This window comes from Macrobrachium nipponense, chromosome 9 (assembly GCF_015104395.2).
Source record: "Macrobrachium nipponense isolate FS-2020 chromosome 9, ASM1510439v2, whole genome shotgun sequence".
Classification (NCBI taxonomy): domain Eukaryota; kingdom Metazoa; phylum Arthropoda; class Malacostraca; order Decapoda; family Palaemonidae; genus Macrobrachium; species Macrobrachium nipponense.
In genome coordinates this window covers 50,653,499-50,725,587 of record NC_061110.1, presented here as the reverse complement: position 1 = coordinate 50,725,587, position 72,089 = coordinate 50,653,499, and the positions used below count along the sequence as shown (strand labels likewise).

Sequence of the window (72,089 nt, the reverse complement as noted above, 5' to 3'; positions counted from 1 at the left end):
TAGTGAATGGGATTTGGGAGGATGGTAGTGAGGGAGATGGTAATGGTAGTCTGACTGGAAGTGGTCTGGGAGAAGTTGATGGTGGTGTAACTGAGAGTGCGTATGAGGGCCCTCAAACAAGATCCAGGGGTCCTGCGTCCATGCAATTCTGGGTGTTGCGGAAGGCTATTTAGTGTGGGTGTTGTGAGTGTAAGGAGACGTTGTCGAATGTAATGGGGGAGGAAATATGGAGGAGTTATGGAGTTCCATTTGACAACGTCTGTGTGTCCTAGAGAGAGAGAGAGAGAGGGTAATTGGTGGTTGGATGGTTGAAGACTGAATTGACTGTTGGTGAGTTCTGGGTTGTCTGCTGGTGCTGTTGGAGTTTAGAGTTCTGTGTTTTGAGTGAGTCTTTAGTCTTTGGTGAGTGCTGGTGATAGACAGTAGTGTTGGCAGCAGTCTAGTGAAGGCATTGAAATTCGTTTGAGTTGTGTTTTGTTGATTTGTTGTTAGTTATTGTTAAGTTTGGTGTTGTTAGCGGGTGTGTGTGTTGCCTTTTTTTGTTGTTTTTTGTTAGTGATTGTTTGTGTAGTGGTCTTTTGTTGTGATTGTGGTCTTTGCTTTTTGTTATGTTGTTGAGTTCCTTGTTGTTTGCTGTGTTGTTGAGTTGTGGTTGTGTTCCTTGTTTTTGTGTTGTTGTTGAGTTGTGGGGTTGTAGTCCTTGGGTGTTGTGCTGTTGAGTTGTGGGGTTGTGGTCCTTGGGTGTTGTGTTGTTGGGTTTTGGTGTTATGGTTCTTGGTTTTTGGCTTGTGGTTTTTAGTGTCTTAGCGACATCAACCAACAGACAGCACAGCATAGCCTGGAGTATCTGCTGTTGGGTGAGTACATGTGTTTGTGTTTTTTGTTCTGTGTGTAGGTATAGGTCAATTGTCCTGCGCGTATTCTGTAGTGTAAAGAGGAAAGTGTAACTGAAGGTAGGTTTGGCAGCTGGATTGATTGGGTTTATGTGGGGGCGGGATTTGCCGCTTGCTTTTAAGCTTGTGATCCCGCCACAATCCCACTGGGAAAATGATTAACGGTGAGTCAGCAGGAGCTCACAAACATACATCTTCATCGGAAGATGGCTGAAAGCAAAGTGGAGTGTTTACATCCGGGCAGGTGGTCCTACCCGCCTACCAGATGGTAGTTACTGCCTTACCACCTCATTCAAAAATTTAATGGCCGTAATTCCAGCCTATGCTGAAAGTAATTCCTTATATAAAGGACTGAGGGTTTGTATATCGTGTAGGAACAAATGTGATTTTCATCGATATTTTAAATCAATACTCTTAAGTTCTGGACTGCAGCTACAATGTTTATGCATGACGAGCCAATAGTTATTCTTTTGAAGTGTTCATATTTTTGTAGTGCACTATAAGATCCAAATAACATAAACTTAGTTTTGTCTTTTTGAGTGTTAGTTTCTTCGCCGACATCCACTTTTCTATCTCTTTCATTGTTGCATCAGTTTTACTAATGGCATCTCCCATTTTGAAAGGAAAATAGAACTGAGTATCGTCAACATACGGTTTATAACTTATATTGTGCTTGTTTAGGATTCTAGATAATTCAGTTGTGTAAATGCCAAATAGCAGTGGACCCAGGACGCTGCCTTGAGGCACTCCTCTAGTTAGGCCTTTCTTTTCTGATTTTACATTTGATATACACTAACCTTCCTGTTATCTAAGTAGCTTTTGTACCATTTGAGTGCATCATCTTCAATAGCTACTGCCCTCAGTAGTCATTGTTTCTGGCTAGGGTTGGAATGTCCTCTAGAGATGGGAGGTATTCAGGATTTAAGCCAGAACCAACTAATATAATTTCTTTTAGAAGGAAATCCAAACATTTATAAGTTGCCCTTCCTCACGAGTCTACCGTTTTCTTTGAGTGTCCTGCGACTCTCCTTTTCTGGTTCAGAAGTCACATAAAGCCGTTGGTCCCGTTGTTGAATAACCACTGGTTCCATGCAATGTAAAAACACCATACAAACAAACAAACAAACCTTCAATCCAGTAGTCCTTTGTGCAGGCCTGTTCCCCTGTCCAACCTACTGCTCTTGAAATTATCTCCACAGATACCAGCTGGACCTTGGGCAGAGCACATGCTGGACAGGGGAACAGGCCTGCACAAAGGACTACTGGATTGAAGGTTTGTTTGTATGTTTGTATGGTGTTTTTACATTGCATGGAACTAGTGGTTATTCAACAATGGGACCAACGGCTTTATGTGACTTCTGAACTATGTTGAGGGTGAACTGCTATCACCAGAAATACACATCTCTGACCCCTGAATGGCATGCCTGAGAATTGAACGTGTGGCCTCTGAGGTGGCAGGCCAAGACCAAACCGACCACACCACTGAGACGCCTACTGGAACAAAGGTGATAAAACGAGAAGACAACGGTCTTAGAATTTCTCCAGCTGTCCCAGCATTCACACCTCTCACCGGGGAACCCTCCCCCACCTTTGCTTTCCCTCTCCTCTGGAGGCCACCACGTGTTTGATTATTTTCCATGGTACAACCCCATCTCCATCGTCTACACCATTTGGAAGAAGTCAAGACCAGCCCAGCTAACCAGGTACTGCAATGGAGTGATTTTGAATGCAGTCAATTACTGATTTTGCCTCTTGTCTGTACCTGCTTTCATTTTCCAAGGCAATGTTTCCCTTGTCAGTTCACCATCACATTCACTATTTTAGTTACTGTAACTGCTACTTTCGATGCTGTAAATATTCTCCTTGCATTGTTACTAGTGATAATAAATCTAATTGTGATATTCCCATTTACACTAGAGTCTGCTACATCACAAAGTAATGTTTGTTGTTTCATGCTAAGCATCCCTTATTAATAAAGCAACGTAGTATTCTCTTCTGTGTAAACCCCAGTAATTCTATATCCCTATGAGTGGACCTTGATATGAAATCGTAAGAGAATAATATTTACTGTTTCCCCACGTGTCAATTGCCTTAGTGATGCAATCTATTTGCAGATGTAAATATCGCCTGCCTAACTGTGAGGAATCTGGAACCCTTGGAAGTGACGCCAGAAACCATTAATTAATTCAGTGCTCAAGTCTTATTTCCGTGCCCAGACCCTTTTCCAACCACATGTACAGGTTGACTGTTGCGAATTATTCCCTCACAACTGAGATTACTGGTTTGCCAGGTGATATTGGCAAGATAGCCTACCCTTTGGCACAGACTTCAATCCCCAACTCACATGGTTAATGAAGATGGTGGCAAAATTTTTATAATTTTTATTACAAAAATAAATGATCTCATGTCTACCCTTACTATACATTCAAAACAATTCGTCCCATTTACACTTCAAAGATACTCGACTAATGCCTCTATGATATAGCTGACCACGTGATCCTTATGGGAAAACTGGCCTAATCAGCAATTACACAATTCACAATTAATCAAGATAATGACAAGAGTCGGGGAACGCGAAGGAAATACACTTCAGTAGACTTATGGCCTTAACCAAGCTCAGCTTAACGAATTCAGAATACTAACATTGTAACTTACAAGCCCATGGGGTAATGATCTGCTGGCAAAATGAGATTAATCAAGATAGGTCTTACCTCTAACACGCTCTGGAAGGGAAGTGAAGCCAGCTCATGGTAGTGATGCTATCTTGGAAACCAGTTAGGTATTTTGTCAGTCAAGGTTTTACTTAATTTAGCGTTACTCTGGCAATCCCAATACAGAGCATATTTCAATTGGAAATGTAGAACAAATTCCCACGACTTCAATTGCCAACCCAAAACCCTGAAACAAATACATTAATCAGAGAAGGAACCTTTGTTCCTGCCGTCTGCTTTCTTCTTCCATATTTTGTGCTCTGAACAAAATGGAATCAAGTTGAGAGATGTTGCAATAATTTTTCATGACATTCTCCGTGCCTCAGGAAGTGAGGAACTGATTAAAGGGAAGGTCTAGACAAGTGAGGCAGGACGAATTGGTCTTCCCAGCCGTGGCCTTGGCTCATTTGCAGTGCTACAATCGAGTCTAGCTCATGACAACGACACAATTTCCTATTGAGTGATCACTCGTTCCAATGCTAATCTCAATAAACCAACACAGGTAATAATCAATGGAAAAATTTGCATCAATCATCAATGCAAGGCAGCGTAAGCAATAATCAATAGTAAATGAATACCAATGCAATCATCAATGTAAGCAATACAGGTCAATGCTCTCATCAAGGCATTATCAAGGTCAACGCAATAGCAATTGGACACTAACGGGTGTCACTATCAATGTAATTAATGGAACATAGAAATCAATGTGTGTAGTTATGCAAGTAATCCAAGCCATAATCAATAGCATGGAATTTTGCTACAAAATCGACTGATTAAAGTAAGAATTGCAACAATAAGGAATTATTTCTAAGTCGACCAATGAAGGTAAACTTAGCAACAAGGAGAATATATATAGATGGAAATGAATCATTACAATCAGTAAAAACATAACACAAGACATGCAAAAGGCATCAACCAGGAAATAAGGCAATACTTCATTTTAACAGACTGCAATGTACAAAATGTAGCAATAAGGTAACACATCAGCAAATGAAGTAGGCAATGATCAAAATCATGTAATAAGTTAATGCTTTTGTAAACAAGAATAGGCAACACATAAAATTATGCAGCAATGGAACTTCACCAACTAACATGCAATACTCCAATCACGTAATAAAGCAATATCATCAATCAAATATTCAGCAGCATAAATCATGGAAGAATCAGCATGTTATGGATCAGAAATGTAATGTTCCCTTCAGGAATTGTAACGGAAAAATGAATTTCCACTACGAGCATCATACAAGGCATGGCATAAGATTGCAGTAAAGTGGAAAATAGCAGTGTTCATCAAACTGACTAAAGGTGATTTCACTATGGAAATAAGTTCCATCAATGGGTGAGACTATGCAATCATAGCAATAGCAAGAGATTCTCTGTGCAAAAAAGAAGTGTGAATTCGCCAATGTTCATGTAGACATGCATTGCATTGTCATATTTATCAGACAACAGAACACTCCATTTGGAGACATGAAGGATAAGGTCTTATCCCGAGCAGATCATGAGTTACACATTGAAATAAGAAGCACAAATTTACATCAGTTTACATATTCACAGTTTTAATAATGCAGCTGGCATCCGCCCTTATTGAACACATAAGACGAAAAACTCTTAAACTAATCCTACGCCTTCGAGCATCCTCTCAAAACACCACTCTTCAAGAGTTTACCTCTTCAGTAATCACTAACAAAAACAGTTATCGTACGTATCACATACGAAAATGGTCAACACATTACGTATATCAAAACATTGAATATTACACATCTCCCAATCATCGAATATATATCATTGTCTTTGCCCACCTCAACAATTTCTGTCTCTGGGCGCCAGCCTCTCACCTTCTTTAGAATGCTGTTCATCTCAAACGCTTTCCTACTCTGTTACACCTCACTCGAGATCATCAGTCTCTCGAAAAACAAACTCACATTTGACGCAACTCACTTTGAGCTGTGTTCTCGGGCCCTTCTCCATTATCATAGCCTAAGTCTGCTGCTTACTCATCATCCTCTCCATCGTCGTCTGCTTCCTCATGGGTATCCATCGATTCTCAGGCTTTCCTCACCCTGGGAGAATCTTGACTGACCTCATGGCTCCTTGCTCACCAGGATAGACTTCGATGTTAACTAAAAAAATTATATCCTCGACCTGTAAGGCAACTGCCAGGCTCACCTAAAATGTATTACATGTGTCGCTCTTGAAGCAACCTCAGGTGACCTCGCTGCCAATGGCGTTTGAAGTAGGATAGACTGCACGGCTGTCCATGCACGTTATGATCATTATTTATCCCTCTCCTCCTTTCTCTTGAGTGGTCCCAGGGCAGTTGGTTCTGACATCTGACATCATTGCAGGTGTAACATTCGGGTTCGAGCAGTCAGGAGGCGGGAGATGGTGTTCATCCTTGAAAAGGCTTGAAGATGCTGGTGCGAGTCATCACTCGCCTTGCAATATCCCTCAGTTCTGGGCTCCAACATTCCTGTCAGAAAATAGTTATCAGAGTTTTTGCCCCATAATGCATCTGGGCTACATGTAAATGTAAATAATGTTGGACTAACACTCCCTTGGAGGGTAACAATAGGAACTGAGGTTGACTCCTTATATTATACAACCTTCTAGTATGAATCTGACTAGCTATAACCAATCCTAATTGATTTCTAAAACTATGGACAGGATTGGGCTCTTCGACCCCATACTCTAAATTATTATAACAAAATGAAAATAAATGATGTCCTAGTTTTAGACAGGCAAGCTTTTGAAAAGGATTTGCTGTACTGTGCACATATTCCAGCGTGTTTCATAACATTGATCTAAGTAACGAAATGAACATTACTCCCCCTTAAATTCCATAGTTTGGCAGCTGGAGTCAATGCTGTCCCTTTCCCAGTCTCTAGGAGGGTTGCAATGACGTGAGGGCTTTAGTCTGTCTCCCCATCAAACTTAACCATGCAATGGCAATGCAGGAGGAATCATCTTCGTTCTTAGACCTATGTAAGGGTGTACCCATTTGGTACCCTTCGTCCATGTCGGTTAAAAAAGGCTTCGTCCTCTCCCCTAATTCGTGTTCTGTTCACGTGAATTGCTCATGTAAGGCTATACAGATATCATCTACGTCTGTGTTAGATTCAAGTACCCGACAAACATGTAGTGTTCAGACAGTTAAGGATAGTCTCCAGTTTGTAGGGGTGCCGATCGTAAAAATATTTGCCAAAAATACACTAATCAAGACAGGCTAATGAAATTATCAGGCATTATTAGCACTATAATAACACATATTCTCTGTGAGTTTTATCATCCTACAGGGAAAATAAATGATTTTATGAAAAAAAATGTGAAACTCAGTGTCCCTTGTACAAGGGACACTGGTGGTCGGTGAGAAAACTACAGTCTTGAATAGAAATTCGGTCTTACAGAATGTTGGTATATCCACCTGGAACATGCACATAAATCATTATCAAAATAGAACAAGCACGTAATAACAAAAAAAAGAGCAACAACTAAAGCGAATGCCCCGCCAATAAATATGGAAATCGAAAATATTATAGTATATCTCTCAAAAACTGGTCGATGTCATTTTCTACATTTCCTAAGATTAGTTTCATCACAGAAAACAACTTTAGGGGTATCTAAACTGATTTTTCAAGTTTCTTGTCCTAAGAAAAAATTGCTTTTTCTCTGGTTTGGTTTTTTTTCGGGAGGGGGGGGGCGTTATTTCTTTGATTGTCCTAAATAATATAATTTTTAGATGTTTTAGGCTATCAAGTGACATAATAACTACAAACTCTCAGAAGGTTTTGTCCCTAAATCGAGGTTTGAATTTTGGCACAGGATATAGGTACGGCAGCCGTATCCCGATCGTGGTAGATATTGGTACGGCAGTGAATTGCGCATGCGTCAATTTCAGACTTCCTGCCGTACAAATAATATAGTGCGGTGAGGGTACGGCAGATTCTGTCATTGGTGCCGTATTTGCGCTCTTGACTTGCTGTAGATACGCCAGTTAGCTGTATCCGTTTACCAGTTTGCTAATCATACTGTATTATGTAAACCAGAGTTCGGCTTTTAGGTGGGACAGTCACGCTTTTTGAACATCTGTTAGCAAAATGTCCCTCCCCCCTTTTTTAGTTTGTCTAGCTTTTGTGAATTTTGTCCCGCTTTTTTGTACTACAAAAACAACATTATCCCGATTTTAATGGAATAATGCTAAAATTTGGTTTAACTTTGCCATTTCACTACCTGGTAAATTATATTGTCTTCTCCGACAGCTGCAATATACCCAATGAAGTGAATTAAAAGAATATTGTAAAGTTTATAACGGCCCTTGCAACTGCCTATGTCGGGCAGAATAAAGGGCCGAGAGAGTCACCAAAGGTATGATGGTAGTGTATATTTATATATAATCCTCTTTGAATCTCCTCTTCGGAATTCTTTTCAGGGCCGATTCGATCGTTCGTGACCTACGTATATACCATGAATTACCCAATTTTTGAAAGTTTGAGTCTTCATAGATGTCTATGGCTTTCTTCAGCTCGTTAAAGCCTGAAAACATCTGTTTTTCAGCGAAAACTAATGTATTATTCCGCCGTTCATGCTGTTCCGTCACCATTTTTCTTGCTGTCACTGATATGCCCAAAGACTGTGTATATACTTCAGTATATAGTCTTTGGATATGCGTGAGGCGGTAAACAAGGGTTCGCGTATGCGCAATTCACTGCCGTACCAATATCTACCGAGATCGGGGTACGGCTGCCGTACCAATATCCAGTTCGTTGAATTTTTTTCTGAATATTTCTTCCTAGCTATTATCTCATTTATCGGCGGGGCTTTCGCTGAAGTTGCTCTTTTTTTTGTTATTACGTGCTTATTTACTGTTCTATTTTGATAATACTTTATGTGCATGTTCCAGGTGGATATACCAACATTCTTTAAGACCGAATTTCTATTCAAGACTGTAGTTTCTCACCGACCGCCAACTAAACTCTTGTACAATGGACACTAATTTTCACATTATTTTTCATAAAATCATTTATTTTACCTGTAGGATGATAAAACTCACAGAGAATATGCGTTATTATAGTGCTAATAATGCCTGAAAATCTCATTAGCCTGTCTTGATTAGTGTATTTTTGGCAAATATTTTTACGATCGGCACCCCTACAGACTGGTGCAAACTGGAGCTTACCCTCTTATAAGGTGCAACCCCATAATGAGTAATGAATAAAGTAATTCCATCGATTTTCTCCATCCCAACAACGAAAAGGTTAAAATAATCAGCCCACATCAGCAAATTAACATGTAATATATCTCCCTTGATTTCTGAATCTGGCATTTCGTACCCCTTGTCTTTCAAAAACTGACTCACTTTACTCAGACCTACAATGCAAATAGACGTATCTACATCATCGTGAATGACTAGCTTAGCTCTTACAACCCTCTTTCCCATATAACTCCTACAAGCTACAACATCACATTCCACATTAACTGTTGGCAAGCCAAAAGGTGCGATATTGAGTGAAACCCTCTGAACAACTAGCAACTTGAACTTCCGTGCCAACCAGCTAGAAATGAAACTCTGCTGGCTCCCAGTGTCTAGGAACATGCAAGTTTGAAAGGACTGTTTACATGTGTACAAAATGGCTGTGGCGGTGGGGAGTATGGTGGTGGCAATTCAGCAGAAGGTTTGTTCCTTACAATTCTTGGACTTACACAAGGTTTCTCTTTCTACCCCTTAGACTGTTTCTCCTAATTTACGTTACTATTTACATTTGAACTGACTGATGAATGGGTTTTATTTAGGTTTCTACCGGGTTTTGTTGTGACATGAGTAGGAGATTGGAAAAATAGAAGTTGGTGTGGGAGACAGACCTGACTTTGACTTGTTGCTGCTACTTTCACATATGAGGCTGTGATGCTGTCCATTGCATATCTTGCAGTTTCTCTTACTGCTGCATTGTTTGCTGTTGTGCCCCTGTGGAGGAGTGATGTAGTAGTTGCATTTGACACCGTTCGCAAGGGTCACTTGTAAGAGAGAGAGAGAGAGAGAGTGGCTGGTTGTTTTGGTTGTTGTCTCATTGTTGTCTTGTTTGTGTTCGTTGGAGGCAATAGGAAGGGTTTGGATGTTTTGTGTATTTGGTATATTGTGTTTTGTGATTATTTGTTGTTGTTAAGATAGTATGGGGAAGGTTTGTGTCTGTGGTTTCCCATTTTGAGAGAGAGAAAGAGAGAGAAAGAGAATGGTGTATGGGTAGTTAATGAGTGAATTGCTTGTTGGCGGGCGGTTGGGTTCGTCTGTGGACTCGGTCACAAAGCCTTGTGAGGAGTCTGTATTTGGCAGTCAGTCAAAGAAGGCATTCGAAGTGAGAGGTGGTTATAATGTGAACGCTACCAACACTGTATACAGTGTTTTATATATGAGCGAACACCACCAGTTTTAGAGATGGTCAACAAGTACAACATGGTGGTGGCAATTCAGCAGAAGGTTTGTTCCTTACAAGTCTTGGACTTACACAAGGTTTCTCTTTCTCCCCCTTAGACTGTTTCCCTTGATTTACGTTACTATTTACATTTGAATTAACTGATGAATGGGTTTTATTTAGGTTTTAACGGGTTTTGTTGTGGCATGAGTAGGAGATTGACCACGAGTTGGAAAAATAGAAGTTGGTGTGTGGTGTCCATTGCATATCTTGCAGTTTCTCTTACTGCTGCATTTGTTTGTTGTTGTGCCCCTGTGGAGGAGTGATGTAGTAGTTGCATTTGACACCGTTCGCAAAGGTCTCTTGTAAGAGAGAGAGAGGGAGAGAGAGAGAGAGAGAAGGTGAGAGTGGCTGGTTGTTTTGGTTGTTGTCTCGTTGTTGTCTTGTTTGTGTTCGTTTTGGAGGCAATAGGAAGGGTTTGGATGCTTTGTGTATTTGCTATATTGTGTTTTGTATTTATTTGTTGTTGTTAAGAAAGTATGGGGAAGGTTTGTGTCTGTGGTTTTCCATTTTGAGAGAGAGAGAGAGAGAGAGAGAGAGAGAGAGAGAGAGAGAGAGAGAGAGAGAGAATGGTGTATGGGTAGTTAATGAGTGAATTGCTTGTTGGCAGGCGGTTGGGTTCGTCTGTGGACTCGGTCGCAAAGCCTTGTGAGGAGTCTGTATTTGGCAGTCAGTCAAAGAAGGCATTCGAAGTGAGAAGTGGTTGTAATGTGAACGCTATCAACACTAAAGTGTTTTATGTATGAGCAAACACCACCAATTTTCGAGATAGTCAACAAGTACAACATGGCCTGCTAGTAACCTATAGAAATTGTAATAAGATTCCCTAATAAATTAGGTGCACCGGATGCATGCCTTTCCATACACCACCACCAAAAGAGGAAGTTAACATGGTGGCAGCTGCCCTCATCCCCTAAAAGGAGGTTATGAAGAGACAGTCGAAGAAAACGGCTCAGTGGAGGTTCTCAATAGGTGGATTGTCGTGGAAGGCAACTGTAAAAAGTAGACTATCCGAGGCTGAAACTCCCACCACCAACCTGTGCTCTGTGTGGAGTCCCTGGAGGTGAATCTCAAGAGTTTGTCAAATGATGAATTTCAAGGACTTGGCAGGTAAAATCTACGATTGTTCCATTAGCGACCAAAGTTATCACCCATTCCTGCAGCTACAAGCCGTGAAGAAAGAAAGTTAGCATGTTAGCAAACATTGCTGTTGCCATGTTTTGCCATAGGGCACACTTAAGTGGTTAACCGTGGCTAGGCTTATGCCAATGAGTTGTGAATTCAACCATTGTTATGCCTGCAGTGCAAGAAATTTATTTTATTTGAAAATATCTATTAAATGACATACCTACTGTTAGGCAGCTTATTTTATTCTAGCCTATAGTTCTGCTGTTATGCAAAATGCACTATATTTATGCTGAAAACTATCACAGTGTGCTACACATTAAATTTCTGCAGGAAATTAACAGAAACTTCACAAAGTACAATATGTGAAGCGCTGTATTTTTATGCAAGTACCTAGACTAGCATTCTTAGGGAAAGTGCCTAGGAACGGTAGTAGGTTATATCAGTGTGTTAGATAATCTAAAGAATGTTTTGTTTATTGTAAATGAAAATAGCCTGATTAACCTTTGTTAATATGCTTGATTTGGTAAATATATAGCCCAACGGGTTTTTTATATTAAACCCTTCTCAGAGAAGAAACTGTTGAAAGTGTTTGAAGCATAGGTACCTTTATGAGAGGTAGCTATTGGGCATATCCATGAAAGGTAATGTTATTCATTTCCTTACAGTAAGAAATATAGTACCTAACCCATGTGTTTTGTTCCTTTGTGAGAGGTGCACAAAAGCATCCATGTATGGTGTGTAAGCATTTGTTGGTAAAGGGTAATTTGGCACCTTTATACATGATGAAATGTATTTTGGTGATTTTTCTTATTTTCTAATTTTGTATTTAAAATTATTTATCTCATGAAAAGCAGATGTTTTTTCCTTTGCAGGAGACAACTATCTTGTGTGTAGTAGTTACTTTTTATACGAGTTAAAAAGAATAATTTGTTCTTTTTATAATTTTCTTTTGTGGAAAGATTGTCCCAGCCTATTTTGGTTAAAGAAAAAAGTTCCTTTGTAGTAAGCAGTCATGGCTATGAAATTTGCTGCAGATTATCCAACTTTTGATTGGTCATCAGCTAACCTGACAAGAGTCTTTTAAGCTTTTCAAACAACAGTGTAACGTAATGTTCGATGTGAAAGAAATTAAAAAAGAAAAGCAGGTGAGCCACATCTTGTTGTTAATAGGACAAGAAGGGTTGAAAATGTTTAATTCCTGGGTGATGTCAGCAGATGATGCTAAAGATCCTGGCAAAGTGTGGAAGAAATTAGAGGAACAGTTAGATCCGCAGAAAATTTTTGCATTGCTAGACTTTGCTTACAGAAGTATAGACAAGGTTAAAGTGAGAATATCACAATTTTTTAAAGTAAATTGTATTTTTCCTAACTATACAAACCTGAGGTCCTTTACATAAGGAATTACATTCAGTGCAGATCGGTCGTAAGAGAATAACAACAAGGTAGTTAGGCAGTAACTGCTTGTCCGATAGTCAGGAGTCCCGCCCAATTGGACATAAACATTCCACTTTGCTTTATGACCAGGAACAGATTGAGGGGTGGCATGAGGTGGGCCTGTATGTAAAGGACCTCAGGTTTGTAAAGTTAGGAAAAATACAACTTACTTTGAAAAACTGTGATTTGTTCCTACATGTAATACAAACCCTCAGTCTTTTACCTATGGGCAATATCCCTGAAGGTAGAAAGAGGTGAAGGTGGTCTGGTTGGACCACACCCCTGCCTTCAACACCTGTGAAACCGACAGGTTCTTGCGGAATGTGGGCTCTCGGACGAAAAGTACCGGTGTCGAACCTCCCTTCGGATGAGCACGCTTTCCTGATCACCTCACGAAGCCAGAAAGAGATAGTGTTCATGGACACCTCTTTCTTGGTCACCCAGGTGCTAACGAAGAGGCGTCGACACTCAGGCCAGAGATGACAAGTTCTCTTCAGATAGCGCTGTAGCACTCTAATGGGACAGAGTAGCTGCTTGTCTGCATCATTACCACTGAAGTCCTATAGGGAGGAGATCGTAAAGGACCCGAATATTTCTTCAGGGACCGAAGGATTCTGAGTCTTTGCTATGAAATAGAGCGTAATAGATCCCCATTCCCTCGAGTGTTTCACATCATAAGAGAGACCATGAAGTTCACCTACTCTCTTTGCCGATGCCAGGGCCAGCAGAAAGACGGTCTTGAGGGTCAGACTCCTGTCTGACGACTCTCGGAGAGGCTCATAGGGTTCATGAGTCAAGCTCCTTAAGACAAGAGTCACATCCCACTCAGGAGGACTGAGTTCCCTGGATGAGCAAGACCTCTCAAAGCTCCTCATAAGGAGGGAAATCTCCATAGAAGAGGAGATATCCACTCCTCGCAGCTTCAGGACCAAGGCCAAAGCAGACCTAAAGCCCTTAACTGCAGAAACGGAGAGGAGCTTCTGTCAGCGAAGAAAGACTAGGAAATCCACAACACCAACCACAGAAGACAGACCACTTTCCCTGGTACACTGCTGCAGAGGACTGTCTGAGGTATCCTGCCATCTCTGATACCATGTCTGTTGCTGCTCGGCGAGAAAACCCTCTTGCTCGCAAGAGATGGTGGATAACCGCTAGCCGTGAAGACCAGGGACTGTACTGCCGAGTGGTACCGTTCTGCGTGTGGCTGAGACAGAAGGTTGTGCTACGGGGGAATCTCTCACAGTGCATCGGAGAGAAGAACCAACAGATCAGGATACCAAATGGCCTGAGGCCATTTGGGAGCCACCAGAATCATCTGAAGATTGCTGGTGACCAGCAATCTGCTGATCACCTTGTGAATCAGACAGAACGGGGGAAAGGCATAAACTTAAAGGTTGTCCCACGGATGTTGGAACGCATCCTCTGCAGCTGCCCATGGGTCCGGCACGATGGAGAAGAAAACTGGAAGTTTTCTGCTGTGCCGGGTGGCGAACAGGTCCACCACTGGGCACCCACACAGGTCAAACAGCCTTTCCGCCACGTCTGGATGAAGAGACCATTATGTCCCAATCACCTGAATTTGGCAGCTGAGCTTGTCTGCCACTACATTCCTCTTGCCTGGAATGTATCTGGCCGACAGCTCTACCGAGTGAGGGACACTAGGCCCCCCTGTTTGTTGACATATGCCACTACTGAGGTGTTGTCAATCATCAACACCATGGAGTATTCCATCACTTGATCCTAAAACTCTTAGAGGGCTAAAAATTCCAGGACGTTGGTGTGAAGGTGCCTGTCGTGACGATTCCATACACCTGCAGTCGGCAACTCCTCCAGGTGTGCACCCCAACCCTTTTTCAATGGGTCTGAGAACAGAAGCATGTCCGGAGGGGGAGAGTGCAACTCCACTCCTATTAAGAGGTTCCTATCATCCAGCCACCAGGCTAAATCCTTCCTCACTTCCTCCGTGAGAGGTTGACAGAGACTGCAGTTGAAGACACCCATGAGGGACTAACTTCTCTAGGGACGACAGGTGACCAATCACGACCTGCCAAAGTTGAGCTGGCTGTTCCTGTCGCGATAGAAACAGTTGAGCTGCCTCCCTGAACTTGCTGGTCCTCAAGTCTCCTGTGAAGCACGTGCTGCTACTGTGTCAATCTGCTTGGGAACGAGATCCAACTTCTCGAAATTTATCACAATCTCTAGATTGTGACAAAGGTCGAGGAGACAATCCCTGTCCCATAGCAACTGCGAGAGAGAACTCGCCAGGACTAACCAATCGTCGAGATACCTCAAACTCACCAGGACTAACCAATCGTCGAGATACCTCAGAAGACGTATCTTGATTGAGTGGGCCCAAGCAGAGACCAGAGTGAACACTCACGTGAACACCTGTGGGGCAAAGCAAAGTGCCTTGAATTGGGACACAGTCCCCTCAAGGATAAAGTGAAGGTACTTCCAGGAGGACTGATGGATGGGTATCTGAAAATACGCATCCCTGATAGAGGCGAGCACGGAGCATGCCATCTCCATCGCACTCTCCATGGTTACCCCTCTTCACCTGCCTCCTCCCGGTGTATCCTGAGGAAGTTGAAGGGACAGTTGAGGAAGCTCTGACACTCCCGACCGGTCTGTTGGCAGAACCAACAGATGGAGCGGGCTGTGAGCAATCACCAACCTGTGGTGATGATCAGTTCACAGGTCTAGAGGGGTGTTCTCCCTGAGGAGAAGCACTATTCCGAGGACAGTAGCGATGCTCCCTCACGCTGGGGGAATTGCTACTCGAGGCCTGGACCGTACAGCCACGCTCGGCATTTAGTGCAAAGGGCATGAGGATCAACATCCACACTAGAGTGGAAACCTCCACATTTCCCGGCCCCCAATCCAGGGCAAACATTTTGCGTAAATGGGGGGGCAAGTAGGCTTATCTGAGCTTTAGGTTTGCATTATCTTAAATAATTCAAGCAAACAACAAAGCATTACATTTGCAATCAAAAATACAGAAAAAGAACACTCTCATGATCCGATGATAGTGGGCAGAGAGAACGTCAGCACACGATGGCGGTCAAAAGCAAAGTGGAATGTTTACATCTAGTTGAGCAGGACTCCCAACTATTAGACAAGCAATTACTGCCTGGTTGTAATTAACCTGCAATTTACCTTTGAACTCTATCGTACAGTAAGGGGACCGATGGGAATGTGGGGTTTTGGGTGGTTTGAAACACCTGGGAAAATTATGCCTTACAACTCTATTCTTCGGTAAGGGGGACCAATGGGAAAGTGGGGTTATTGGGGAAGGTTTTGCCATGTTATTTACTCTCATTTATTACATTTAAAACTCAAAATACAAGCTGAAATAAAGCAATAAATAAAATGCTAATGAAGCTGTTACATAGCCAAAATCCACCTTTTAGGTACTACACCGAATCCTACGACACATGCACCAATCCTACTGCGCAATCGCCATGTTATAGGGGAGCTTTTGTTTCAGATGGCCTTTCTTTCAGGGGGGCTACGGGGTCAGGTAACACGTTCTACTAGGTTAGGTTAGTATCATAACCTATATGTTACACTTCTAAGATTACCTTCCAGTTCCCCAACCCGTCCTCCCCTTACTGGACATATGGCTCCCTGGAGGTGATATATCCTACACCATCAACCAGAATGAAAATATGGCGGGTTGTTTACGTTTCTTGGTCCCGAACCAAAACTTTGAAGATTGTTCAGTCGAAGTAGACTATGGCAGCTGACGTTTTCCTATGTTACTTTACTTACTTTACATGAGTTTAAGGTAATATTTTGCCGTCGACTGTAACTAATCTGTTATGTACCTTTGAACTCGTACGTCAGTACTCCACACCCCTTGTACCGTCATGTAGTCTTCAAAGGCAAATTACGATTTAATTACAGTCAGCCGAATAAATATTACTTTAAATTCCTGTTCAGTAAGTAAAATAACATAGGAAAACGTCAACTGCCATAGTCTACTTTACCGCGGAATGCGGGCTTAGAATTACCAAACACATGCCTCCCCCGTGTGTGATTTTATTCTCGAACCTAATAACAAGACTCGCTTCAAAATGACGGCATGTGAAACAACAATAGGGACCTTCAGTATAAAAAGGTATCAATAATATAAAACATCATTCTTAGCAAAGTAAATGAATATAGCATCTCTCCTAAATATATTCTACAAGAAAATAATTAACTTCAGTTTACATCTTAACACGCCTCCCCCTTAAACTTAAATTAATTTGCCTCTAATCATGGCAAATTTCTTCAACTTCTGTTTAGACGCAGGCTTAGTAAACATAGCAACATTTTCATCTGAGGGCACATAACAAGATCCACAATCTTACTTTCAATTTGAGATCTTATAAAATGATACTTAATAGTATCAATATGCTTAGATCTTTGGTGGTGGACAGGATTTTTGGCTAATGCAATAGCTCCTTTATTGTCAGCATTCAGGATAATAGTTCCACGATTACAATTCATCATATCAGCATATAACTCTCAAAAAGTTCCCTTCCTGCATAGCATGGGTTATAGCTACATATTCAGCTTCACAAGCGGATCAAGATCTACTACCTTTTGTTTCTTTGTCTTCCACGAAATTAGTGGTCCACCTTCACATAGTTTACAACAATATCCTGTAATACTTCTTCTATCCTCAGATGCACCCCAATATGAATCACAGAAGAGGCTGATGATACGTTATAGTTCAGCAATTCTGTCAGTATGTAGATGCAGTTGTCGGTTGAGTGGTTTGCTTTAAATCTGAACTGGTTGTCACTGGTGTGTGGAAAGGGGAGAAGTCTCACTAGAAGAACCAACTTAAGTATCTTCAATGCGGTCGTTGTGATTGCAATCGGCTGTTAATTACCAGGGTCAGCTGCATTCTTTAGCTTGTTTTTGATTAATGGTATCAAGTGAACTAAGAGTAGGGAGTCTGGAAGAAACTGGTTAGTTATGCATGCATTGAATAGGGCAGCTAGGCAATTTATTATTAGGAAGGCTGTTTATGGCATTGCTAATTTTACCTGGTGTAATACGATCTGAATGGGTCATCTGACTTTTCAAAAGTCAAACAACAATGCAAAGTCCCTTTCAAAAACTTCAAAACATGCCTAGCTAAACTAAAATGTGCAATACTAGGGTTAGACATATACTGGGACAACTTAGTAACAACATAACTCAAATCAGGCCTTGTACCCCTCATAATGTAGATTAGGCTACCAACAATCTCCCTATACAGTCTAAGGTTACTTAATTCTTTAGAATCACTGGAAATCAACTTGTTACACTTTAATCACAAGGGATTGCTTTAGGGTTACACTCATTCATGTTGAATTTCTCAAAAATTTTCTCACAAAATTTCCTTTGGTTCATAACAATAGTCCCCCTTGAATAAAAAATAAATTCAATCCCTAAAAGATATGGAATTCTCCCAATATCTTTCATCTTAAACTTATTTTTGAGAGATTCCTTCATGACATGTAGTACATTATTGTTGTTAGCAGCAATTATCAAATCATCAACCCATATCATAATTATATCATTACCTTCATACTTAGTGTAGAAACATGCATCAGCAGCAGATTGCTTAAATTTCTGACTGACAAGAAATCTATGTAATAGACTATTCCAATTCCTTTCATTTTGTTTTAGTCCATACAAAGATTTGTTCAATTTATAAACTAAATATTCACCCTTTTCATTGGTTTTCTTGAACCCTTCTGGTTGTTCAAGATATATTTCAGTCTATATCAGCATTAAATAAGCAGTTTTCACATCCATTTACTGAATTCCCATTTCTTCTTACACTGCTACTTGCACCATCATCCTTATTGTACGTAGTATGGCATGCTGTCAGTGAGAAAGTCTCTTCATAATCCACGCCGTTCACTTGGGAATATCCTTTTGCTACACATCTTGCTTTAAATCTCTCTATGTTGTTTGGTTCATGCTTCACTGCATAAACCCATCTTCATCCAACAACTTTCGTCCTTCAGGAAGTTTCGCCAACTTGAAAGTATCATTTTCTTCCAAGGCTCTCATTTCCTTTTCTATAGCTTCCTTCCAATAATGGGATTCTGGAGATTCGAGGGCTTCTGTGTACATAGTTGGAACGTCAGCAACACGGCAACAATAATCAATAGAACACTAGTAATCTTTATTGTAATCCATCCACCTCATAGTCTTCTAAGTGCTTGGGCCAACTTCGTTGCCTCTGTGGATATCTACTCTCTTCTTGTTCCTTTTTATCTTCCTTCTTCTTTTTATCTTGTTCATTATCGTCTTCTTGAAAGTTTCCTCTTTCTTCATCTCTTCTTATCCTTGAACGTCTCATCGTCTTCATACACTGGATAAGGATAAGGATTTGCATATTCTTGCTGTACATCTTCTGGAAATTCTTCACTAAACTTCACACATCTTACCCTTTTCATGACCATCTTGCTCGGGGAAGTACACTAAATAGGCTGGACTCTCTGTATCATGGCCAACAAAAATTCCTCTTCTAGAACGTGCATCTTATTTCTTGTCCTGCTCATAAGCATAACAGACAGTTCCAAAGATATGCATGTCCTTTACATTTGGCTTTTGCCCAGTCACCACTTCAAATGGGGTCTTCTTCGTCCTTGAATTGTAGCACCTGTTCCAGATTTATGCTGTCATCTTTACAGCATAGGTCCACAATTTCTTATGCAATTTGCTTACCAACAATAAACATCTCGCCATATCGAAGATCGTCCTCCTGATCAAATAATTGGTGGCGCTCTCATCTTCTTTCATTCTCAGATTAATTCTTTATACATTTTTATTATTCGAGGCCTACTTGTGCCAATGTAATGGCTATGAAGTATTTCTAAGGCTTCCTTACCAGTATGCTTGGCATCATGCATCACGAGGGAGAAACTGGTCTCATCCAAATATTGTACCAGCACTGCGTAAACTTGCTTGCTCTTCGTGTATCTGGGCTGTCTGCTTCGTCGAGTTTTAATCTTACTGGATGGCTTTTAAACCTCTCTTCCCACATCTCATGCTTATCTGCATCTCCATTGTACATCAGGTGGCTCCTGGGCCCATAACCTGTTGCGTTAACGTCCACCATCATGGCAAATATAAGTAGAAATGTGAGGCTCAACTCAAACACATGCCTTCCCCGTGTGCATCTTTATTTTCGAATCTAATAACAAGACTTGCCTCAAAATGGCGGCATGTGAAACAACAACAGTATAAAAAGGTATCAATAATATAACACATCATTCTTAGCACAGTAAATTAATATAACATCTCTTCTAAATATATTCTACAAGAAAATAATTAATTTCAGTTTACATCTTAACAAGTCACAAGCATCTAATGAAAATAGAGAACCTCAGAGGTCAGTGCAAGACTTGATGGAACAGTATCCACAGCAGTTTGACAGAATAGGCAATTTTCCAGGGGAGTATCACATATGCACAGATCCATATATAGCCCCTGTGGTACACTCTCCTAGGAAAACCCGAATACAACTCAAAGATGAAATAAAAAATGAGCTTGATGAGATGGTAGCTCAATGTACAATTAGGCCTGTTAGTGAGCCATCTGAATGGGTTAGTTCTTTAGCCTACAGTAGAAAGAGTGATGGAAAGTTACGCATCTGTTTAGACCTTAGGGATCTCAACAGAGCAATCCTAAGGAATAACCACAAAGTTCCAATGCTCGAAAAAATCACACATCGTTTCAGTGGTTCAAAGATGTTTTCCAAATTGGATGCTAAAAATGGGTAGTACTGGTCTGTGAAACTTGACAAAGAATCCCAGTTATTGACAACTTTCAACTCAACAGGGGGAAGATATTACTTTTGTCGTATGCCATTTGGTTTGATGATGTCACAGGATGTTTTTCAAAGCCGTATGGACATGATCTTAGGTAGGTGAAAATGTAATAGGCATAATAGATGATGTAGCTGTAGTATTCTCAGAAACTGAAGAGCAACATGAACGTGTTACTTAGTACCTTGAAGCCTTATTGGTCTTTCAGGGGTAAACTTAGTGTAGAAAATGGATTGATTCTCAAGAGGGAACTATTCCTTATTTCCTCAAGCATGCAAAAGGAAATCTTAAATAAGATACACATGAGTCACCAAGGTGTCATTAAGTGTTAGTTGAGAGCAAAAACATTGTTTATTGGCGCAATATCAGTAAAGACATTGAGGAGATTGTTGCAAATTGGGATTTATTCCATTTTAGTCATTCAGAACATTTAGTTGTTGCTGGCTACTATTCCAAGTTGTGGCAGGATGTACTAAAGCAACCCCCTCACCCTTGATCCGTCTTACAGACAATAGTCTCCTCACTACACAACTTTCTACTCATGTTATCTGTAACCAGACTCTTGGATAAAAGGATATTTAAACCACTCAGATACCTTAACACCATATTTCATAATTCAAAACACTTACAAAACCTACTAACCAAAGTGAACCCACAACCTAACATGAACGAACTCAACCCAAGATTATACGATATGTATATATAGGTGGCCAACGGTATTTCCTCGTCAATCCGTATGATCCGCAGTCAATCTTTCAATCCAAATTCAATCCAGTCGTCAACTTCAGGAATATTTATCTTCAAAGAATGGTTCCACAAAGAATTTTAAGGTCCAACCATAGCCGTCGTTAGCAATATCAATACTTATATCCTTAGTACATCTTCCACAATCAAGGTTCGTTACGAGTCATCAACATCAATCGTACCAATCTTTAAAGAACAATCGAAGCTGTAATCCAGTTCCACGCAATAGTCCACAATCCTAGCAATCAATACTAACTGCTGAAAGATAAGGGGACAATTAATCCTTATCTACAGCTGAGCTGGCAAGCAATGTAGATAAGAGGGAAGTTAAGGAGGAACTGCGGTCCTGCAAAGAAACGTCAACTATCACTAACATTCAAAACTAAATAAATAAACAAAGAATTTGGCAAAAAAAAGTAAAAAAAAATAACAACAGAAAACTCAATCTTCCACAAAGTTTCCAGTTATTCGATATATCAAAGGTAAGTGTACAGCTTCTACTGCAGTTAGGTTAACAAAGCAAATATTTTCTGAGTATGGATGTCCTGAGCGTATTTTATCAGATAATGACCCTCAGTTTGACTCAGCCGAGTATAGACATTTTGCAAAAAAATGGCAAATTGAACATGTAACAAGTAGCCCTAGGTTTCCAAGATCTAATGGTTTCATTGAAAGGAACATTCAGATTATAAAGAACATCATGGCAAAAGCAAATGAAATGGGGGAAGATGCTGATTTGCTTTATTGTGTGTAAAAGCGACTCCAATTGACAGTAATCTCTCCAGCCCGGCAGAGCTTATGCTTAATAGAAAGGTTGTTGGTAATTTACCTGTTAAAGTTAAGGTTAATAATTAGCTAGTGTGTGATAAAGACAGTATAATACAACAACTCAATTACAGGCAGTCTAAGCAAATGTATCATGATAAATATGGTGTGAAAGATTTACCTCACCAGGTTTCAGGGTTAAGGAATCCCGCCGAGATTTTACAAAAGTGTAAGGAACCTAGATTTAGTTTAATCATCTGATAATGGTATTGTAAGAAGGAACTGTATCAATATCAAAGATGTACCAGATAAAAAGAAAGTTCATTTTGTGATGAATTGTGAGAGACTGAAATTGAACCACCTGTAGAAAAGTTGTCATGTAACTTCAATCCAACTGTAGATGGTACAAATAAACAGTGCGACTCAGGAGTACAGTATGCAATTCGAAGTGGGCGAGAAGTAAAAAGGCCCAAAAAGTTTAATGTATGTATTAATAACTATGAATGCTTATCTTAAAAAATGGCTCATTGATATTTTCTCATTTTTATTGGTGAGGGGGATGTAATGTGAATGCTACCAACACTACAGTGTTTTATGTATGAGCGAACACCATTGGTTGGAGATGGCCAACAAGTACAACATGGCCTGCTTGTAACCTGACCCTGTAGCAATTGCAATAAGATTTCCTAATAAATGAGGTGAACTGGTTGCATGCCTTTCCATACACTACCACTACGAGGAAGTTAACTGTGGTCAGTCAGTACATGCCTTTCCATACACCACCACCAAGAGGAAGTTAACTCTGGTCATTCAGTACATGCCTTTCCATACACCACCACCAAGAGGAAGGAAGTTAACCGTGGTCAGTCAGTAGAGTCATCTGTGTGTTTTTCACATAAGTTTGGTATTGAGTTCGTATGGTTGTCGAGCTGTGATTAATTTGTAGTGTTTGATGTTGTAGATTGTTGTAGGCAGTCCCCGGGTTACGACGGGTTTGGCTTACGACATTCCAAGGTTAAGGCGCTCTTCAATTATATTCATCACAAATTATTTCCAGGGTTACGTCGCATGTTCCAGGGTTATGACGCCTACAGCGCTCATCTGGCAGAGGAAATATGACACCAAACATACAAAATAATCAATATTTGAAGGTTTTTTTGATGAAAAATGCAATAAGAATGCAGTTTACATAGTTTTGAATGCACCCAAAGCATGAAAAGTAATGTTTTCTTAAGATTTTTGACGATGTTCCGGCTTACAACGATTTTCGGCTTACGATGCGTCTCAAGAACAGAACACCCGTCGTAACCTGGGGACTGCCTGTATAGTCTTGGTGATCGTTTGGTGTTTGTTTGTGTTAGTGATTTATCGTGCTTTGTATGGTCTTGGTTTGTTTGTTTTGTTTTTGTTTTTTAGTGTACAGTGGGAGTTGATGATAGTGGTTTGTTGTTTGATGTTTTGTTCGCTAGTAGCGGTGGAGTTGTTTTTTGATGGCCATATGACGCTGAAATTAAATGTGTTTGAGATTGTGTTTTTTGCCTTGCTGAAGCAAGTGTCCTGTTAGTAATTAAAGTAATGTAAAGGGGAAAGTGTGGCTGGGGGAGATTTGTAAACCAGGAGTGGTTAATGTAAATGTGGGAAGGTCTTGCTTGCTTTTGTTTTTTAAGCATGTGATCCCACCACACCCCAAAGCAAGACAGTTAAAACACTTACGAGCTAAAACAAGTAGGCGCTTTTAAACCACAGCATCTGGATATTTGGTGCAACTGAAGGTGGAGTGATCGCTGTTGCAAAACGGGTACGACGTTGATCGAGAGGTGCTAGATTCTAGGGCCTTCAATTGCGAGGGTCGTGACAGTTCTTCCCCCTTCTGCAACACGTCATCCTCTAAGTATCTTATAAGGAAATCCATTACCTCAAATAACTCATCTAAACTGTAGTCGCACTTACATAAATATTCAACAACTTTTTGATACACATGACACTTTGACAACTGGTTTATTAAGCTTAACAACTTGCCTTGATCCAACACAGATTTGCTTAGCCGTTTAATCTGTTCAATCAACACCGTGAGATCTATCCTGAATTCTCTATCTATCTATCTAACAAATTCAGGGCCATGCTATGTGTTTTGGTTTGTGTTACGTTGGTCAAAGCAATGATCCGGTTATTGAGCAGTGTGATTGCACGGCCAGCTCTGTCGAGTGTCTTTCTTATCGCAGTTTCTACTGACGACTCTATCTTAAGGTACTGTGTTCGCAACTGTTGCTCGTCAGCTCTAATCCTGTCTAATAGGTCTTGATTTCTGTTAAGTTGACTCTAAAGTAAGGTGACCAGATTTCTTAGACAAAATGCGGGGACATTTTAGGTTCAGAGGTGTTTTGTCAATAAAAAACTAAAACAGGTACACTGCAGCCCTTACCATTCATAAAGCAGCATTCAAAAGTTACTGTCTTCCTATTTATCCTAAAATGCAAAGGAACTGAATAAAAATTCAATTGATTAAATCAAGGCATGCTATAATTTAACAACTACTTACCAATGATTGAACAGTATTAAAATTATCTATGGGTGAAACACCGCTGGATGGCAGAGAGTGGTGATGGCTGGTAGCTGGAGGGAAGGCAAGAGGGGGGAATCCCTGGTTTGGCAGGGAATTCGGTTTTATGTTCTTGGAAGGAAATCTCGCAAATTAATTATGCTGTGCAAAGCTGTTTAACATTTCCCTAGTTATATGCACTGTACAGTGTGAGTTGTACGGTGTGCAACTATGCATAGTTTGGTCCACATTTCGTTTTTTTTCTGTATTCCAATTTCGGATCTTTCGGTCACAGTAAAAACTGGGGGCAGTAGTAGCCGGGGACAGGGCACTGAAGATAGGGACTGTCCCCGGAAACCAGGGACGTATTGTCACCCTACTCTAAAGGCACTTCACCATTTCATTTGTTTCAATATCATTTGTGAAGTAATGAGAGGAGTTCACTGGAGTGATTTGTGTTAAGTTGACTCTAAAGGTACTTCACCATTTCATTTGAGTTTCATTATCATTTGTGAAGTAATGAAAGGGGTACATTAGAGAGATTTGTATTAAATTGACACTCAAGGCGCTTCATCCTTGTTGTTTGTATTTACAAAGTGATCAGAGGGATATACTTGTATAAAGTGATTTGTGATAATCGGCTGTATTCAAATACAAACATTTTGATGCGAACATTTTTTGTCTTTAGTCCAAACCACTGAAACACCATTTCTGATCAAACTGGTGGATTCCCTGAATCCCCCCAAAAACCCAGAAAGTTTGCATTGATTAGTATTACCGGCCACACCATTAAGACGCCCGTTTCTAAGATGGTGAACAACAGCCATCTTGGATTTTTTGGCCAAAAGGAGGTCGAATCAATAAGAATACCAAAAATGAATTCCTTGACCCAAAAACCACCAGAAAGTATGTGTTGATCAATGCTGTAGCCCAAACCAGAGAAAAGGATATTTTTAAGATGGCCTCCTGTGTCCATTTTGGATTTTGACCCTTGCGAGGCTAGCCCACACTTTCGCGAGGGTCACCCTCGCTGATTTTTCAAAGTAACCATCAAAGATGACAAATCCATAGAGAAACCTTTGTTTGAACTCCGTGGTCACGGAAATGCCAGAAATGACCTAACTATCTCAGGATTTTGGGACAATTAGAAAATAATCCAGGGATTTCCTGGGAAATACAGTGATTTTTTAGACATATTTTCATTGTTAACCATTCAAAGTAAATGTTTTACACGGATTAAAAAATAAAATCTTAATAATGGGAATAAAAAAAACAGCATTAATTTTGGTATTTGATGCTTAAAATATCAAGAAATATAACTTTCAATGAGTTACATTGGCAAATTTGGTGTCATCTTGCAAAATATAAACATATAAACAATTGATTTGGATTTTTAGTTGACATGTATTTCTAGAAATACTAAATAGCTTTGCCAAACAAATAATGATAATTAATGATATCATGTAGAAAATACCCAGTCTCCATTTGTGATACTAATTAAAATCTATTTTGAAAGCTGCATGAGTGTAATCCAGAGGTTATAAAATGAAATTATATATATATATATATATATATATATATATATATATCTATATATATATATATATATATATATATATATACTATATATAGATATATATATATATATATACTATATATATTATATATATATATCTATATAATACTATATATATATATATATATATATATATAGTATATATATATATATATATTATATATATATAATATATATAGATATATATATATAAAAACATATATATATATATCATATATATATATATATACATATATAATATATTATAATAATATATATATATATATAATATATACTATTATATATATATATATATATATATATATATATATATATATATATATATATAGATATATATATATATAGATATATAATATATATAGATATCTATATATTATATAGATATATATTACCTTAATAGATATATAATATATATATAGCATATTATATAATAATAAGATATAAGAATATACTAATAATATATAGCTATAATATATATATATGATATAATATATAGATATATAGATAGATAGTAATTTATATATATATATATATATAGATATATATATAGATAATATATATATATCTTATATAGATATATATATAGATATAATATAGATATATATATAGATATATATATATATATATAGATATATATATAGATATATATATAGATTATATCTAAGATATATTATATATTGATATATATATATATATATAGATATACCTATATAGATATATAAGATATTGCATTATATAATTATATATATATATATAAATATATAATAGTGATGCAATCATTATATATAGATATAAAATTAATATATATATATATAATATATATATATTATTTTTTTTTATATATATAATAATTATATATATAATATTATTATATATTATATATATTAAATATATATATATATATATATATATATAGATATATATATATATAGATATTATAATATAATATATATAATATATATATATAATATATATAATAAGATATCTATATACGATCTATATAGATATATATATAGATATATATATCGATATATATATAGATATATGTATATATATATATATATATATATTAGCTATATATATATATTATATATAATATATATTATATATTAGATATATATAATCGAATAATTACTATGTGCTGCCGTCATTATATATATATATAATATATAGTAATATTATATATATATATATCTATTATCTGTATATTATATATATATATATATATATATATATATATATATTATATATATATATAGATATATAGATATATATATATATAGATTTATATATATATATATATATATATATAATATATATATATATATATATATATTTATATATATATTAAGAACTTGCAGCACATTAGTATTATTATAAAATGAATATTTTGCCATGTTATTTCTCTAACAATATTCATGTGCCTTTCTATTAGATTCCGTATTAACTTGTGTTTTATTTTTCAATACGTAAATCTTTTAATGGAGCCCCTATATTCATAATAGAAGCCTTTTCAGAATTATATTAATTCTCTTTGTTGGAACAAATACTTTTATGCACAGCAATGTTTAGTTTTTTGCTCAAGAAATAATTAGATCTCATTATCAATAAAAATAAAAATAAACTTGAAATTTTTAAAAACTGGATTTTAAATGCTTTACCTTTTTCTATACAATAGTAATTTAAACAATACTGTGCCTAAAAGTATTTCCAACAAAGACAAATAAAACTAAAATAATTCTGAAAAGGCTTCTGTTATAAATAGAGGGGTTCCATTAAAAGATTTATTGAAAAATAAAACACAAGTTAATACAGAATCAGATAGAAGAAAACCACATGAATATTGTTAGAGAAATAACATAGCAAAATATTTATTTACTAATAATTACTATGTGCTAAAGTTTGCAGTCATATAGTAACCATAAATCTATGTAACATGTCACAATCATACTGACTTGTAATTCAACATTTATTTACATTGTACAGTGTAAGGTAGGCTAGCCTGTAAAAATTACTTAGATTTCCATAGCTAGCCAAGACTTGAGCTGTATTTCATAGTCTGTATGCCAAATTAGGCTACCTTTGCTAAGCTAAGGTTAAGCTATGGTAGGCTACCCTTGTTATTTGATGATCAATCCTGGTAGACTGGTTAGTTGGTAAAGTTTACTTTAAAGCTATAATGTGGTATAAATTTGAAGTATAGGGTAAAAATGATAAATGGTAAAATTGAAGAATAGCCTATTACCTTTCTGTGTTCTGACAAATCAAATTCAGCTGAATCCTCTGCATACAATGAGGTTTGAGAACTTATTGATGACATTGTAAATAACATTTTAATTCTTCATTAACACTTACAACTGCAGCAGGCCCATGCTAGGCCTCATGATACTGTGTACATTCTAGTACTAGTAGTAGGGAAAATTATCAGACTTAACCATGGTTACATGGTCTGACAGTAACCCTTGGAATTTTTGTCTACAACTTTGGTATAAACCATGTTAGTCTAAGACACTCTGGGCTAAAGACACTTTTGGCTAGAAACAACTTGGTCTAAAGACACGTTAGATACGTTGGTCTAGACACTTTAGGCTAAAAATCTATTTTAAGCTGCCCTATCACCTTGATCAATTTAATTAATTCCTTTTCTAAGGGAATACATAAAAGGTAATTCACTCTCTCTCAAGACACTTTTGGCTAATAACTCTTCTTAACAAAGCGCTATCAGGAAATCGTTATTATGGTTCAAAGACAGTTTGATTGCGAATGTTTCCTCGTTAAGTTGTTCAGGTAAATCTCAATGTTTACAAGTTTTTAAGTTTATTGTTTCTTCTAAAATCCCAAAATGGACAGTACTTTACAATTTGTGAAAACAATCCAAGGAAAAGATAAACTTTGCTATAATGGTTACTATTATACAAAGAATAATTCAATTTCCGAAGCCTCCAACATCATTGGCTGATGTAGACGTTCAAGGCAGATTTAGAATAACCATTCGAGCAGAACACTGGCTGCGGCTAGTACAGTAAGTTCCAGAAGTGAAGCGACAAATTTTATAATTGATCGTACTTCTTTAGAAACTCTCGTAGGTTGCAATTATCGTCATCCTCTTTATCTAAGAATAATACGTATCAGTGATTAACTGTAGAAGCTCAGAAAGTATTTCCCCAGTGAATGATCAATGTTAGTTCAATAATTGTATATTAAAAGAAAAAAAAAAAAAATTCCCCATAGAGTGCATAAGCATTGGCCTAATATGATTTGCAAATAAACTTTCTACTTTTATAGCGCTATATCGAAAGTAATTAGATTTCTTTTGATAAAGCACGAAGGTTTAGCATCTGATTAAATGAAATGTAAATAAGACAAGATGGTGTGAAAAAAAAAAGAAGGAAATCCAAGTTATATGCGCGTTTAGCATTGGCTACATGGTTAAGCCTATTCAAGAATCAAGGAAATATATTTTCCAGCGTGTTAGTTAAAAATTTCAGAAAATTCCTCAATTGTGCAAGTTTTTGCATGTGGAATTGCGTTCAGGGTCGCATCAAACAATTATTTTCGTAGGTTTCCATCTTTTTTTTTTTCCAGTGCATAAATGAGACTATTATTGTTCATACGATCCGGAGTGTTAATATGCTTGGCGAGCATTATTTTAATTCGAGTATCTCCTGTTATGCTCTCTCTCTCTCTCTCTCTCAAGACCTTTTTATCTAGTCAGGAATGCAGAGGCCTGTTTTAAGAATCGAGCACTAGGCCTATTGGTCATGCTCGGGTGCCTTCTTTATATATATATATATATATTTAATATATATAATATATATATATATATATTTATATATAAATATTATATATATAATTATATATATTCCACAAAATACTCATAAATTTCTGTTATACAATAATGCTTGACTGAATCGAACTGATTACTGGTTGCCCGTGGAAATATGAATTTGGGTGATGTCATCCCCTTATGATACGCCCACTTACGCAAATTCAGTCTTAAATTTCACGGTTGGAATATGATGAGAAGATTTGTGGTAAAAGGTTGAAGTGAAAAAGGTGGAGTTAAGATTGTCAGTAGAGGTAGAGGTAGAGAAGGGGGGTGGGAGGGGTGGTTTGGGTCTGTCGTCTCCCTACTTAACCAGGTGGTGATTTTACAGGTGTTCTGGTTGCTAGCCACCGTCTTTCTTATTTTTTATTTAGCGAATCTGTTCCCCAGGTGCAACAACCGGTCCTGGTTTCGGTCCTAATGGTTCTACTTTTCCCTAAATAACTGACAGTGGCCCTTCATTGTAAGCCTTGCTATGCCCGGAACTAGGCCTAGTCACCTGAAGGTAGCAGCAGCAGTTAGAGCCTTTCTCGAAGATGGTGTTTTATGCTCGGTCCTTCTCTGTTGAATCTAGGTGCATTCATGGTTGGTTAAGTTTAATGTTGCGGAGATTTTCCCTTTACATTCTATTGATAATTGCATAGTTTTACGCATCTTCGCTAAAATAATTGATAATACACTATGATATTAAATATTTATTTCCACATTGCTCACAATATACATTGGTAATGTTGGTATTCCTGTGTTGAAAGAAAATTTAAAATTGTTTCGTTTCTATAGCTTGAAGTAATTACTATACATTAGAATAATTACTATTATCGTAATTTTGTCTTATGATTGTTATAATATCATAGATTTGATATTTGTGCATCATATGTTACCTTTATTTTGCTTGATAGGGCTTTCACTGTAGAAAAAAAAGTTTTTCAGCTACGTGTTGTAGTTGCCAGTTAGTGAATTTCGAACGAAATCTTCTGAAATTTGTCGCTTCACTTCTGGAACTTACTGTAAATGAGAGAATTTTGATTTTTGCAGGACCATTGTCTTTAAAACAGTTGGGTTCATCAAAGCATGTTCGGCGATGGAACTTTTGAAACATCCCAGAATTTTTTTTTACCAAATATCGCTCATTCATTTCAACAATGACATAACCCAAAAATTGAAGATTTTGAGTTATTTATACCACTGAATTTGCCATCTTCCATATTTATTTGTGGTAAGAACGCCATAACTCTAGTAGCAAAACTGGCCGCCAGATGTCGCTCAAGGCATAGTGACTCATTTAAATTCAAACTTATCGTTTGGTTGTCATAGTTCAATTGCGTCTTGACAATTGTAGAGAAAGCATCGTTATTGTTCCTGCAACAGTGACATATTTCTTATTATGACAGTGTTCTGAGAGGTTAGTAATTGTTTGATATCATAACTTTTTGTTGAACAGTGAATGATTTAGACTTGATGCGATTTTGACACAATATTTATTCAATTTCTTGCCTACATATATCAAAATATGACGTTATCGAGATTGCCCTAAAAATCAATATAATTTATCTTAATACAGGTAAATATGACTACTAACTATTTCAAGGCCCATAACACCCTCCTTTTTTAGTATAACTAATGAACTAGGCTTCTGATTAATGTGAAACCGAAACCACCATTGTTTGAGACACCGACCTAATTAAGAAAAATGAATTCAAGCATCTACTCCGCATTATTGTCTTACTTTATATAGAGAAATGTCATCTCAATTTTATGGGCATGGTGAGAACAGAAATTAAGACATGGCAACTAGGCTCAGAATGACGTGTGTCGACCATGACGTGGGACCCGTGACGATTACACCTGCCACGCCCCCCTTTCGGTATGGTTATCTTTATATCAGCACAAGACAATATATATATATTATATATAGATATATATATATATATATATATATATATATATATATATCTAATAAAAGGAGCCCATAAAAACACCAAAATGTAGAGAGAAAAGTACTATATTTCATAGACTGCTGTCTCTCTCTTCAGGTATATGAATGAGAAAAGTTTACAGAAAAGGTGGTATTTATACCAAGAGATTCGTCCACAAGTAAGCCAATTTAGGTCACCCCCGCTGATAATCTTCCTTTAATCTTCTTAAGCGTTGGTTGAATGAACACTGCGTCGACGATGTCCGATGTCCAATTCCCTTTTGAGATGTTCATTACCTGCTTCTCTTTTATTAAGGCCGATTCCATCATTTGACTCTTGTACCGGCAGTTGCTGCTATAAATTACACGTGACATATTCCAGTTTATTCTATGGTTATGTTCATTTATATGGTTGAAAATAGCCGAGTTCTGTTGTCCATACCTAACTGACCGTTTGTGTTGTGATTAACTCTGGGGAAGTGATTTACCTGTAAATCCGATGTAAGATTGGTCACAGTCCTGGCATGGGATCTCATATACCCAGAGTCTTTGGGCGATGTCTTTTGTTGGACGTTAATCAGGGATTTGGCCAAGGTATTTGGGTAGGTAAATGCAAAAGGGTTGGGTTGGATTTCCCAAGGGTGTGAGTTACTCTCTTAATCGTCTCCAGGTGGGGAATTTTTATTTTATTGTTGGGTGTGTCTCTGGTCTTGTCTTTAGGGGGTCGGTAGAAAATTACGTTTGCTTTTTGAATTGCTTTCTCAATTATATGGTCAGGATACTTTAAAGATGAAAGTTGCTTTTATGGTCTTCCCAAAACTCACAAAGACAATCTTCCATTCAGACCCATCGTTTCATGCGCCGGAGCTTTCAATTACAAAATTTCTAAATGGTTAGCTGGCCTCCTTTCTCCTTTTTTAGGCACTTTTTCTCCCAGTCACATCAAACATTCGGAAGACTTTTGTCACAGATTCAGAGAAGCACATATACCACTTCACAACATAAAACTTTTAAGCCTTGACGTAGACTCCCTATTCACAAAAGTACCAGTACAGGACGTTCTTCAGTTTTTAAGGGAAAAATTATCCCCCTATTCAGATCATTTCCCTTTGGCACTTGACAAAATAATAAAGTTAGTTGAATTATGTGCATCTAATAACGTATTTTCATTCGGGGAATCATTCTACAAGCAAAAATTCGGGTGTAGTATGGGTAGTCCTTTAAGTCCTATTTTAGCCAATCTGTACATGGAATACTTTGAAACTACAGTAATAAATGCAATAAAACCCAAAAACATGCTGTGGATGAGATACTTGGATGACATACTACATTTTGGGATATAAGTGGGGTAATTTTAATGAATTCCTCTCAAAATTAAACGCATTAGTGCCCAGCATCAAATTTAAAGTTGAATGGGCAACAGACAACAAAATTCCTTTTCTTGATGTTTTAATAATCAGAGACACGACAGAATACAAATTTACCATATACAGAAGACCAACGTTCTCACTTTACTATATTCACTACTTTAGCTATCATGACAATACTATCAAGATAGGTGTAGCTAGCAACCTATTCTTAAGAGCCTTACGAATTTGTTCCCCAGATTTCCTGGAAAAAGAATTTGAACTAATTCGCAAGCAACTTTCATCTTTAAAGTATCCTGACCATATAATTGAGAAAGCAATTCAAAAAGCAAACGTAATTTTCTACCGACCCCCTAAAGACAAGACCAGAGACACACCCAACAATAAAATAAAAATTCCCCACCTGGAGACGATTAAGAGAGTAACTCACACCCTTGGGAAATCCAACCCTTTTGCATTTACCTACCCAAATACCTAAGCCAAATCCCTGATTAACGTCCAACAAAAGACATCGCCCAAAGACTCTGGGGTATATGAGATCCCATGCCAGGACTGTGACCAATCTTACATCGGATTTACAGGTAAATCACTTCCCCAGAGATTAATACAACACAAACGGTCAGTTAGGTATGGACAACAGAACTCGGCTATTTTCAACCATATAAATGAACATAACCATAGAATAAACTGGAATATGTCACGTGTAATTTATAGCAGCAACTGCCGGTACAAGAGTCAAATGATGGAATCGCCCTTAATAAAAGAGAAGCAGGTAATGAACATCTCAAAAGGGAATTGGACATCGGACATCATCGACGCAGTGTTCATTCAACCAACGCTTAAGAAGATTAAAGGAAGATTATCAGCGGGGGTGACCTAAATTGGCTTACTTGTGGACGAATCTCTTGGTATAAATACCACCTTTTCTGTAAACTTTTCTCATTCATATACCTGAAGAGAGAGACAGCAGTCTCTGAAATATAGTACTTTTCTCTCTACATTTTGGTGTTTTTATGGGCTCCTTTTATTAGATGGAATTCTGTTGTTACAGAACATTTTTACCAGTCATATATATATATTACACCCCCTTTATTCCCTAAACTACACAAACTGGGAACTCTTACCTGTTGCCAACGGTGCCCTGTCTGTAAGATGTCACGAGGCTTATTAAGACTGTGTAAATATACAAAAATATCATTTATTTCCAAAGCAATTGGTTATAACAAAGAATAAAATGATTAACAAGTCATAATGGCATAAATACCCAAATCTGCCCATAAAGAAAACCAATAAGATAACATTCTACCTTCCGGACTAAGGTTACACTCTCAAACCCCAAACAAGTCACATTGTTTAGTATTAGTCAGTTAGAGAATCCCATTCCTAATCAACCATGGAATCGGACCCATCTGTAATAAAGATAATAGTTATATAGACACCCCATGTCACTCTTTTCAAAGTATTTACGTAAAGAGAATATTTCCACACTTCTCTCTCTTTCTCAAAAGGTAACAGATTTTCTAAGTTTTTAAAGAACGTGTCTTACCTTTTCGATGGGCGTTTTCTCCCGACACTTAGGGCAACCGCTTGTTCTCTCCTTTGCACAAAGAATGCGTCTTCCACAAGTACCCTGAACCAGTAGGCCTGTAATACGCGTACAAACGAATGCACATGCCTCGCAAACAGGGAACGACCTCTGAGACAAGTTGCTTGTTCAGCAAATACCATGCTCTCCCCTGTGAACTTTGCAGTGTACCACCCCTTGTCTCTAGGCAAGCAGAGCTATGTGACTTTATTATTATATAAAACACTTTAAACATATTATTAGCCATTCCCCTCTTTCACCTCTTAAGAGGAGCTCGGCTACCCCATGCTAGCACCCGCCTAGCTCTAGACACACAAGCGTCTTACAATATATATAAAACCAGAGGCTGGCTCAAAAAAGAAAATAATGCACTCCCGTCTCACACCATATCGGCAACTAATGCCCAATGTATCACTGTACCACATGACTTAGAGCCACCTCCGTTGCCGGAGCACTTGTGCTTCGTCGAATGCATAAAAGTTTAAGGACTCCAAGTACACAAATGGCGATCAGTATAGCGGCTAACATGATCATTACTATTGGTATAGTATAGCGGTCATCGAAAAAAAAAGGTTCATCTTCACCACTATCTTCGAGTGGCGGGACAGTAATGGACTCCACTGTAGGCGGGATTCGAACCGCCTTATGGCTTCCGTGAAGGTGTCGGTGAAACACCTTTATCGACGAGTTGTAGACACGCCGACTAAGTACCATGGAGAAGTCTGTAAGAATCCTGCAGGAACTGTCAAACAGCTGGGATCCCTGTAGAATGAGCGAATTGTTGTCTCCGTTGCACATAGTAGAAATCTTGCATCTGATGCAGAAGACCGCTGTCGTCATCTCCGTCGATATTACTTGGTATGAATCGGGGAATTCTCTAAAGTCACAATGAGTCGGTAAGTCCTCGTGAGCTAATTCTAGTTAGCAACCTGACAGGTCAATACGTCGAAGAGTAAATATCCGACTTTCACACACATATCTATCGTAAACTAACACACATCCCAGTTCATAGTCAACTGCTGAGGACTGGAATTCCTCACCTAATATATACATAACCTCTACCCCCGTCCAAACCACTACCGTCCCCTGGAAAGAACTAGGAAATGGCCTAAGTATATAACTGTGAAATGGTTTTTTATCGCTAACAGGTATGTCAACAAGTAACCCCTTATCAAATAACTGTACCTTTAAAACCCCATAGTATCTATGAAGTAATTCCCCCGTAAAAATTATATTTGATCCCCATTCATATGCTGCGTCTTTTAAGGTTGACTCCAAAGTTCCCAATGGCAACATTTCCCTCGAAATTTTCCCTTGTGAAGCTGCTATAATTGCTTCTACTTGACTTTTGATCTCATTCAACAAAGATTCTGTTTCTTTTCAATATTCAACAGTGTAGTGTGTATAGTGAAAAATGTTATGGTGACGTCTAGGTCTTCTCGGATCCCTTTTACTGTCGCGTTTAATATGTTACTTGATTTCCTCAACTCATTAAATCCGTTTTCTAATTTCTCATTTCTCCCTCTTAGAGAATTCAGAGCTTTCCCATGTTCGGCGAGTTCCGCCTCTAATATTCCAACCTTCACCAAACTCGCTATTGCCACTCTGCTATGGCTGCAATAGCTACACCCCCCGCCGCCAACAACTGCACTGCCCTTTTCTGTCTTCTAGGCGGGTCCCTCCCCCCAACTGGTTTTGTCTCTGGGACCCAAGTGAGTGTTTCCCCGATCTTGCCTTGGACCCTGTTTGCAGTTATTTTAATTTCCGTTAAGAGACGTCCCAGTGATGCAGACAAGTTTCTTGTAGTCTCAAGTTCGTCTAACGTGTTTATCAGTCCTTCGACTCTGCTTCGCGATCCTTCGAGTTCTAACCTGGCTGAACCCAAACTTTCGAACTCGATGCTCAGCGTAATTTTATCAGATGATAACCATACTAAGTGGTCTTCTTCAATTAGCACTCCGGGCACCCAGGCGTACTTTCGTCTTTGCAAGCGCCACTAATCCCAGGGCGACGATTAAACAATATTTCAGCATCTGACAGAACGAGAAAGAAAAGAAAAGGAAAGCTGTCAGTTGTTTAATCATCTCAGACGACGTTAAGAAAGAAAAAAAAAAAACATATATAATTCAACATCTTTTCCCAAAAAAGAATGTGTACCGTTACAGAATCTGCTAGCGCAGCAACCCTATCGACAAGAAAAAAAATCCCCTTATATGACACGTTCTCGTGAAATGTCATAATCGGCATCTCCGAAAACCGTGCAAATCCCCGACTCATTAATTCCAAAGGGAAGGTTCGCAACCGGACTCCTTACAGCAAACTTCAGCAAAAAAGAAAAACCCACCTATGAACACGTCAGGTGCTTCGCATTGCAGCATAATCAGACCCGCGACGCTAGAAACTCATGATTCTCAAAAAAAATGTTTAGTACTGATCTTCGTAAGCACACCCCCCAGAACAATGTCTTTTCTCGCCTAAAGCAAACATTTGCCGAAAAATATTAACCCCGAAATCTTACGCCAAAACGCCGCAGACTTACATACAATAAGAGAAAAACATTCGAAGGAAACAAAGGAGAAGGAAAAAAAAAATTGCAAAGCCATTCTGTCATCAAATTACAAAAACCGATAACAAGAAAAAAAAAAGGAAAAATGAATGCAATTGCGCTATCATATATTAATTGCCACAACCAATTCTTTTCAATTTCGAGGTATGTGTTAGCTTCGACTGACCTGTTCGTTCATTTAAAACTACAAACCTATTTCCAATTTTCTCTTCAATGACTTTAAAAGGACCTTCAAACTTTGGGCCTAGTTTGTAATTTAACTCATTTCTCACGTTAAGTTTTAAAAATACCTTATCACCGACATTGATCTTGGGATCAGATGATTTACTAATACTCTTTTGAACCATATCTCTGGTTGTGGACTCGAGATTACGGCTAAGACATGCGTGTCTCTCTCTCGTGTGGATATCAGCGCTTCAACTGTATCCTCCCCCTGGTGAGGCGTAGTTAACAAATCAAATGTGCCTCGCGCTGGATAACAAAAGGGGACATTTTAATTGAATCGCTAACCATGGTGTTAATGCTATGTCTAACAACGTTAATATATCTGTCCCAATTTCTATCATTACCACCTACCGTTTTTTCTGAGCGCTTCGAGCACTTTCCTGTTCGCTCGTTCGCACAACCCATTAGCCTCGGGTCTGTATGGAATAATTGTTACTTTCTGTATTCCCATGAATTCAGCTAAACACTCCAAGGTTTTGTTCACAAATTCCCTCCCATTGTCGGTTAATAGAACTTCGGGTGAACCGTATCTGCAAACGATACCATTGAAAAATGCTATTGCTACTTCTTCGGCTGTTTTATGCTTAAGTGGGAAAATTTCTACTATCCTTGTAAGTTCATCTATTATCACTAGCAAGTACTTGTTCGCGTATCTAGACTCACAAAAATTCCCTAAGACGTCCATATGTATTCTCTGAAAAGGTTTACTCGGTATAGGATACGATCCTAATTTGCATGACGTTGTCCTAGCAGGCTTACATGCGTTGCACACCGCACAATTCCTTACGAAATTTTCCACATCTTTACCCATATTTTTCCAAATGTATTTAGCCCGAACCTCATCATAAGTTTTTTCTATTCCCAAGTGAGGACTACCGAACCTGCAATGAACTATATCTAAAACCACTGGAATTAGGACTTTCGGAATTACGATCTGTGTCGTATCTCCTTTACTTTCACTGGTTCTCAACTTATATTTAATTTTCCTAACTAACAGATTTCCTTCTAACTCCAAACCCGAAAAAGGCAAGCTATAACGTTCTTGACTAATTCCCCTCGCAGAAATGCTTTCGCATCTGCTAAGACCTCGTCTTCATCTTGCTTTAGCTCTATGAGGGGTATATCCCATTGTATGGCTTCGTTGGTGACCTGCGCGACTTGGAAACCTTCCGCGTCATGAAAACTCCTGCTCAAAGCGTCCGCGACAAACATTAAATTTGCCCTCTATATATTTGAGCTTTGCATCAAAATCTCTGATAGTTTAAGAAAACCATCGAGCTCTTTTGGGAGACAAATCGGGTTTATTAAAAAGATCGAGTAACGGTTTGTGGTCTGTAAGGACTTCTACTTTATTCCCCATCAGCCAACATTTTAAAATGAACTAAGCTCGACACTATGGCAAAGGCTTCCTTATCTATGGTGGCCATGGACTTCTCGTTACTGCTTTTGTCCTGAACTTCCTGCTATAAAAAGCTATAGGATGAAATTTCCCATCAAACTTTTGCATAAGGCATGCACCTATGCCATTCCTGGCTTGCATCAGTCACTAATGTAAAAGGTTCCTTAAAATCTGGAAACTTCAAAACCGGGGGATTCATTAGCGCATCTTTAAGCTTTTGAAAACTCTCCGCCTGGGATTCCTTCCATTGAAATTGAACGTCTTCCCGCAACACATCAGTTAGGGGAGCTGCTATGTTAGAAAACCCTTTTACGAACCTCCTGAAGAAACCGGCGATACCCAGGAATGACTTAATCTCTTTCTTTGATCTGGGGATGCGAAAATTCGCTATTGCTTTGACTTTATCGTCATTACTCTAACCCCTTCCTTAGATATGACGTGACCCTAGATATGTGATCTGCTTTTTCAAGAACGAACACTTGGCTAGCTTGATTTTTCAAACCCGCTAATCTAAGCCTCCTAAGTACTTCTGTAAGCACTTCCAGGTGTTGCGCGATCGTGTCCGTTGCGATCAGGATGTCATCCATATACACACATTTTTGCCCAATAACCCGTGCAAAACTGTGTTCACCAACCTGGTAAAAGTCATCGGACTGCCCGATAAACCGAAAAGGCATTCGCGTAAATTCATAGTGTCCCTTGGGCACTGAAAAGGCGGTATATTCCTTGCTACTCTCGCTGAGAGGGACCTGTAAGAAACCTTGCGCCAAATCAATTGAACTATAAATATTATGTCCCCCAATTTCGAACAAAAAGATCTGGTATGCACGCAACTGGGTAGCGGTCAGGGATCGTTTTTCTCATTTAAACGTCTAAAATCGACGCATACACGGACCGAACCGTCTTTCTTAGGTACCGCTAACAAGGGAAAGTTGTAAGGAGACACACTGGGTCTAATGATTCCTTCTTCTTCCCATCTATTAACTTCTTTCTCTACCTGTTCTCTGATTTTGAAAGGTATGCGATATGCAGGAATATAAATAGGTTTTGTGTTGCTCTCCAAATTTACCTTATGCTCTAAGACATTAGTCAACCCCAGTTTATCACCTTGCAAGGCTACCGTATCCCCAAATTCCGCCAAGAGCCCACTTATCGCTTCAACGTGTTCGCTATAATCGGCATTAGCCAAATGTTCACTAAATGTTTGTTTCCTTGATTGTATTTCTGCCTCCGAAAACTCAGGTTTCCCCTCTACGATAGCCACAGAACCACTATCGCAGTTCCAATCATGGAAGTCTACTATATATGTATTTTTCTGGTATCTCCTAACTGTATCATTACAGTTTAATAGCTCCACCCACGTAACCCCATTCTTGGATACACTGTTCACCGATGCCGTGCTAACAACTCCCCTGAGCTTTTCACTGTTTTCAATAACACACACATCTGTGGGTTTTCTCATTTCCTTCAATTTAACTTTTACCATAACCTTTGAACCTGGTAGTAACATAATGTCTTCAAATAAAACACCTCTATATTTGTGGTTAGTATCTCCCCTTGCCACCGCCCCATACAAATTACCACCCTCAGTATTATCCCCAGCATTGTTAGTATCAGAAACAACATCCATATTAGTATCATCACCAGTATTGTTAGTATCATTGTTACCACTATGAACTCTGATAGAACTCCGTAATCATCTCCCAGATCACCAACGTGTGTTTTAACATTACCTTTCCCCATAACACTCGTATCACCGCAATTAATACCACCGAGCACCTCTCCTCTTTCAATAACCTCCATGTCCTCCATTCTATTCACGTCCTCATAAGGTATGAGGTAATTCATTTTCCCGATTGTTATCCCATTAGCACCCGCATGGACCGAAATCTTGTGTCTTCTACAAGCAGGATGACCCAACAAGATTTTATTACCTAAGGCAATTCCTTTTATTACCAAAAAGGTTCTGTTAACACTCTGTCACCGAGAGCAAACCTTATTTGTAACACAACCCAGGGTGTTTTAATCTATGGGCTTGCACATCACACACCGTCTCCGTAGAGGGCTGCAAAGGGTAATTGGAGAACATGGATTGATACAAATTATAGTCCATTAGATTTATTGATGCCCCAGTGTCTATGAAAACCGGGATATCCCACATCCCCTACTGTTCCATAGACTATGGGTTGGGCTCTGGGGCGTCCCCCACGAGACCACAATGGCATGTACCAATCACCTGTACCCTTTTTGTTGATCGGGCTTCCAAAAATTTCGCCGATCCCTTTGCCCTCTGGTTTGACCTGCTGGGAAGTTCTCACATTATAATTACCAGAACCTTGCGGTGCAGGCCTCGCCTCTCTCCGTATCTGAGACGGACAAGACTGCCAATAATGCTCAGTACTTTTTTACACATTCCCCGCAATATTTAACCCTACACAATTTCTTTGGATGTCCTGGTTTATTGCAGTTGAAACAACGCAACTGCTGTTGCTTTTGATCGAACGATCTCTTGTTATACTCAACTTTTGCACACAGACGATGAGAAGAGAGTTCCGTGTCTCTCTGTACTCTATCCCTCGGGCCTGTCCCGTTAAAAATTGTGCTATCTACGGTGGGACATTTAGACCTGTGTTTATCTATTTGGGTATAAAGTAATTCTTCGTCTGAGGTAGGCTCAACCTTTTCATCAAAGCTATCCACTATTGCATCGGGTACCTCGTGTAAGAGCAGGGAAAAAATAGATCAGTTTATGAACATTATTTAGAGGGAGATTATCCCCTGTAACCCATTTAGATGTTTTCAATTTTCCGCTACCCAATCTGCCACTGCGTCAAACAGCTTTGAAACTATGTTCTACAAGGCTATTAGTGCCTTTCCGTAGTTTATAAAGACCTCGAAGGTCTCTCACCATATCTCCGTGTTCCTTTGAGCCATATGCTGTTTTCAAAAATGTTTTTTTTTTTTTTTTCTGTGCAAGTCTGTCCAGGTACGACATTTCGTAAATTGGAAACTCCTTGACCTATGACTGAGGTCTCCCTTATTGAAATCTAGCAAAGCTTTCGCCTCTCTGAATGCCTCTACATCGTCTACTATATTCTTTCCCGCTAAATAGTTATTAACTCCCTCTATGAAAATATTCAAAGGTTGTGACAAAGCGCCATCCACGATCCCTTTGAACGGGCTGACCCCCGCAGAAATGTTCGTCACGTGATGTAGTAGCGTCGTCGGTTTGGTATCTGCCATTTTATCTTGTTTCCCAAGGCTGTTCCCCGATCTCAATAACATCAATGTACTTATATACACTAAACCCAATCAAGGAGAAAAAAATTTTCCAACAACAGATAACAAAAGGTAGGCGTGCCCCGTCCCCAATCACAAAATCAACCCCACGAAAATGACAATAAAAAAAAATAATAATAATAAGAAAGGGATAGGAAAAGTAAGAACGTAAGGTGTTTCCGAGCTAACTCGCCTCTCTCTCTCTCTCTCTCTCTCTCTCTCTGGCACGACTTGCCGCAAAAATCCCACTCAGGCAAGTTCGCCACACACAAACACAAGGAACATGAACAAGAACAAAAAGTTAAAGAAAATCCCCAACAAACAAAAAGAGGAAAAAAAAAAGAAAAAAAAGAAAAAAACAAAAACTCGAAAATACACTTACGTCTTCATATGACCGTTAAACCGAATTCACATACACCGCAAACATGCGCGAACTGCGAAACACTTTAATATGTCGAAAACTAAACTTTTCTTCCCCCCCCCCCCTTTTCTCTCTTTTTAAACACCTTTATTCCGTAATCTCAAGAAATCAACTGGCTTGGCTTGGGAGAGGAAGACTGTCTGAGGAACAGCTTCTCTCTGTCGAATCAGCAGTAATGACCCTGAGTTGCCTGTGACATGATTAATAAACCCAACCCTTCTCCTATCAAAATAAAAAACCGAAACCCCCTATTTCTAACTGGTCACCAGTCCCTTCGGAGCGTACCTACAGCTTGAAAATATATAAAAAGCCTTTACCGCTGGCACCACTATTACACCCCCTTGTTTTATTCCCAAAACTACACAAACTGGGAACTCTTACCTGTTGCCAACGGTGCCCTGTCTGTAAGATGTCACGAGGCTTATTAAGACTGCGTAAATATACAAAAATATCATTTATTTCCAAAGCAATTGGTTATAACAAAGAATAAAATGATTAACAAGTCATAATGGCATAAATACCCAAATCTAATCTGCCCATAAAGAAAACCAATAAGATAACATTCTACCTTCCGGACTAAGGTTACACTCTCAAACCCCAAAACAAGTCACATTGTTTAGTATTAGTCAGTTAGAGAATCCCATTCCTAATCAACCATGGAATCGGACCCATCTGTAATAAAGATAATAGTTTATATAGACACCCCACGTCACTCTTTTCAAAGTATTTACGTAAAGAGATATTTCCACACTTCTCTCTCTTTCTCAAAAGGTAACAGATTTTCTAAGTTTTTAAAGAACTTGTCTTACCTTTTCGATGGCGTTTTCTCCCGACACTTAGGGCAAACCACTTGTTCTCTCCTTTGCACAAAGAATGCGTCTTCCACAAGTACCCTGAACCAGTAGGCCTGTAATACGCGTACAAAACGAATGCACATGCCTCGCAAACGGGGAACGACCTCTGAGACAAGTTGCTTGTTCAGCAAATACCATGCTCTCCCCTGTGAACTTTGCAGTGTACCACCCCTTGTCTCTAGGCAAGCAGAGCTATGTGACTTTATTATTATATAAAACACTTTAAACATATTATTAGCCATTCCCCTCTTTTCACCTCTTAAGATATATATATATGATATATATATATATATATATATATATATATATATATATATATACCTTTGATAGAGATTAGGTGTTTTTATTTTTCAATACAGGTATGTAGTCATTAGTGGGTTGAAGTTATGGAATGAAAAAATGTTAGGTCTGGCAAAGTTGAAATTGGTCATATATTTATTATTCCCCCTGATTTCAATAACTTCACGAAGTAATTCTAGATAAAGGGTTTAATCGTGGCTATATGTGAATTGATTATTGGTGAATATGATTGGTTAAGGGTGCGCACATAGTATGATCATTATAAATATTTAATATGGCTGAGGACTGGATGGAGGTGGAAGGATAGTAATACTTTATTAACAATAAGTACATTGTACATAGATAGTAGTATAGCAGCTAAAATTTTAATGGGAATAAAGTTACAAGACTGAAGTAGAATATATATATACATATATAAGTAAATATATATTATATATATATATATATATATATATATATATATATATGTATGTATAACTGAATCACGAAAGTTAGGAACGTTGATAAATCCAAAAATAAAGATAAATGCCACGAAGGAAAAATAAACGAAGGAGGTCTGCAAGATCTTTCGACTTTAAAAGTCCTTTACTGAGCAGATACTGCATAAAATACGAGAAAAGACAATACAAGAAGGTTCGTATAAACTGACAGATAGGGATTATAAAGGGATTAGTACCTAGAATCCGACACACCTGGAAGATAAGAAACCTTCCCAAACAAGCATAAACAATGGGAGCAATTAAAGGTTTAAGACAATCATCTCAGATACAATTTCCAGACGATTAAAGGATTATAGGTGACAGCTATTCGGAACTTGGTAAACAAACCATATTCACAATATATGACAGACATACATTACACAAATTTAATAACTCTAAGGCAACTGAGTTTTTATTTAAGTCAGTAATTATATCTTTGAGGTCATTCTTAAACATGTTACAGATACAAGGGTCTAAATGAAAAAGGCCACGACTAACATTGAAATTACAATGAAAAGTAAGTTGTTTTAAAGCAGATTCTAAAAGATTTCGTGATAAGACATCTCTTGGACCATGCAATTACTGAACTAATCCAATCCAACTTAATTCGGTGGTTGTTTTTACTTAAATGAATGAATAATGCATTAGATTTTTGCCCAGTTTTTACAGAGTATTTATGCTGGCTTAGCATTACTTCTAAGCCTTTGCTGGACTGTCCGAGATAGAATGAGGGACAATCCATACATGGAATTTTATATATTATGTTGTTGCTTTCTCTAGGGCCATTTTTTATTAACATTCTTTTTAGTGTGTTATTATAGGAAAAAACAAGGTTGACATTAAAAGCTTTTAACAATGGTTTAATGGTTTCAAATCCGTTAAAATAAGGCAAACTGAGAATGTTCTTAGAATTTTCTTTCTGTGTGTTATTTATAGTATAAAACTTTTTGTGGGCTTTATTATTCATGCTGAGTTAGTTCATTACTAAGATATTCTAAAATCGAGTCTAAGTAAATTTGAAAAATATTGTGATCTTCCTCAAAATCATGTTGACATGATTAAAGGTATTGTTTACGGAGCTGCCAATGTTAAGCATGAAAGTAACTTCCCTGCTCGCTATAACGAAAAGTTTGACCGATCTTAAAAAGGACAATACTATCCACATTACAAAAGCTGATAAGTCAAATAGTATAGTAAAATTTTAGATCAAAGCTGACTACATATCACGTATGCAAGCCCTACTGGACGATGATGTGACTTATAAAAAACTAACAAAAATCCTCTTGATCAAGTCATAAAAAAAACTTCCAATAGCATAGTGAAAAGTATCCTTAAAGATAAAACAGAACTACTAGGCAAATTGTCAGTCAAATCTCCTTCCTTACCTTACTTGTACGGATTAGTCAAAACGCACAAAGAAAATAACCCTATGCGGCCTATTATCAGTACTGTTGGTTCAATTTCATATAAACTCTCGAAATATATCACTAAGATCTTGTCCCCGTTACTTGGAACCATCTCCGATTCTCATATATATAATTCTCTAGATTTAGTTGATAAATTAAACAAAATTGCTTTGCCCTACTGATAGATTCGTTAGTTTTGATGTATGTTCTATTTTCACTAAAGTCCCTATAGACTCGATTTTAGAATATCTTAGTAATGAACTAACTCAGCATGAATTACTTCTACCTATAAGTCACATTATTTCACTCACGAGTTTGTGCATTTGTGATTGTAAGTTTATATTCAATGGTGAATTTTATCAACAAATATTTGGCATGGCAATGGGAAATCCTTTATCACCATTACTCTCAAACCTGTATATGGAATTCTTTGAAAAACGCTACTTACCTAATATCATTCATATTCATGTAAAGTGGTATCGTTACGTTGATGATTGTTTAGCTGTTCTTCTGTCGTATTGATGTAAATGATTTACTCTCTAAATTAAATAACCAGGTACCATCGATTAAGTTTACTCTAGAATTAGAGACAATTGCCTCCCTTTCTTAGACGTTTTGAAACATAGAGAACCATTTCAATGTAAATTCAGTATTTATAGGAAACCGACTAACAACTTAACTTATGTTCATTTCTTCTCAGGCCACCATCTTAATATAAAAATATCAATTTTTTCCTCTATGTTTTTACGAGCATTGCGAATTGTCAGTCCACAATATTTGGATCAAGAAATTGAATACATAAGAAAAATAGGGAAAGATTTATGCTATCCTTCACATATATTAGACATTTGTTATAATAAAGCCCACAAAAAGTTTTATACTGTAAATAACACACAGAAAGAAAATTCTAAGAACATTCTCAGTTTGCCTTATTTTAATGGATTTGAAACCATTAAACCATTGTTAAAAGCTTTTAATGTCAACCTTGTTTTTTCCTATAATAACACACTAAAAAGAATGTTGATAAAAAAGGAAAAAAATGGCCCTAGAGAAAAGCAACAACATAATATATAAAATTCCATGTATGGATTGTCCTCATTCTATCTCGGACAGTCCAGCAAAGGCTTAGAAGTAATGCTAAGCCAGCCATAAAATAAAACTACCTCTGATAAAAACTGGGCATAAAATCTAATGCATTATTCATTCAATTTAAGATAAAACAACCACCGAATTAATTGGATTGATAGTTCAGTAATTGCATGGTCAAGAGATGTCTTATCACGAAATCTTTTAGAATCTGCTTTAATACAACTTACTTTTCATTGTAATTTCAATGTTAGTCGTGGCCTTTTTCATTTAGACCCTTGTATCTGTAACATGTTTAAGAATGACCTCAAAGATATAATTACTGACTTAAATAAAAATCAGTTGCCTTAGAGTTATTAAATTTTGTTGTAATGTATGTCTGTCATATATTGTGAATATGGTTTTGTTTACCAAGTTCCGAATAGCTGTCACCTATAATCCTTTAATCGTCTGGAAATTGTATCTGAGATGATTGTCTTAAACATTTAATTGCACCCATTGTTTATGCTTGTTTGGGAAGGTTTCTTATCTTCCAGGTGTGTCGGATTCTAGGTACTAATCCCTTTATAATCCCTATCTGTCAGTTATACGAACCTTCTTGTATTGTCTTTTCTCGTATTTATGTCAGTATCTGCTCAGTAAAGGACTTTTAAAGTCGAAAGATCTTGCAGACCTCCTTCGTTTATTTTTCCTTCGTGGCATTTATCTTTATAATATATAATATATATATAATATATATATATATTATATATTATATAATATATATATATAAAGAGAGAGAGAGAGAGAATCTGATAATGAATAATATATAACTATACATGTCAGTGATGGTACACCATTAAACATGACAACATGATACTAACCTTTACAATCCAATCTTCAGTTTATTGTTGTCTTGTTCCCTCTTGTAGTATGTTAAGAGTCGCAACACAAAAGCATTACGACAACCTTGTGGACAATGGTGAAGCATTCTAGACATGATATCAAATGTCAATAATAGGCAGTAAGCAAGGTGTCAGCAGGAGCCCTTGTCAATGCGTGTATCTAACAGACATGTACCTTCCCTAGCACGATCACCTCTCTGACTTCCATCCGATTATTTTTATTTTTTCTTCTTTTTCGTAAGAATTAACTATTGATTGAATGATAAACCCAAGTGAGGCTAAAAATGAGTTTATTCAGACATAATAACTAATCAGTATCTTTAGATTCCATCAAAGAGCAGTATAATTCACTACAACTTATATATTATTTGATAACCATACAGCAAGGGGACGTGGCAGGTGTAAACGTCATGGTCGACACACGTCATTCTGAGCCTAGTTGCTAGGTCTTAATTTCCGTTCTCACCATGCCCATAAAATTGAGATGACATTTCTCGATATAAAGTAAGACAATAATGCAGAGTAGACGCTTGAATCCATTTTTCTTAATTAGGTCGGTGTCTCAGACTCTGGTGGTTTCGGTTTCACATTAATCAGAAGCCTAGTTCATTAGTTATATTAAAAAAGGAGGGTGTTATGGGCCTTGAAATAGTTAGTAGTCGAGGTAAACAACTGTTACAGTTGGCATTGAAGTCGGTGGAAAAAACAAAAGAGGCATCATCGCAGGAGACTGAAGTGACTGAAAATGTCTCTGAGTCAGGTAAGCCGCTGAAGGATTAAGATTTGTCTATTATTTCATATAATTAAATCAACGATGATAGAAATTTTTTACCTTTAAAATATTTCCTATGTAATGCAAGTATGATAATTATAATTGACATCATTACTGTAGGGAATACATGTTACATAATAATTATGTTGCTTACATTGTTGCAGGAAAGAATGTCGAAGTCCTAGCAAACCAACACGAGACACCACCAAGTTCTTCCCAGAACACCAAGAGTGTAGAGATGCCGACAATGCAGTGCAGAAATTAAGGTGAAAGTTCATTATCAAGGCATAGTTCTACATCAAGCAGTACCTCTTTATCAAGCAGCAGTTCCTCATCATCCTCGTCATCATCATCAACTCATGCAGCATCACCAGATGTGCTTAGACTCTGATGATTCAGTTGCAGATAAGAACTATGAACCAAATTATGACGAAGATCCAGAAGGAGTTGATAGTAATGACGATGACTCTTCTCTAAATCAAACTTTTGACGCTTGTACACTTTGATTTGTGACGCTGCTACCCACTTGGAAATATGAGCTACATTACTTGGAAATAGTGACGCTGCTACACTTGGAAATAGTGACGCTGCTACACTTGGAAATATGATGCTGCTAGACTGGAAATAGAGCGCTGCTGACACTTGGAAATAGTGATGCTGCTAGACATGGAAATAGTATGCGACACGCTGTGTGTGCTACACTTGAAACATAGTGATGCTGCTCACTGGACATAGTGACGCTGCTAACATGGAAATAATTGGTCACCAAAGTAATTAGAAAGCAGCAGCTAAAAGGGGTCGAAAAAAGGAAAGAAACAAAAAAGACCTGAAAGTTGGGGCGGGGCGAAATGTTAAGTCTCCAGAAAAAAAACTACGAAATGAAGGAAAACGGTATGTAATGCATACCAAAGAGAGAAAAGAACGGGAAGAAAGAAAAGTAAAGCCGCCTTGCGGGGAAAAATGCAGGTTGAGGTGCTCAATGAAATTTACTGAAAAACAAAGAATGCCCATATTTGCATCCTACTGGGAATTGGGTGATATTGACAAACAAAGAGTTTATTGCTAATGCAATTGATCAAATTGTACCAAAGTACAGATTCGTGTCGGAGGTACAAGACAACAAAGAAAACGTAACAATGCTTTCTATTTCAAATTGAATGAAGGAAGAGTTAGGGTGTGTAAATTGTTTTTATAAACACATTAGATATCAATGACCTCCCTATCCGCACAGTCCTGGAAAAGAAGAATAAAGTTTGTGGAAATTTGATTGAAAATGATCTGAGAGGTAAGCACAGTAATCACCACACCGTTGATGAAGGTATCAAGGACGGAATGAAGGCTCATATTGATTCCATTCCAAAAATTGAGAGTCATTACCTCAGGGCTAATACATCGAGAGTTTTCATTGACGGAAGCAAGACTGTTGCTGATATCCATAGAGATTATGTTTCAAAATGCAAAGAGAATAATGCACCGTTTGGGAACTACTCTATGTTCTACAAGGTGTTCACTGAAGATTACAATATTTCTTTTTTCACCGCAAAAAAGATCAATGTGACACATGTGCAACCTTTGAAAATGCAAGCAAAACTGAAAAAAATAGTCTGCAAGAGAAGTATGATTAGCACCAAGTTAAAAAAAAATTGTCAAGATCTGAAAAAGCTAGTGATAAAGTATCATCAAATGCTGCTGTAGCTGTTTATGATTTGCAAGCTGTATTCCAACTGCCCAAAGGAGATGTATCCCTGTTTTACTACAAATCCAAGTTAAATGTTTTGAATTTTACGCTTTATGACTTTAAATCTAACAATTGTGAGTGTTATGTCTGGGATGAATCCAATGGGCATCGTGGAGTAAATGAACTTGGTTCTTGTGCTCTTGACTATATCCATAAAGTTTGTGAAACTGGTAAGAAGGATATTTTTTATTCAGACAATTACGGTGGTCAGCAGAAAAACAAGTTTATGTTAGCTCTCTACTTATATGCAGTAAATAATATGGACCTTGATTCCATTACTCACAAGTTTCTCATTAAAGGACATTCCCAGAATGAGGGCGATTCAGCTCACTCATTGATTGAAAGGCAAGTCAAGCGACTCCTTAAGAGTGGACTAATCTATGTTCCAGAAACATTCATAACTGCTATTCGAATGGCAAGAAAAAAAGGAGAGCCTTTTAAGGTGAAAGAATGTGATTATGAATTCTTCTTGAACATTAAAGTTTTGGCTAACGAAATTGGTCCAATGATGAACATGAAGGAGCTGAAAATTTCTGAAGTGAAAATATTGAAAGCTACTAAAGAATCTCCAAATTCAGTATTCTACAAACATTCTTATAATGAAAATTTCGAGGAAGCAACTGTTCTCAAGAAAAAAATGTCAAAAGGAACCTTCACAATTCCACCATGCTTTGGTCACAAACCAGGTATAACATCCAAGAAGAAAGATCTTCTTGATTTGTGCAAGAGAAGCCTCATTCCTAATCCTTATAAGAGGTTTTATGAGAATCTGTAATTTTCTGACAATCTTCAAGAGAATATGGATTAATCTTTTTATTTTGATCATATAATAAAAAAAAAAGAACGCCTCAAATACAGGGGTACAACTGCTTTGTTATTTACTTTATATTATTCACACAGTTTGGGAACACCTCAAATACAGGGGTACAACAACTTTGTTATTTACTTTATTTTGTTCACACAGTTCATATTTTGTCAAAAAGGAGCGCCTCAAATACAGAGATACAACAGCTTTGTTATTTACTTTATTTTGTTCACACAGTTTATGATTATGTGAACTGTTACTTGTGTAATAACAGTTGTTTATTTCCTTTATTTATTTATCCTTTTGTTGTAATATAGTCATAACTTCATTTACAACAGTGGAAAATGCGTATATTTCTTGCAATAACGTCATAATTCCATATTTATTTTTCAAATAGGCACAAAGCATGTTTATAATAAATGTATTTTTTAATATGAGATGTCATGAAATAAAAATTCATTGCTAAATACCTCGTTTAAAGTTCCATGGGGGACTGTATTACATGATTAAAAGTTTATTTTGCTTCTCCTGAAAAGTAGCATTTTTTGAGTTATGTCAGTGTTGAAATGAATGAGCGAATATACAATTCATAGAAGTGAGCATTGACTTAGAACTGGCAGCTCAAAATGCATTTTTACGTGTTTTGGTGATGTGCGCAAATCTGTTTGTTCCATTTCTGCCAAACGACCTGGAGTAAAATTCAACAACTGGGGCTTGTAAGTCTATAATAATGACACAGACCTTTCTTTATTTTGTTGAAAAGTGAACGCTTTGGCCTTTTTACCTATTGCTGATGTCACGATAGGGATCTTCTTCTTCCTAGCTTAAACCCATTTTTATATGGGGTCGCCGCTGTGAATGAGTCGTCTCCATCGATTTCTGTCCTGTGCCTCGTTCTCATTTATACCTTTTGATACCATATCTTCCCCTACACAATCACGACATCTCTTTCTTGGTCTTCCCTTCTTCCTTCTACCCCGCCCTTCCATTCCATCGTATGTCTTCCAACATGACGTTCCTCCCTTCGTAACAGGTGTCCATACCATCGAAGCCTTCCCTCCTGTATTTTTTTTTCGATACTTCGACTACCTTTGTCAATCCTCTTATATACTCATTTCTAATCCTATCTTCTCTTGTTACTCCCGACATCCATCTTCTATGATGTCCCAATTGGTATGGATGCAGTGCTTAAAAGAAAATGCATCTGAAAATGCCTTGTTGTTTGTAGAGTACGTGGAAAGCAATTTTGTAAATGGAATGTTAAGACGAAATGGAAGACGTTCCAAGCCATTATTTCCAGCATCTGACTGGAATGTTTACTAGCTCACAAAGGATGGAAAATCACGTAAGATAAATTTGTTGAAGCATGGCGTAGGAGATTTAGTGTCCTAGTTAGATCTCATTTAAATCTATATAATGTTCTCGATGCTGTAATAAGAGAAGAACAACTTATACAATAAAAAAAATATCTCAACTTTCCGTAGGTGTAAGCCCCAAGAAAAAAAAAAAAAAAAAACAAGGAAGCAAGTAGAGAAACAAGAATACTAAAAATTCTTGCCGATTACCAGAATCGTTCAATGGAAAATTTTCTTCGCAGTTTTGCGTAACATCTATGCTCTTTATAAATTCTTACTACTATATAACAAGCATCCTGTATTTTTTGCATTTAAAATTGCATAAACAAAATACAACAATTATTATGCTATTAATCTTTTCAAATGTATAATTACATAAATAAATATGACAATTTCTTGTTTCCATTTCGTTACTTTTTTTCAAAATTGTCATTTTTACCAAAGTATCTTTAGACCAGAGCGTCATTCGACCAAAGTATCTTTAGACCAAATCGTCGTTAGACCAAGTTATTTTTAAACCAAAGTTCCTTAGCCTAAGTGCTTTAGATGAAAGTGCTTTAGGTGAAAGTACCATATCCCGCTAATTTATTAAGATACATGAATTTAATGTCAAATAGGCTTCAATAACAAGCTTATTATCACATTCATTATTTTATTACCTCAAAAAGCAGGCGTGTCGTTGACTGGGAGCTGAGTGTGATCTAGCACACATTTACTTGATGATGTTTCAACAGTTATAAAGTATTCATGAAATGTCACTATCTTGTAAAATATGATCCCCTGTACTTGTGTAATCCTGTTTCTGTATGGAACACAGTTGATGGCCAGAAGTGGCTTTGTTGCTGCTGGTCTATGCAGTTGCTGCCGATGCCATCTCTCGGAATCATTGCATAACAATGGTGCTTGCGTGCACGTGATCGTCACTTGTTTGTCCAATCTCTCCCCTCTTTTCTATGGTTGTGAGTCCTTGCCACCCTTACTCATGTAATTTGGTATGAATATACTTCAGTTAAACTAAATCTCTAGAGTTTTTATATCTATCTTTCCTCCATTGACACTGGCCTTCAGCCGCAGTGTTTATTATGATTCTGTTCTCTAACAGGGCCTTTCAGGAGTTTCAGTAAGTGGCTACCTCACTTTTCAGACACCGAGAACGAGAAATCATAATAATATATATCTTAAAAGCAGGTGTGGCAGTGAATTGTTAGATCTCAGCTTTCTCCGCTTAGTGACAAGAGAGAGCCTAGCGACAAACACTGGATTCCTCAAAGGGTGCTGAAATGAAAGAACTGTCTGAAATGAAAGAACTCTCTTTCTGTCAGTGTTAAGACACAGAACGGTTTTGGAGATCTTGAGGACACGCCCATCGTAAAAGGTACTGAAACTTAAAAGACTTAGAAAAAAGTTGCCCTTTGTAAAGAGAGAGAAGTGTAGTGTGTAGACATTTATTTAATATTTTTTTATATGTTGGGGAATATAATAAATATGTCTCTTTATTTCTGATGGGTTCATGGCATTATACAAGAGAATGGGATTCTCTAAAAGACTTGACTATTTAAATGTAATAACAAATAGATTGTGAGTTTTAGGGGTGGTTACTTAGTCTAATTCAGGAGAGTAGAATGACAGTTTATGGTCTTTTAAGGGTCAGACTTAGTTCTTTAATTTACGTTATTTTTAATCACTTTGTTCCATATTGTACGATATGGCTTTGTAATGCACTGCCGGGCAATAACCCACAATGTGTTTGCGAGTCAGTCGGCTCCCTGGTCTCGTACAGTAAAGTCCTGTCACCAAGACGTCGTCTCATTGTAAACCCAACATGGCGCAGTGAGTTTTCGAACCAAGTCATGCCCCTGATGCATCGACCAGCCCAGGCCACGCCGAGGCGTGCCTTTCCTGCAATGCCAAGGGCCTTGTCACGGGCCGTGATGCAAGCACAGACGTTAATTGCAGACCAGCAACACGCCATCCGTGCCCTTCAGGATGCTCTACCCGGTACTGGATCACGTGCCGGCAAAGTCCCTGTCTCTGCTGCCCCTGAGAAATGTAATGTTGTGATGTCCTCAGTAGAGTTTAGGTTCTGGAGACGTTCGATGACGTGTTGGATCCACCTCAACAATTTCCCGCCGCAGGATATTGTCCTGCATATTAGACTCAACTGTGTGCCGGCGCTGCAACGTTCACTGAACGCTCGGTACTCTGACGACAAATGGAACGCCCTTACTGAAGACGTGGCTCTGGATGCCATCGGGAACATTGTGTTACGGTCATCGAATCAGGCAGTGCAATGGTCCGAATTTTTTGCCCTCGCACAAGGGCGTGAAGAGTCTGTTAGTGATTATTTCTCAAGGTGTGCTCAAAAGGCCACCGGCTGTGATTTTCAGTGTCCCAAATGCGGGGAGTGCTTGGCCGAATATATGCTGTTACGGAAAACAATGGTAGGTCTCAGTGACCCTGAGTTAAAAAGGCATATATTTCAGGCATGTGATACGTTTAAAAGTGTAGATGCCCTTCAGGCTTTGTGTTGTACCTTTGAAGCTGCACGTCTGGACATTGAAAGCGTCCCACGTGTTGCTATTGGTGCGAGGGAGTCAGCTGGCGCCTCGAGTGATGACGTCACTGGCGCCGATGACGTAGAGCCAGACATCGTGGTGTTGCGCGGTAACTCAAGTGCAAAGCATTGCTGGAATTGCGGGGGACGTCATTCGCCTGGTCGAGCATCGTGCCCAGGAAAAGGTATGACGTGCCACGGGTGCCAAAAGGTAGGGCACTTCCAGAAATGCTGCAGAAGTACGAAGAAAGCGCCGCTTGCCTCGAGTTTGGTGATTGTCGCCGAGACACACCTCTCCCCCCACCCTACAATCAAGGGTTGTGTTTCCCATGGAAGCGGAAGGTCGGTGTCCACACTCGCCGTAGCAGACACAGGAGCACAGATCTGCATTGCCTGGCCCACGATTCTTTCAAGCCTGCACATTAAATCTCTGGAGTTGCAACCTCGAACAGGTCTGAGGGACGTTGCTAATCTCCGAGTGAGATGCCTCGGATCAACAGCATGTACCATTGAAATAGGTGGGTGACGCACGAAGCAGGAGGTCTACTTCGTGCCAACGGTCAAGAACTTCTATTTTTCTCTGAATGCTTGTAAGGAGTTGGAATAGTACCGCCTGGTTTCCCTCACCCTTCCCCTCTCATTGCATCAGCTGACGTTAGTAGTGAGGCAGTCTCTCAGCCTAACCCTCCTCAGACAACGAAGCCAGCCACCATACCTATCCCACCCGTGGAGGAGAACATACCAAGACTGGAGGAATGGTTATTACATCACTTCTCATTCACGACCTTCAGCACAACCAGGGAACCCCTACCCGTGATGACGGGCAAGCAGCACCACATACATTTATTGCCCGATGCCGTGCCTTATGCCTGTCACACGCCAGCAGCAATCCCTAAGCATTGGGAAGAGGAGGTCAAGGCCCAGCTTGACGAAGACGTTTGGAAGGGTGGGATAGAACCAGTCCCGGCAGGGGATGCAATGGAGTGGTGTGCAAGGATGGTCGTGGTAGCCAAGAAAACGGGCCAACCTCGCCGCACAGTAGACTTCCAGCGCCTCAGTGCCCACTGTCTCCGTGAGACTCATCATACACCGGCACCCTTCGACATGATTTCGAGCATCCCCATTCACACATACAAGACTACAGCGGATGCCCATTGGGGTTTCCACCAAGTGGAACTGGACGAGGATAGCCGCCCACTCACGACCTTCATCACCCCATGGGGGCGGTATCGTTATCCTAGGACACCCATGGGTCACTGTTCGGCTTCCGACGCCTACATGAAAAGATTTGATGACGCCCTGCAAGATATCACCAGAAAGCACAAATGCATCGACAACACCTTACTATATGATCACAGCATCGAAGAGGCGTTTTGGCACGTATATGAATTTCTGTCAGCGTGTGCCTCTGCAGGTATTACACTCAAGCCCGAGAAGTTCAAATTCTGCAAGAGAGAGGTTACCTTCGTCGGGTACTGCTTGGGATGGGAGTCATATAAGCCTGCAGACGAACGACCAGACGCCATTTGTAACTTCCAGATGCCAGAGAAGCCCTCCATCACTGATATTAGGTCATGGTTCGGATTCATGAATCAGTTAGCCCCCTTCCTTGCAACAGTGCCCATCATGGAGCCTTTTAGGGACCTCCTCAGAAAACCAACGGGGAAAAACGTCTACTGGGATAGCCAGCTACATAATAAACTCCACCAGGCATGGGAGGTCATCTGTCAATTAGCCTAGGACGGGTTGGCATATTATGACAAGACGTGCCCTACGATAATCATGACGGATTGGAGCAAGGAAGGCATTGGTTTCGTCATCCTCCAGCAGTATTGAGCTTGTCAGTCAGCTGACAGCCCCTTTTGTTGCAAGGGCGGTTGGCGTTTTGCCCTATGTGGCAGTCGACACCTCACCCCTTCTGAAGCAGGGTATGCCCCCATAGAAGGTGAAGCCCTTGCAGTCACCTGGTGCTTGCGGAAGGCCAGGTTGTTCCTACTTGGGTACCCAAATCTCACCATCATCACGGACCACTGTCCACTTGTCAAGCTGCTGGGTGATAGGGCTCTTAAGGACGTCATCAACCCAAGATTGTTCATCCTGAAGGAGAAGACACTCCAGTTCAAGTTTCATATCAAATACCTGCCCGGAAAAGGAACACTGCCGCGGACTTCCTCTCAAGGTACCTGACCATGCGAGCAACCAGGATCTGGTGACATACTCGGTGGAGGACCAAGGATGCATACGTTTGGTTATCCCCGAAGATTTACGCCGTCAGGTAGCCACTAACCTACACGCCGGACACCAAGGCCTCAACTCTATGCTTAGGAGGGCCAGGCAGTCAGTCTACTGGCCGGGAATAGAAGGAGACCTTCAGCATTGCCGTGAAGGGGCATTGCCCCTTTACTGCCTCCTGAAGAAATGATACACACGCCGCCAGCAGAATACCCCTTCCAGCAAGTCGTTGCAGATATGTTCCAAATAGAGGGCAATGTATACATGGTATACGCAGACAGACTAACTGGTTAGTTAGAAGTAGCTCACTTCCCCTGTGGTGCCACGTCCAACAAAATAAGCAATCACCTTGATCCTATTTTTCACGTTGGGGAGCCCCAAAGCAAATATCGACTGATGGAGGTATGAACTTGGCCAGCGAGGAGATGGTTGACTTCTGTAGGAGATGGGGAGTCAAGGTCCGTCTGTCATCAGCCCAGTATCCCCAGTCTAACGGCAGGGCAGAAGCAGCTGTCAAATCGGCAAAGAGGCTACTCCGAGAAAGCACGTCAAAAGGTGGAGCCCTTGAGTCAGACAAGACGGCCCTGGCGATACTCCAGTATCTCAACATGCCTCTGAGGGAGATCAACAAGTCGCCATCTCAGCTTGCAACGGGTCGCCAGCTGCGTGACAGGGCACCGATGGCTAGAAGACACCTGTTAGTAGGCAGGTATTGGAGACGGACAATACGTCAAAGGAAACTACAGTGGCAAAATCACAGGAAGCTATGTGCACCCTTAACACCACCAGGAGACTGCCGCCCATCAAACTAGGTACCCATGTACGCATACAAATCCAGGCTACTAAGCAGTGGGACAGAACGGGCGTGGTATCGGAAACTAAGCCCCACCGTCAGTACACAGTCTAGCTCAATGGGAGCGGCAGACTCTCAAAAAGGAACAGATGACACTTGAGAGTCATTGCTCCGTCCCCCAGCGCCCCTGCATCTCAGCACCACACCCCCGCGAGCCCTATGCCCATAGAACCAGTAACGCATTCCATGCAGGACCCTGGGGTCGTTAGTAGGCCCAAAAGGGATGCAGGTAGACCCAAGTGGCTCCAAGACTTCATATAATGCAGATATTATTTGTTGTTTGCTCATATGATACGCAATTGTACAATTGTATCAAGAATTTATTCTTTTTTTTGTGTGTATGTGTATTACGTGCATTTGAGTGCCACTAAGCAACGCACTCAGTGTATGTAACTGCATGTTTTTGTACTGAAAAGTTAGTTAAAAACATTTTTCTCTTCGTAGCTCAGTTCCATGTTCTTTTATTATGTATAAGTATAATCTTGAGGGGGGGATGTACGATATGTCTTTGTAATGCACTGCTGGGCAATAACCCGCAACATGTTTGCGAGTCAGTCGGCTCTCTGGTCTCGAACAGTAAAGTCCTGTCACCAAGACGTTGTCTCAGTGTAAACCCAACACTTATCATTTTTACCTAGTTTGGGAAATAAAAAGTATATTTTTTGTATCTACGAGGATTCATAACCCAGCTTATATAGTTTGATTCCATTGCAGAGGGATAACCAGCAACTAAAGGTAAGAGGGTTGCCTACTTGTTTCATTTTAATTTAAACTAGTGCTGTATGGTCGAATATGCTCGGCAATATATACATATAGGTTTTATTACAAAAAGTTGTTTGTCTTCTAGAATAAATGTGATACAAGTATTAGAAATTAAATAATAATGAATATGATATGGGAAAATTTTGACGCAGATGGAAAGCTGGTCTGAATGAATCTGATGTGATCTAATCTTCAGATTGACAGAGAGAAGACCCAGCCTTAAAGTTGGTTTGAATAAAGCTGATGTGATCTAATCTTCAGATCAATAGATAGAGGACTCAGACGGAAAGTTGTTCTGAATGAAGCTGATGTGATCTAATCTTCAAATCGACAGATAGAAGACCCAGACGTGTACATACCGTACATACCCTCGAAGTGAGACCCCTTTGATGTGGTGAGGGGGCTCTTGAACTCCTGGAATTTGTTCCTGGGTTTGAGTCCATGAGTCTCATGTATTATTATACTAAATATCTGTTTTGGACTAATTTTTTGGAATTTTCCACCTTTTTTAAAATTTATTGGGCCTGACAAATAGGAAAAGATATCATAGTTGGGATTGGGTTTATATCCAAAGCTAAATAGTAGGAACAATGGTAGGGTCATCAATGATACTCAATAATGTTTGGACCTGGGAGGTATCAGATTGATAGCTCAAGGGCAGAACTATTCTTCAGGGCTGGACCACAGATTCCAGAGGGGTCTGGTTCTGGGGATAGGGCTCTTGGCATTCTATCTGGTTTACCCATAAAGCGATTAGGATGGGGATGATTGTATTCTAGTAATGCTCTCAGTCCTAGCAAGTGGGTTTGGCTTACACTTGGGCCACTCTAACCATGTTGTGCCATCCCCTTTGGGGTAGGGTAGGGATGCGGACATTTGGAGTCTGTTCTCACGTGTGGAGGAATAAACTCCATGAAAGGCTGATGATATCTTTTTAAGGTTTTCAGGTTTACTTTTTTTTTCTCGCTCTCTATTCGATCTTTATGAGTTGTAGCAATAAAGATTCGAGTACCTGGACCCTCTGATGATACTCTTTTGGCTCAGATGAAGACCTCTGCACCCATCTTGGAAATTGAAAATGCTCCAAATGTTGATGACCTTGGATCGACTTCGAGACATGAGGCATCTGCTTTGGAATCTACTGAAAATGAAGAAAAATTGGTGGTAACTCTAGAACCAATTATTTGCCCAAGTATTGAGCCTGAGGAAGATAAATATACCTTATTTATTGAGTCTCTACCATTAGATATGAGATAAGAAATGAATGATGAATTTAGCAAATATGGAACTATTAAGAAAAGAGGAATAAAACTGGCAGACACTTTTCAGTCCTAGCAGGTTTGGATAACTCTTTTAGATTGTAAAGAGGCTTTGGTTGCCTACTCTGAATTTAAGAAGTCTAGGAAGAATATCTCGTGTTCATTAGTAAAAAGGACCCCTCCTAACTTAAAGGTATATTACCCCAAAAACCCTGATAATATAATCAAGCACTCTGCAGCAAGAGCCCCCAAGCCCGCAAAATGGCTTGTAGTAACAGTTAAAGGAAAGCGGGTTAACATAATACTATTCAGGAGATATGTGCAACATCAGATAGGAGGCATTAATAATTCCAAAATTACATGCTTTGGACGAAATAGCTTTTTGATCCATGCTGAATCAGTGGAACAAGCAGCCATGATATTCAACTGGAGGATTACCCCAGAAGGAATTATCAAAGAAGTAAAGCCCCACTACAATTTTAGCTATGCTAAAGGTGTCATCTTCCATCATTACTTGTATGAATTTTCAGAGGAGGAAATCCTTGATATGTGTCCTCCTAATGTTTGAAGGGTATTTAAAGTACCTAGGTCTTCCATGGTTATTTTTACGTTTTATGATGAAGACTTACCAAATTTCACTGAAGTAGAAAAAGAAATAATTAATATTCACCCCTCTAAGCACTAACCACTTCAGTGTTTCGACTACTTTGGATATGGTCATCCATCCAGGGTATATATAAGACCTAAGCTCTGTGGCGCATGCTGTTTCCCAGAGCATGGTGAGTGTTCAAGACAGTTTAATTGTATAAACTGTAAGAAGGAACGTAGTCCCAGAGATAGAAATTGTGAATCTTACAAGGATGAACAGGAAGCTTTGCTTAAAGCCCATGCAGAGCACATAAGTGGGGGATATGCAAAGAAACCTTATTAGCTAGGACAACTAAACATAGTGATGTGGTGAAACAGAAGTATAGTAATTGCAGTTTCCTCGGCAAACAACCACCACCAAAGTAGGAATCTCATCCTTCTATATAAGTAATCTAGCTCCTCAGCCTAGGCAAAGGAGCTCCATCCTTCGAAAGAATTAGCTTCCTGATTCGGAGCTTGAAATTGTTCAAGTTCAGAAGCTTCCTCTGTAGGAGCTTCCCAAACCCCCTCTTTAGGGGCACTTCAGGCTTCTTCAGAAGCCTCACTAGCGTCATTTTTAGAGGCATCCCAGGCAATCTCACTCCCAGATTTAGGGAATCTTCCACAAGAGAGAGTGCGGGCCTCAGTATCTCATATGGCAGAGGTACATCATGTAGTAAATATGGAATATGAAATGGCAAGTTATAAAAGATTACGTGACCATTCCACATCTCCTCCTCTGTCACCTGCCCAAAGAAGGCAAGGTGAATGTAAAATTATGCTATCAAAAAAGTGTTCCTCCTCGGATAGGTAGAATAGACCATAAAAAAAGACTGGTGACCAAATCTCCATCAGGTAAGCCTTCTCTTTCAAGAGCTTCATATTCTTCATTTGGTCAGCCAGTGTAAAAGATCTCTTCATAATGGCATCTTTTGATATCCTGCAATGGAATTATAAAGGACTGCGTACGTGTGCAGAATAGCTAAAAGCCTTGTTAAATGAGAGAAACCCTGGTATAGTATGTCTGCAAGAAACCAAATTAGGTCCAGAATTTTTTAATCCTGGGGTTAACTATGAAATTTTCTCCCCGGTTCCTCCTGCCGGTGACCGTGCACATGAGGGAGCTACTATTATTGTAAATAAATCTTTGGAATACTCTCAAGTACCCCATACTACAAATTTACAGGCATTTGCACTAAGGATAATTTTATACAAGCAGATTACTGTCTGTTCCATTTACCTTCCTCCTAGTGGCTGATATTCAGTCATTTTTAAATCAATTACCATCACCGTTCATACTTCTAGATTTTAATGCACACAATCAATTGTGGGGATGTGACTCTTTAAATAATGGGGGAAAAGTGGTAGAGGAAGTTATTAATAATAATAATATTGTGTTTCTTAATGATTGTATGATGACTTACCATAACATACATTTCAATTCGTATTCAGCTATTGATTTCAGTATGTTACTCAGACACAGCTTTGGATTTTAACTGGTCTGTTGATGAATATATCTGCACGGTAGTGCAGATTTCCAATCCATTTGAAATTCGTCAGGAATTTTCCTACAGAAGCACCACCAAAATGGGAAGTAATGGAAGCAGACTGGGTGAAATATAAGGCGGGTATAAGATTAGACAAAACTTATGAATCTTTTAAATGCCACTTAGAAGCTTATGACTATTTTTCAAATACAGTGTTAATGAGTGCAGAGGCTGCTATACCAAGAACAAGTGGAAAACTACGAAGAACTGCTGTCCCTTGGTGGGGTAAGAAATGTGCTGTTCTCAGAAAAATTACAAGAAGATGCTATAAAAAATATAAGTCATGTGTCACATCAACTGCTAAGATAATATATCAACGAGCTATGGTCAAAAAGCGTCGATATTTTCGTAGTGCAAAAAGAAATACGTGGATATACTACATAAATGGGATTAAATAAAAAACTCCATCAGAGTAGTTTGGAAGAAAGTAAGGAAGCTTGCAGGGAAATGTCTCCCCGTAAACACCCTCTTTAAAGCCTGGAGATTCACTAATAACAAGTCCCAAATATGTAGCTGAATACCCAGGTCAGCACTTTTCCAATATTTCATGTGCAAATAATTATTCAACCGACTTTCAGAGGATTAGGAACTCCCAGATTCCTTTAGATTTATCTGGTGGCAATCTTCAGCCTTGCAATGCTAAATTCGCTCTGCATATTATTAATAGAATTTGGTATACTAGAATCTAGTTACAGGCCCATAGCTCTTACTGGCTGTGTATGCAAGCTGATGGAGATGATCAACTCTCGTTTAGTCTGGTATTTAGAAACACACAAATTACTTTCTCCACTTCAGTTTGGCTTTCGCGAAAACAGATCTACCCTTGACCCTCTGCTACGACTTTCTAATCAAATTCAACAGGTCTTTGTAAATCAGTGCCAGACAATTGGTGTATTCTTTGACGTAGAAAAAGCGTATGATACAACATGGTGTCATGGAATTGTTAAGCAGCTGCATAAATTAGGCATAAAAGGAAATATGATAGGTTCATTAACTCCTTTTTAACAGACAGGTTTATAAGAGTAAGAATAGGAAATAGTTTGTCTTCCCCATTCAAACTAGGTGTTCCACAGGGGAGTGGGCTAAGTGTAACTTGTTTTGCTGTTGCCATTAATAGCATCATCAAAGAAACTTTAAATCCTGTACGGGCCTCATTTTTTATTGATGATCTAGCTATTTATTGCACTGCATATGATGCTGAATCGGCTTGCACGTATTTACAAAAATCCATCAACTCTACCCCTAGATGGGCAAAACAAAATGGTTTTAGGTTCTCTATAAGTAAGACAATTGCTGTTCGTTTTACTGGGAGTAAACGTCAAGAAGCTGTACCAAATTTGAAACTTGATGGGTCTCTTCTACCATATGCGAATGATGAAAAGTTTTTAGAAATGATTCTCGATTCCAAACTACTTGATCTAAGCATATTGAAATTTTAAAGTATAAAGTCAAGAAACCTGTCAATCTTCTGAAAGTGATCTCTGCTTTAACTGGGGCGCAGATAAGAAATCTTTACTACAACTATATGATACACTATGTAGATCATAGTTGGATTACGGATGCCAGATTTATTCATCAACATGCAAACGTAAACTCCATGAACTTGATGTAGTCCAAAATGTGGGTTTACGTATTTGCTCTGGGGCTTTTCCAACATCTCCCGTCGATAAACTTTATGTGGACACGCACAAACTTCCACTTGATTTACGACGTGAAGAATTAGGCCTCCGATACTTGATGAGGATTAAAAGTAATGCTAACAATCCATCAGATAAGGTTATCATAAACTTGATGCTAGCAAATTCAAGACGATCTTGTGCTCCATTCCAGATCCGGCTAAATGCATCTGTAAATGAAAATTCTATTCCGACTCACAATGTCCATGAATTGGCCCGTTCCAAAATTCCACCTTGGCTCGTACCAAAAGCTGAATTGTGCAATAAAAATATAGTGAAAAAGAACACCCCTAATGAAGTAATAAAGGCACTGTTTTTAGAACATGATGAAGTTCTTAATAACGACTGTATATACTGCTGCTTCAGTATATACAGCTGAACTATCTGCCATTGTAAAAGCCCTAGATATAGCATATAATTCAAATAAGAAGTCTTGTGTCATATACTCAGACTGTAAAAGTGCTCTGGAAAGCCTGAACAATTATAATTCTTCTCGTCCTTTAGTACAGAAGGCTCAGGCATGGCTGTTTTGCATTTCTTGTAGGCATCAAACAATTTGTTTTTGTTGAATTCCTGGTCATGTTGGGATCCCAGGGAATGAAGAAGCAGACAGAGAAGCAAAGAATGCCTGTAACCAAGGAGAAATTGATACAAATAAAGTACTCCACTTAGATATGAAAATCTCTATTCGTAATTGCATACTAAGCAAGTGGCAGGAGCGATGGTCATCTCCCTTTCTTGCTGATAATAAGAAGCTAAACACTATTAGATCTCAAGTAGGATATTGGCAATCATTCTATCAAAGCGACAGGAGGACTGAAGTTACTTTAACAAGGCTGAGGATTGGTCCTTGCCGACTGACAGTTTTCTTCTTGATGGTGGTAGTGCTCCAGTGTGCTCACTGTGATAGCCCTTTGACAGTTTAGCACATTCTGGTTCACTGCACCAGGTATGTAAATGAGAGGCGGATGGTAAAACTATACAGGAAATTTTAGGAGACAGCATTGATGTTGGCCCTGTTATGAGTTTTTTTTAAAGGCTTTTGGATTTGATAGAAATAGCATGTAATTTAGTTTCGATTTATTTTTTATCGTATATATGGTAGCTTTTAATTCCATTAAAAATAAAATGTCTCGATTTTACCATTTTAAACATCGATCATTAAAGTGTCTATTTTAAACTAATTATTTATATAATTTCCATTAAACTCATTACTTATATAATTTTCATTAAACTCATTATTTATAATTCCATTTTCATTCATTGTCATCATAGCGCTGAATGACTCTTCGGGTCCCAGGCTTGGCTTTATTGCCTAAATCACATATTCCATCACATGTTCCATTCCATACCGTACCATAAATGCATGTTTACATAGGCCTTTGTATGTGGATAAATATATAAATTTTATATGCCCATACAAAGTCTTGAATGCGCTTTAGTCACTTGCATCACGTAAGAGTACGAATTAAAAGGACAAAAAAGTCGAGCTAAACTGTGATAAAGAATTGGAGAGATGGAGACCCTAAAATATTTCCCTTGCAAAAGGAGCAGACACCATTACTAAATATTGCTTATCACTGCATCTCTCTCTCTCTCAATCACTATGAAAGATCGAATGGAAGAGGGAAATAAGTTGGGTACAAACATCGCAAAAATATCGATGAAACGAGTATATGATAATATGGAAAGATGTAAATTTGTCGGAGAATGGGAATGGACATGAGTTCCCTGGAATCACTGCAACAACAGATGCTAAAAAAATCTACGTAGAGTTGAAACAAGGGAAACAAAGACAGCAAGAGTCACTTTATATATTACTTTGAACAGATATGAACGGGCAACATATTCAGTACAAACAGCATGAAGCACCGATTTAACAAACAATATGATAAAACTTCAAAGCCTACAAAAAAAAAAAAAAAAAAAAAATCACAACACTGAAATTCATAATTATGTACCCATTAAAATATTGGAAAAAGCTCTGAGCTTAATTCTAGCCACTGGCTTTGTAAATACATCAGACACGTTCTGTTCTAATGGAACATACTCAAGTGTACAACACCATTCTGTACTTCTGATCTTATAAAATGATATTTTACATTAATGTGTTTGGATCTCTGATGCCGTACAGGATTGCTAGCAAGTGCAAGAGCACCTGATTGTCACAACAAAGAGTAACTTTGTTGAATAAATCACATCCCATCCTACTCTTCAACATTTTTAACAGAAATTTAGCTTCCTGTACTGCATCTTCCAATGCCATTATATTCAGCTTCACATCTAGACAGGGTAACAGTCAGTTGATTTTTACTCTTCCAACATATCAAAGAACTATATATTTTCGGACAGACCGGAACCATATCCTGTGATGCTATGGCGATCATCAGAATTACCCCAATTAGCATCACAAAAGCAGTAGAACCATGAATTATTTGATTTCTTAAAAGTCAAACACTGATCGATGGTACCCTTTAGGTATCTCAATACCTGAATGCTTTGCCATGGTTAAATGAGCAAGAGTAGGTTTACCCATGTACTGTGACAACTTATTCACTATATAACTGAGATCAGGTCTAATTGCTGTCATAATATAAATTAAACTGCCAACTATTTCTCTATACAATCTAGCATCAGCTAATTCAGCATCTTCATCAGCAAACTTATTTATACCAACTTCACATGGGGTTGTCCTTGCATCTTAGATTTTGATAACATATTTTCCACATACTTTGCCTGATTAATTTTAATTGAATCACCATCACATATAAACTTTATACTTAGAAAACATGAAATTTCTTCTAAATTCTTCATTTGAAATCAATGATTCAATCATTTCTTTATGTCAACAAGAGTGGACAGAATCTGAGCGATTATATTATCAACCCAAATAATGATAAAAGTAATTTCATCTCTACTGTGTCTTGTATATACATAAGGATCAGCAAATGACTGAGACACATTCTGTTCAATCAGATGGGAATACAGCAAACTATACCGATTTCGGCCACTTTGTTTTAAGCCATATGATGACTTTTTCAATTTTCCTACTAATTTTTCATTATTTTTACCATTAACCGCAAAACCCTGTGGTTGTTCTACATACAGTTCACAATCAATTGGTGCATTCCAGTTTTAATATCCATTTGGTGAACATATAAATCATATTGAACAGCTGATTGCATCAAAGTGCGGATAGATGTGATGCGTGCTGTAGGAGAGAAGGTCTCATGATAATCAATATCAGGTAACTGAGAATAGCCTTTTGTAACAACAAAACGAGCCTGACACTTCTCATTACCATCTGAATCAAGATTAACACTAAAAACCCAGCGACAACCCACTGGCTTCCTACCTTTTGGTAAGGGAACTAATTCAAAGTATCATTCTCCCTTAAAGCAGTCATCTCATCTTCCATTGCTTTTTGCCCAAGAGGAAAATTTTTGGAAGTTATAGCTTCTTGGTATATCAGTTAATGTACAACAGTAATCAACTGTGTAATATATAACATCATCAATGTTATCACCAACTATAAAATCATTTAGAGACTTAGGTTTACAGTGTTTTCTAGTTGGATACCCACCAGAATTTGTTTCTGCTATTTCACCAACACTCTCTTCTACAAACGTAGGTAAATGGTTTTGATCATTAGCATGTTCATTATTATTATCCCTGTTGTTTTCATCATTTTCATCGAGCGCTACAGGCTCAGGCGTTTTTCTCAAAATTACATCGTCATATGTTATATCAACAGGCTTACTTACCTCTTCAATATTACTGGTAAATATTGCATATCTTACTTTTTGAATTTCATCGTATTCAGGAAAATAAACAAGATAAGATATTATATAAAAAAAATTCCTTTCTTACCTCTGGCATCTAGTTTCTTTTTATTCTGCACATAAGCTTAACATACTGTACCAAAGATATGCATATTACTTATATTTGGTTTCTGACCAGTAAACACTTCAAAAGGAGTTTTCTTAAGTCTGTCATTATAAGATCTGTTACGAATATAGACAGTACACATTACAGCATAAGTCCACAAATATTTTGTCAATTTAGACTCGAACAACTTACATCTAGAAATTTGAAAAATTGAACGCCAAGCTTTTTCAATTTTCATGCTTAATTGAATGCTTTATTAGAAGAGACTCAAATGCTTTAGAAATGAATTCTGCACCATTATCACTTCTGATACCTTTAGCAGAGCCAAATGGTGAACAATCTGCCAAAGGTTTTTTTGTAGCATGCAAGGTATCACTCTTATGTTTCAGACAATATACTATAAATACACAGGAATAATCATCAATAAAACCAAGAGCATACTGAAAACCATCTTTAGCAGTAGAACCAGCCAAATCACAACGCACGAGATTTAAAATAGAATTTTGTCTCTTGTCTCGCTCTTTTTTTCCTATAATGAGTCATTTTACCTTCAATGCAAATACCACAATTAAAATCAAATTCAGATTTGCCAGAAATACCCATACCTTCAACTACGTTACTAAGTTTAATGTCTCACATTACAATGACCTAGTATTTTATGCCATTCCTTTTAAAGAATAAGATGGATTCTTCAAAGAATTTACATTATGTAACAAATACAATCGTCCAAGTTTCTCTATGTTAAATTCAACATCATCTCTATTAACTAATTCAGCAGAATTCTTAATAAATTTAATTGAGGCACCTTTGTCAGTAACAGTTTGCACAAAAAAATGTCTTGCTTAAATGATGGAACATACAATGTGTTTTCAAGAATACCATTTTTGTGTAATTCCATTAGAATCTATCAGAGAAATACATGCAGTTCCCCTATCTAAAGCAATATTATTTACTTTACTTCCATCAACTAACTCAATTACATGATTCTCAGGATCAAAATTTTCATCAAAAGAAATATATAAACCTTGATATATCATTTACTATGTGGGTAGTAGCACCGCAGTCTACCAACATACCTTTCACTTTACATCTTTCTTTACACTTACTTTAAATGCAATTGATTGGTTAGACTTAGGCCTATTTCCAGACTGACACTTAGAATGATCAACAGATTTTACAGTGCCATATCTTTTTCTACACCACTTTGTGTCATGAGAATAACTTTCACAATTTTCACAATACCTCTTATTATTTGAAAAGTAGTTAACAGTTTTGTCCTGGTTTACCATATTTAAAACAAGACAGGCTGCTTACTTGAACACTCTGGTTATCTTTTAATTTTCCACTCTTGGATTCTCTAGATTTAGACTCAATTTTCATAACAGCATCATCCTTATTGGTAGGTACCTTCACTAAACCTACATGCCTTTTCAGTTTCTTCAAAACTTCGCAAGGCTATCTTGAATTAACTGAAAGTCAATTATTCCTCCTTCTGGGTTATCACTGTAGTAAAGGGCTTGAATTCAGGTGGTTTAAAATGAAGTTATTTAAAGCTTCGTTAAGAGGCAGTAAGAAACACGAAGTGGCAACTGCCGCTCATGGAAACCAAAGCCCCTGGCTGGAAGGGGCGATCTTTCTAGCCGTCAGACTCGTCACAGAGTCTCTCAGTGTAGATCTGGCGAGCATTCAGCATGGTGCATCGTTCCCTGTGCTGTGTCATCGATTCCACGCTCCAAACGTTCTATCGGCGCCCGTAGTCATTATAAAATTTTCCCGTTGTTGCGTGTAGGACATTTTCAACAACATATGTAACTACTTTTCTGACAGATAATTTAACGTTCCTTCAGGTTTGTGATACAAGTGATCGTTTCTAAAGGCTTTCGATACACTACTTAATATATGAAATGAATATAATCCATGGCGAAAATAAGAAAAATGTTTTGTAATTTTCTAGTTGCCATTTCGAGAGAGAAATATGAAAGATATGCGGAATAGTATTAGAAAATTAATAAGAGGAAAAGATAGATACAAAGATTAGTCTCAAGCAATCGCAGTACAAAGAGAATGGTTGTACTCGTTGCATCATTCGGCAGTCATAACCTGTGAGAGTGAGCGCTTCGGTGAAAACAAAAGGAGTAGAGGGCTTTTACCTTCCATTCCCCTTCACAATGGCCCTAGTGATACCTTAATGCCAGGTGACGTCACAAATAGTCCGTGACAGCACGAAAACTTCAATTACCGTAGTTTTTCAGCTAAATATTTTCGTGTGATAACTTTGCATTAAGAGGTGCTCATGGATTTGGTAACAAACGAGTGAAGGAAATTTTAGAAATATGAATTCACGAGAAATAAGGAGCGAGATTTCTGTAATTCGTTGTTAAGTGAGATCAGAACAACCGGAAGGAAGTGCAAATAACACAATCGCGTCGGTTAAACTCTCAGGTGAAATTTCCGAACGTTATTGTCTCTAAATCCTCACAGAAGCTCCCAAGACAGATTATATCATGTCATAACGGCATTGTGGTGTAAAAAAGAAAGAAAAAAAACCCCGACTCCTTGAAGTTGAACGGGCCGAGAAGTAATGGTGGCTAAAGAATTATTGTAGAATTATGGTTTGCTAATTTTAAAGAGCCTAAAGGAATAAAAATGTCGAGGAAGCCAGGATTTATTTTGTGAAGAAAATGGATGAGGGGAAAATGACGAGATGAAATCGCCGAAAAACATGACCAAATGAAACAAAGTACATTTTTCTTCACTGATGAAATTTAGTTTGGAAACAAGAAAAGCAGTATGCATTATTTTGAACTCAGATTTTGATACTTTGTCTTCATTTTCCGATCTGATTATTATGTGTTATGCAAAAGTATAAAAGAAGATTTGAGCCGTTTTGATGAAAAATACATTTTATTATTTTAATTCATTTGTGAAAGAAACTTTCGTCCGAAAATGAACGTCGCTGCAACGCCAAAGAACAATTCTATTTTTTATGATGACATCTAACAAAATATATAAGAGATCTCTTTTTAGCTGTCAACATTGTTTTGTGTTGTAAGGCGTCACAGATTATAAAGGAAACGAACATATTTGTCCTCGGGTTTGGCAGTTTGCTGAGGTCGGTAGCAGTGTGACAGAAGTTCCGGATAAGGAATAAAAAAGCGTTTATGATGAAAGCGTTTGGGTGAGGAGGATTCCAGCAACGCACGCACCCAGTTCACCTTGGAATTGCAATTTATGGGAAACGAAAAAAGAGAGAGAGAAAAAAAAAATGAAAGCTATGAGAAGAACCACGACGTCCGTTGCCGTATTCTTACTTCAATTGAAACGAAAAATTCCAGGTCTGGTGCAGTGAAAGTATGATATGGTGAGGCGTGCCTATGGAAAAGGAACTGGAAACATACACTGAAAAGTAAATAGGGAGGAAAAAATCGGGAAGAGGGGACAAGAAGAACAAAACCAGAAAGTAAAAAGAACAGGTAGAAAAAAAAAAAAAAAAAAAAAAAAAAAACAGAGGCGCCAGTCTGAGGCGCCAAAAAGACTACGCTTTCCATTTGAGTTGATTGAGCACAAGGCGCCAGAATTTGTTGTGAGGGGAGAGGAGGAAGCTATCCCATTCTTCCCATTTAGATCTCTTGCCTTCCGGAATCTAATATGATACGGGAGGTTCATAGCAAAAAAAAGTAATAAAAAAAAAAGGAAAAGAAAAGAAAAGGCGACGTCGTAAAACAAATAGCTTTTAGGGTATTATACTTAAATGGAATATTCCTATGCTGATTGTCGGCAATCGCTCTGTAAAGGAAAAGGATTATTGTATACAATTATTTCGTTCAAATGTCAAATACTATTACTTACTTGGAACGTTTGGGAAACATGACTGCTCAGCATGGATGGAAACGAACTTACTTTTTGTGCCGCCTTCTGTTGTGCCTGTTGCTCTTGTCTACGAAGACATCGTCCCAAACGACCTCTTCCTCCTCCTCCTCCTCCTCCTCCTCACCCACCGCAATTGCTGCAGGTCTCAGCGGGTCGTCGTTTTCTTCTTTATCCTTCTCAGATTATCTGAGCAATCTTCCATCGCCCGCCGACGACTCTTCCAAAAGCCCTCCTGCCTGCTTCTGCCTCTGGACCTCGGCAAACGTCCTGGAATGTCAAGTGCGAATCTTGGATGATGACTTGGGCATCCAGATATCAAGTGGCCAGTGGGAAGACTTGGAAACTTCAAGTTACCCCAGGTCGTGGCAAAGAAGGACCGATTCCAGGAGATTACGGTCGCTGATGGTGGAATGCAGCCAGGTGCTCTATTACCAAAGCAGGATCACTTCATCCACATTTCAGGTGAGGAATGAGACTGTTTG

The 72,089-nt window shown here is 38.4% G+C and overlaps 1 protein-coding gene and 1 long non-coding RNA gene across 2 annotated transcripts in view; both read left to right on the top strand.

Annotated features, from left to right (window-relative positions):
- Positions 1-31,192: 31,192 nt before the first annotated feature.
- Positions 31,193-48,941, top strand: LOC135218397 (uncharacterized). Its single transcript, XR_010315310.1, has 3 exons — positions 31,193-31,305; positions 48,351-48,429; positions 48,606-48,941. It is a non-coding gene; the product is annotated as an uncharacterized LOC135218397 (long non-coding RNA).
- Positions 48,942-69,409: 20,468 nt separating this feature from the next.
- Positions 69,410-72,089, top strand: part of LOC135218668 (toll-like receptor Tollo) — a 97,416-nt gene continuing 94,736 nt past the window's right edge. Inside the window, exon 1 of the mRNA XM_064255114.1 lies at positions 69,410-72,069. Within this exon, the coding sequence (XP_064111184.1) occupies positions 71,566-72,069 (504 nt within the window). The 5' untranslated portion in view covers positions 69,410-71,565. The remainder of the gene's footprint in view (positions 72,070-72,089) is intronic.